At 35.2% G+C, this 71203-nt stretch overlaps 6 protein-coding genes and 1 long non-coding RNA gene across 7 annotated transcripts in view; 4 read left to right on the top strand and 3 right to left on the bottom strand.

Annotated features, from left to right (window-relative positions):
• Positions 1-9234, top strand: part of LOC113055562 (transmembrane channel-like protein 7) — an 18113-nt gene extending 8879 nt beyond the window's left edge. Inside the window, exons 3-16 of the mRNA XM_026221953.1 lie at positions 600-748; positions 823-960; positions 1046-1095; positions 1225-1364; positions 1845-1992; positions 2090-2254; positions 2430-2581; positions 4484-4562; positions 4997-5094; positions 5648-5834; positions 6006-6136; positions 7222-7362; positions 8272-8350; positions 8528-9234. Coding sequence (XP_026077738.1) covers positions 600-748; positions 823-960; positions 1046-1095; positions 1225-1364; positions 1845-1992; positions 2090-2254; positions 2430-2581; positions 4484-4562; positions 4997-5094; positions 5648-5834; positions 6006-6136; positions 7222-7362; positions 8272-8350; positions 8528-8599 — 1729 coding nt within the window. The 3' untranslated portion in view covers positions 8600-9234. The remainder of the gene's footprint in view (positions 1-599; positions 749-822; positions 961-1045; positions 1096-1224; positions 1365-1844; positions 1993-2089; positions 2255-2429; positions 2582-4483; positions 4563-4996; positions 5095-5647; positions 5835-6005; positions 6137-7221; positions 7363-8271; positions 8351-8527) is intronic.
• A 4062-nt stretch (positions 9235-13296) lies between these two features.
• On the top strand, positions 13297-20445 carry LOC113055559 (synaptogyrin-2). The gene is made up of 4 exons (XM_026221951.1): positions 13297-13518; positions 15529-15766; positions 18380-18516; positions 19518-20445. Exons 1-4 carry the CDS (start codon positions 13414-13416, stop codon positions 19743-19745), a joined length of 708 nt encoding a protein of 235 aa, XP_026077736.1. The 5' UTR covers positions 13297-13413; the 3' UTR covers positions 19746-20445.
• Positions 20446-21127: 682 nt separating this feature from the next.
• Positions 21128-24319, bottom strand: LOC113055560 (thymidine kinase, cytosolic-like). Its single transcript, XM_026221952.1, has 7 exons — positions 24084-24319; positions 23844-23875; positions 22818-22931; positions 22651-22744; positions 22485-22574; positions 21503-21622; positions 21128-21399 (listed from the first exon to the last, which is right to left on the bottom strand). Exons 1-7 carry the CDS (start codon positions 24147-24149, stop codon positions 21220-21222), a joined length of 696 nt encoding a protein of 231 aa, XP_026077737.1. The 5' UTR covers positions 24150-24319; the 3' UTR covers positions 21128-21219.
• Positions 24320-37971: 13652 nt separating this feature from the next.
• Positions 37972-44921, top strand: LOC113055558 (soluble calcium-activated nucleotidase 1-like). The gene is made up of 4 exons (XM_026221950.1): positions 37972-38123; positions 40953-41582; positions 42733-42936; positions 43695-44921. The coding sequence occupies exons 1-4, from the start codon at positions 38027-38029 to the stop codon at positions 44063-44065; spliced, it is 1302 nt and encodes a 433-aa protein (XP_026077735.1). The 5' UTR covers positions 37972-38026; the 3' UTR covers positions 44066-44921.
• LOC113055557 (protein O-GlcNAcase-like) lies at positions 44738-52628 on the bottom strand. The gene is made up of 16 exons (XM_026221949.1): positions 52473-52628; positions 51782-51833; positions 51595-51692; positions 51286-51416; positions 51034-51205; positions 50835-50933; positions 50352-50624; positions 50181-50279; positions 49180-49406; positions 48903-49080; positions 46035-46120; positions 45865-45957; positions 45656-45726; positions 45457-45577; positions 45268-45391; positions 44738-45157 (listed from the first exon to the last, which is right to left on the bottom strand). The coding sequence occupies exons 1-16, from the start codon at positions 52513-52515 to the stop codon at positions 45021-45023; spliced, it is 2004 nt and encodes a 667-aa protein (XP_026077734.1). The 5' UTR covers positions 52516-52628; the 3' UTR covers positions 44738-45020.
• Positions 52629-52688: 60 nt separating this feature from the next.
• LOC113055556 (uncharacterized) lies at positions 52689-67973 on the top strand. Its single transcript, XR_003277539.1, has 4 exons — positions 52689-52728; positions 53038-53122; positions 64201-64477; positions 67252-67973. It is a non-coding gene; the product is annotated as an uncharacterized LOC113055556 (long non-coding RNA).
• LOC113055555 (peroxisome proliferator-activated receptor gamma coactivator-related protein 1-like) lies at positions 54005-62673 on the bottom strand. The gene is made up of 11 exons (XM_026221948.1): positions 62519-62673; positions 61017-61274; positions 60864-60923; positions 59637-60738; positions 58371-58421; positions 57628-58147; positions 57228-57407; positions 57088-57154; positions 56880-57001; positions 55563-55714; positions 54005-54582 (listed from the first exon to the last, which is right to left on the bottom strand). The coding sequence occupies exons 1-11, from the start codon at positions 62603-62605 to the stop codon at positions 54485-54487; spliced, it is 2697 nt and encodes an 898-aa protein (XP_026077733.1). The 5' UTR covers positions 62606-62673; the 3' UTR covers positions 54005-54484.
• Positions 67974-71203: the final 3230 nt, after the last annotated feature.

Here is a 71203-nt window from a genome sequence, read left to right as displayed (position 1 = left end):
TATATATATATATATATATATATATATATATATAACAGACGTTAATAATAAATAACATTAATTAAACATGACTGAGTTTTACATCTTGATTTTTCTTGTTGTTGTTTTTTAAAGCATTTAATGTTTAGCATTTTAATTTACATTAAAACTTTTTTTTTTATGTTTTAATTTTTCTTGTTTTTCTTTTTTGAAGCAAGCAATCAGTTAGATTTTATAAACAATGACCATAAATAATGGTACTTTATTTTCACTGAAAAAAAATACTGATACTAATATTGTCTTAATTTAAACCCACTCAAATACTCCAGTTTATAGCTTGATTTTATTGATTTTATTTTTAAGCATTTTAATTTAGGCTTGATTTTACAATTTATTTTACTATATATCTTTTTATTGGTATTTAACAAGACAATAAATACTGGTGTATGCAATAAACTGTATAAAACAACTTTTAACAAACTCAAAAATTGATTTTTTTTTTTTTTTTAGCATTGGAAAAAAAAATGAATTGCGATACGTAAACTCAGAAATCACAGAAAAAAAGTAAAAATTGCAAAGGGCCAGAAAAAAAGATCACTATGTACACTTGTGTCAATCAGAGAGCTGCAACACCTGCAGAGACGCAGCATTGGCTACTGGGACTCCTGGAGGCGGAGCCAGCAGAAAACAAGGCGGCGCTTAAAGGAGCAGTTGGGTGGGGCCTTATCAGGATTGTTGCTGTGGAAACACACGCTCCATAAGATCGAAGGTGACTGTGAGTGTGTTGAGTGTAGGTGAGTAGATGATGCTCAGACGGTTAATCGTATGTGATCCGCTGCACAGGTCAGTTTGGGGTTGGGGTGAAGGCGTACTTCGTGTTCCTGCGGTACCTGCTGTGTCTGAACCTGCTGTACAGCATCATTATCACCGGAACCGTGCTGACGCCGACGCTAATTTCCAGAAACTACTCAAGTACTCATGGTTTGTTCGACTGAGGGTCAGGGGTTAATACTGATGCACTAATCCTGACCTGAGATCAAGTAAAAACACATTTTTATCTTTTTAGAATCTCCGGGATTCCAGACCTACTCATTTAAAGACTTTTTTGTCGGATCAGTAAGTACTTTTATCATGGTCCACTGAAAACTCACTTGAAATGACCAGAGAGCAAGCAGAAGTCATGTGGCTGATTATACTGCATTTGAATTTGACTATATATGGATTTATATTGAGTCTTTTTTCCAGGGTGTTCTTGAAACCTCTCCAGTGTTTCATAGTTTCTACAGTTATGGGTCTCTTGATTCAAAATGTCCAACTTCTCCAATCCTCTTTCTACTTGGCATGATCTCTGTCCTCTTCCTCAGCTACATCATGGTGGTCCGCAGGTCAGATCATTTACCTTTGAGCTATTAAACTAATTAAGTTTTATCAGCTTCTAATGGCAGCCTGCATTTGCTATACTTGAGGGACATGGTGATGGGAAAAACACAAGACAGGTGAAAAAAAAATCTAATTTCAATGCTTTGGCATTCATAAACGTTTTGTGTTCCCCTGAGAAACTTTGCATTCCCTCACAAAACTTTTGAGTTTTGTTTTTCAAGAAATGTTACATTTTTACAAGTGAATGTAAAGTGAACACACAAGTTTTATGCAATGTTTCTCAGGGAACAAAAGTTTCTTGGAGAGTGCGACATTTTTAGAATGCAAGTTTTACGAGAAGGTTTCTTGGAATACGCAAAAGTTTTAACACGCAAACGCAACATTAATATCGAAATGCAGAAGATTTTTTAATCTTTTAATCTTTTTCCATCACAAGTCCCTGTAGTATCTTGGAACACTGATCCCCATTGTGCTGCTCTCTTCAGGACGGTGGTCGGCTACAAACACTCGTGGCTCACAGGAAACCGCTTCAGTTCCAACATGAGTTACAAGGTCTTCTGTGGGTGGGATTTCTCCATCCAGAGCCCTGAAGCAGCGTCACTGAAACACAACTTCATCAGGAACGAATTCAAGGTGAGAAGTCATGTCAGTCTCATAGAGAGTGAGTTTATAGATGGGTTAGCATACTGGAACATTAGCCCCACTGGATGACCTTTGACCTCTGCTCCAGATGGATCTAGAAGAGCAGACGTTTCAACAGAGAGTCCAGCAGCGAACGCTCAAACACTGGGTTCAGCTCATCTTGCTGCGAGTCTTTCTGAACTTCCTCGTGCTGGTTCTTCTGGGCAGCTCATTCATTCTGAATTTTTTTGCCAGACGTTTGTCACACACTGAGGTAGAAATATGAAGTAAAATGATTGAAGCAACTCTACACAACTTTTAGTGGTTGAAGCATAAAGCTGCAAGTTAATTGTGGAAAAACAGTGAATTAAGATATATATTATGTATGTTTGGTTTATATAATGGTTAATGTCCAGGCATCATTCTCTCTCTCCGTCTTCATTATTTAGTGTGGGAATCAATGGACTGTGTGTCTGATGTTGAAGTATCTTCCTGCGATCACAATGACGACAGTAAACTACATACTTCTACACGTCTTTAGTAAGATCTCAAAGTTGGAAGATTACTCGCTCACCATCCAGTTGAACCTCACTCTAATCAGGTCAGACAGGTTAAATTCAAAGTGTATTTTTATAGCGCTTTTTACGATACAAATCATTGCAAAGCAACTTTGCAGAAAATTAAGATCCTACAATATTTAGTAGTAGCTTATCTGTCAGTTTATGTGCATATAACAGGAATTTTCAGAAAAAGTAATACAAGACGTAGTCAACCAGATGATGAACATTATTAACAGCAATTATTATATGATGCAATCACATTTGTAGCAATACAAACCCAATTCCCCAAACAATAGGGCACTGTACAAATTGTGAGTAAAAAAAATCTCATAAACTTATATTTTATTCACAATAGAATATATATAACACATCAAATGTTGAAAGTGAGACATTTTGTAATGTCATGCCAAATATTGGTTCATTTTGGATTTCATGAGAGCTACACATCCCAAAAAAGTTGGGACAGGTAGCAATAAGAGGCCGAGAAAGTTAAATGTACATATAAGGAACAGCTGGAGGACCAATTTGCAACTTGTTAGGTCAATTGGGAACATGACTGGGTATAAAAAGAGCGGTAACACTTTATTTTACAGTCCTGTTCCCCTTGTTCATACTATGTACTTATTATAGTAATTATAATAAGTACATAGTACAAGAATTTGTCACGAAAACAAATTCCTCGTATGTGTAAACATACCTGGCAATAAAGCTCATTCTGATTCTTCTGATTCTGACAATAACTATGTAATAACTAGGTACTACCCTGGAACCTACCCCTAAACCTAACCCTACCCCATGTAGTTACCTTTTATTACCAGAACTTTCTTAGATAAATACACTGTAAGTACACTATAGGTACATGTAAGTACTCTTACTGTAAAATAAAGTGCAACCAAAAGAGCCTCTTAGAGTAGCAATGTCTATCAGAAGTCAAGATGGGCAGAGGATCACCAATTCCCCCAATGCTGTGGTGAAAAATAGTGGAGCAATATCAGAAACGAGTGTCTCAGAGAAAAATTGCAAAGAGTTTGAAGTTATCATCATCTACAGTGCATAATATCATCCAAAGATTCAGAGAATCTGGAACAATCTCTGTGTGTAAGGGTCAAGGCCGGAAAACCATACTGGATGCCCGTGATCTTCAGCTCTTAGACCGTACTGCATCACATACAGGAATGATACTGTAATGGAGATCACAACATGGGCTCAGGAATACTTCCAAGAAACATTGTCGGTCAACACAATCCACCACGCCATTCGCCGTTGCCGGCTAAAATTCTATAGGTCACAAAAGAAGCTTTATCTAAACATGACCCAGAAGCGCAGGTGTTTTCTCTGGGCCAAGGCCAGTTTTGGAAAACTGGGATGCCGTGTCATCTGGACTAAAGAGGACAAGGACAACCCAAGTTGTTATCAGCGCTCAGTTCAGAAGCTGCATCTCTGATGGTATGGGGTTACATGAGTGTGTGTGGCATGGGCAGTTTACACATCTGGAAAGACACCATCAATGCTGAAAGGTATATCCAAGTTCTAGAACAACATATGATCCAATCCAGATGTCGTCTCTTTCAGGGAAGACCTTGCATTGCACCTCACATTTGCAGACTGTTATAAAAAGAAGAGGGGATGCCACACAGTGGGAAACATGGCCTTGTCCAAACTTTTTGGAGATGTGTTGATGCCATGACATTTAAAATCAACTTATTTTTCCCTTAAAATGATACATTTTCTCAGTTTAAACATTTGATAGGTCATCTATGTTGTAATCTGAATACAATATTGAAACTTCCACATCATTGCATTCTCAAACTTTTGTGGAATCTGGTTTGTAATTGTTAGTTCTGTCTGTTGTTCTGTACATGTCATGTACTTTAACCTCTGATGTGTTATAGTTACAAGTTCATGTGGTGTTAAACTTATGTGAGTATCAATCCCATGTGCAGGAGCATTTTCCTAAATTTGGCGTCTTTGGGCATCTATCTTATCTTCCTCATTGTTCAAGTTTCTTCAGATAAAACCAAGGTTTGTTTAGTGGGGAAAAGTTGTTTCTCCTATTTTATTTTTCTTGCCAACAATTTTCAAAGATGCCAAATTATGTAATTATAGCTCTTTAGACTTCTTGAATATATATATATATATATATATATATATATATATATATATATATATATATATATATATATATATATATATATATATATATATATATATATTTCTAATATTGTATTATATTGGATTATTTAACTTTCTTTTTTCTTATATTACTGCTATTTTCAATCTCTTGCTGTGTAATTCCTATGAATGTTTGCGCTATGTCTGTAATTGTACAGAAATTCCTTATCTGTAAATATATTTGGCAATCAAGCTCTTTCCTGCTTCTGACTTCTGAACTATTGACTCATTCGTTACAGTTTTTATTTCTCCTCAAATGAGATCTAACTTATCTGTTTTATCAGTGTGAAGAGAACGTGTTTGGAAAGGAGATGTACAGACTTACCATCTTAAACTTCCTGATGTGTTTCTTCAATGCATTTTTTGTGGCCTACCCAAGAACGTGAGTTATTAATTTATATAACTCCTTTAATACTTAATTGAACCCCATATATGTCAAATATTTAACTGGAGATTTTTTTTAAGTCAGTACCAACATAACAGCACATTTGCATGTTCACAGCTCTCCGGTGTCGGTTACTGTCCATATAACAAAAGTATTGCGACCAAACACAAACACCACAAAGTTTCTTACTGGAATGCAAAACTTCTGTTGGTTAACATAAAGTCTCTAAGGGAAATGCAATGGTTTTGCAACCAAATAAAAAACTTTTGCATTTAACTAGAAAATGTACAATTTGGTTTGGAGTTTCTCAGGGAATGCAAAAGTTTTGCGAACCAGTAAAAAGTCTTGCGAGTGAACAAAAATTTTGTCTGGGAACACAAAGTTTTTGCGAGTGAAAGCAACGTTTCTCAGGGGAGCGCAAATGTATTATTATTTTTTGTGAACACAAAGTTTTCCAAGCAAATGCAAATGTTTTGTGAACAAACAAAGTTCCTCTGTGTAATGTAAAAGTTCTGACTCTGCTTCAGCAAATGACTGCATCTCATCATAGGTTATTGGTGGAGAGGTTTCCTTCATCACATCTGGCGCAGATATTAGGCAAGCAGCAGTTCGAGATCTCCTTCAATGTTCTGGATCTGGTCAACAGTCAGACGGTCACATGGGTCGGTGTGTTTTACTGTCCTCTACTGCCGGCCATCAGCGCCATCAGGTTCCTGTTCCTCTTCTATTTCAAGAAGGTTTGATGTTTCATTTACTTCAGTAGATGAATTGGTATATATAATAATATTTCACAATATAAAATTTGAAATTCCTTTAATTCCTGTATTTTCGATCAAATATATGCAGCCTTGATGGGCAGAAGAAACTTTTTGGGATCCCAAACTCCCACATATTTCTGTTTCTATCAGTTCACAGTGGTGCGGTGTTGTGTTCCGGCTCAGAGAATGTTCCGGACAGCCAGTTCGTCTGTTCTCTTCCATTTCATGCTGTTGTTGGGTCTCTTCATGGCTATGATCACATTAATTGCCAATATCTTCAGGTACTAGCCAATGCTGATCAATAATTATAATATAGTGCACTTTAAGTCAAGTCAAAACCATTGTTTTTTCATGCACTGGTCAGTTTTGAGATGTGTCTTTAGAATACACCCAAAATACTAGTTTAAGTGTACTTTATCTATTTGCGTCTGTAGATTTAAATTCTAATACATACCTTATAAAAGGTTTTTCTCCACTTCTGCGTCACTAACAAACACCAAACTTAGCAGTTTTATTCCTCTCTATATTCTGAAGGATTTTTCTGAGGGGTTTGTGAATATATCATTCTCAATGTTTTATTCAACATTTAACAATATGATGCATTTTTTTTCTGGCGGTCGACAGTATTTTCTTAATTATGGAGTGATATCCTCCCTCCAGAATTGGTCTCCTTTCAGATTAGTGGAAATAAAACATCAGAAATACAAATTTTAAGTGTTTATTTTATCACACTATCTATTTACATCTGTAGATTTTAACTGCAATACATATCTACACATTTAAGGCACTTAAAGTTATTTTCTCAAAATGAGTTTTTTCTAAACTTCTGAAGTACTTACAAACACCAAAACTTACAGTTTTATTCCTCTCTATATTCAGAAGGATTTTACTGAGGGGTTTGTACATTTATCAATCACCTGAGTATTTATTCCTAAAAACATGGTAAAAATATAATTTTTTCTGTATATTTCACGTTATTTTCTGATTTATGGAGTGATAAAAAGAAAAATCCAAAATCCCTTCTGTAAAAACCTTCAACTCTAACATGGCAACAAAATCAAACAAAAGTTTTTAACCTGACTTAATCTGGGGTTCAGAATTATTTCCTGGAATTGTATGCGAATTAATGCGTATTTAATTAGACAATGCCAGAATTTATGAAAACTTACAAAAATACAAAAAACTTGTCTTAATACACTGTCATTAATCAACTGGGGAAAGCTAGGTATACTCACCTGTGCTGCCTTAATAAAAGGAAAAAAATTAAACACCTATTCTCTAAATATTGGCTGTCTAGACTCTTGTAATAACTGAACTTATTCTAGTTTCTCACACATTCATAAACCCTATCATCTTCTCCCGTAAGGTTTGAACAGGGTAACTGTGGCCCTTTTGAAAACACAACCGTGTTTATTGTGACCAGTGGGTGTATAGAGGAGAAGCTGCCCGGTCCGCTCAACTACATCTTATCTGAGGCCTTCGCCTTCGCTCTGATACTGGCTGAGGTGTAAGTGTGTGTTTATGTACTTCTGATGCAGGTGCGATGGAATCAGGATTAGTAGTGTTGAAATAAAACCAAAAATGCTTACTGAACATTAACTAAAATATTAATATTTGTGATCCTGCAGCACAAAAGCAGTCACTGAGGTATATTTGTAGAATAGACGACAATACACTGTATGGGTCAAAATTATACATTTTTCTATTATGCCAAAAATCATTAGGATATTAAGTAAAGATCATGTGCCATGAAGATATTTCGTAACTTTTCTACCATGAATGTATCAAAACTTAATTAGTAATATGGATTGCTAAGAACTTCATTTGAACAACTTAAAAGATGATTTTCTCAATATTTAGATTGTTTTGCTCCCTCAGATTCCAGATTTCCAAATAGTTGTAACTCAGACAAATATTGTCCTCCGAACAAACCACACATCACTGGAGAGCTTATTTATTCAGCTTCAGATGATGCATACATCTCAATTTCGAGAAATTGACCCTTGTGAATGGTTTTGTGCTCCAGGGTCACATATAAACACTTACTTTAGTTAAAAAGTCCACATTTCTCATGTTTGTTTAGTTTATGTTAAAATACAGAATTACTATATTAAAATAAATTCTATAAACAAAATTTACTTTAAGTGGAAAAAAATATTAGAATGTAAAATTAAAACTATATAGACAAAAAACTAATAAAAATGATAAAAACAAACGACAAATGACTAAAATAAAAATAAAAACACAAAATATGAAAATTTAATATAATGCAAAATATTAACAAAATAGTATAACAATACTAAAATAATACTGCATGCTGTAGTTTTGTAACTAATGTGTTCAAGAGCATAGAATTGAGTAGAGATGCTGCATGTTGATGCAATGTTCATTTATAAGCGGTTCTTCATATTCACAGAGTCATTCTGACGTTGTACGTGTCTCGCAGACGAGCAAATCATATAGCCATGGGGAGACTAAAGGACATGTTGGTGATGGTAAGTGACAGAACTTAAAAAAAGAGCAGAAGAAGAATTGCATTTCTTCAGCAGATGCTTTTCTGCAAAGTGACATATGAATAAAAAAAATTAACATAATTTCCATGCAAGAAATGCAATTTCAGATCCCGCTTGCAAACATTAACTGTCCTATTTCTACCTTTATTTTCTCTACAGTGCAGCTCTGATAAACGTTTCCTGGTGAAGCAGCACTCGGCGATCATGAGACGACAGCAGAGGACATGTTAACATCACGTGAAATAAATATAACAAAACTAAAACAAACAGTAACTTAAACTCTTCATTTATAAAAGTGCAGGAAAATAAACTGCTGCAAGGATTGATCTAAAGCTACTCAGCAAACAGTGGTCTATGTGTTTATAAGTATCATGGAGAACTGTTTTTGGTTTTAATATAAACGCACATCAGGGGGGAAATAAAATAAATTCACCAAATGTGTGACATGAGTCTTTTAAAGTTTAATTTTCTGATTTCATTTCATTTCATTCCATTAACCCATAAACCTGGGTTTATAATATTAGGTCAAAGTTCACCTAAATGTCAGTTTAATGTGTAAAGTAACGATGACTATTTACAGATGTTTCCTACAGATTTATTGTCTGTCACTTTAAATGCTTTAAAAATATATGGATTTTAACTGTCTGTTTTATTTTATCCAAAGCAACTTACATTTTATTCAGGCTATATAATATTATTACTTTTTTTATCCGTATGTGTGTTCCGTGGGACTCTACCACTGAACCACTCACACCATTAATGTTGTTACAGTCTTCCCCATGATTGTGTAGCCTAGTGAACCCAACTGAGAGACCATTGTGAAGACTCAGGAAACATTTGCAGGTGTTTTGAGTTGATTCGCTGATTGGCATGTCACCATATTCAAATTTGTTGAGATAGTGAATTGGTGGGTTTTTGTTGAATGTAAGCCAAAAGCGTCACAATTAAAAGAACCTAAGATTTAAACTACTTCAGTCTGTGTGCATTAAATTTATTCAATACATGAGTTTCCACAAGTTGAAAAATGAAACCATAATAGTTTCCTGTAATAGTGCTAACCGACTGAATAGGTTTAAATACACAGTATTCAGGTCTATTTTTAAACCTTGTCAATGTATGTTCAAACTTTTTAATTTATTAAATCTATTTTTGTCACAATATTTAAGCTGATTCTAAGCAAATGAAAGAAATGCATAATGAAAATTTGGCTGTTCATACTTTTTAATTTATACAATTTTTATTTTTTTGCAATGAACTTCTTTATGCTGATTGTAAGCAATTGAAATGAAAGCATTATGAAAAGATGATTATTTAGATGCAATCCAATATATGCACAATGCTTCATTAAAAACTAAGCCGTTTTTAATTTTTTTTAGATTTCACGCAAGTTCGGTTGATCTCTGTGCTGGTGGTTTGCTTCTAAAACTTCTAAAAAGCTTTTTTCAGTTATTTTGAATAATATATTTATGCACTTTTGCCAATTTAGTATTTTTTTATATGACTATTTAAGTAAACATTTTTAAATATCAGTTTTATTTTTAAGTTCGTTATTAATTTATTCAAGTTTTTCGTCTAGTATAATTTAATTTAATAAGTAATTATTTTTTTATGTCTTTTTATATCAAATTTTCAATTGAGGTTTAATCTCTTTTTGTTTATTTACAGTTAGTGAAGTGAACTCCTCGTCAGAGCTCCACTGGCTCTCTGGAGATGCTCTCAGAGTGGACGAGGCAAGTGAAATGCATTCTGGGATATATTCATGCAAATCTCAAAGCCAGATGACTATCAAGCCGAGATAGTCCAGCAGCCGAAACCTCATGCCTTCAATACACTGAAACAACACTTCACATCTGCCCCCATTCTTACTCTCCCAGATCCACAGCTGCCCTTTGTCCTGGAGGTGGATGCCACCTGTTTGATATAATAAGAAATACACAACTAGTTGCATATGACACAGATATGTTATGAATGCATTTGTTTAATTTAGTATTAGAAAGCAAAGAAGGCAATAAGATTCTCAGTTCATTAACATGCTCCACTGTGGAAATTAGTGCACTGACATCAGTATCACACACACTTCCTTTAATCACCTACTTGAGATGAAAAATAGTTTATTATAGACTTATTATAGCATTGCTATAGGACTGTGACTCATAACAGGTTTATTGCTCAGGATGCTGAGTGAGAAGTTATTTGAAGGAGCATTTCTCCAGAAGGCTGCCCTAACAACCAGTATGTTTTGAACAACACTATTAGGCACTCATTATTATTAATACTCAACGATACCTTGTGGCATTCAGTGAAACTGAAACAGATTGTTAAAAGTAATGTGTTACAATATTGCGTTACTCACTAAAAAAGTAACTAATTACATTCATACAGGTAGTTACTTTTTATGGAAAATAATACATTATATGTTACGATACATTACTTTCATGTTACTTGTTGAATATGAGCCGGGCTTGATTGCTTTTAATATAAGAAGTTCTATTTATAGCAAATGTAAAGCGCATTCACTCCAAAAAGTGAAGGGCTGAAGGAAAAATATATTCATGTGCAAAAAGTTAGTGTATCTAAAGTCATTTTTGTTTATTAGTATGGTTGAACTGGATCATTAAAGCTAATCAGCAAAGACATTCATTAATAAAATGGGATTAGATACATTTGTGTTATTTATAATTTAATTATTGCAGGTTTTAATTAATTTTGATGAATACTAAATCTGTGTTTTTGCGAGTGAGATGAATTCAGATTTAGTCTAGAACTAAATCATGTTCACACAATGCCTCTGTACTTCAGATTTCTCCCAATATTGGGGATCTCTAAGTGTTGTGGACACCTTTAAATACTACGAAGCCGAAACAAGTCTGGGCCCAGATAATATTGGCAGCCTTGTTTTTTAATCAATCTATGTGCCAACAGTAGGTCCCTGACTCATGGAAATTATAGTTCCTTTACATGATTACAGACCCATATATATTCAGCTCCACCTGCTGGAGGAGAACAAAGTTGTGAGCTTAGACTTCCTCTCAAACAGATCCCAGTGAGAGAGAGTAAATGGCAATCTCTCAAAAATAATATGAATTTCAGATGTTCCCATCGGGATTGTGCTTTAAACTCCTTAAATTCAGAACCAACTGATATTTTGTGTGCCATCCATGCTTCTCAATTCTATAAAGAACCACAGATAACTTAGTGACTTATTGTTTGTTGACTGTTTTCTTATTTTTAGCCATGCCTGAAAGGTAGGCAATCTTTGTGTAAGTATTGTGTGTGTGGTTTGTACTGTATTATCTGTTGCTCAATGAATTGCCCAATCGGGGACAAATAAAGAATTTGAACCTAACCACAAACCAACAAAAAACTGCCTGTCGTCAAATTCAACACTACATCAACTTCTTTCTGTCAAATGTCTTACATGTAAAGTGTGTTTTACCATCAATGACACTTGCTTTGATATTCTGTGTTTGAATAAATGCTGTTTTTTTTTACTTTTTATTCATCAAATAATCTTGATAAAAGTATGGCAGTTTATATGCAGATATCGCAAAAAAATATTTGGCAGCACAACTGTTTGATAATTCTAATAATAAATCATCATATTATTCTGATTTCTGAAGATCACGTGACACTTTAGACTGGAGGAACGATGCTGGAAATACAGCTTTTCATAGAAATAAATTACATTTATAAGGATATTGAAATAGAAACCGTTATTTTATATTGTAAAAACATTTTGTAAGATTAATGTCTTTTCTCTGTATTTCTGATTAAATAAATGCAGCCTTGATGAGCAACTTCTTTAAAAACATTACAAGTCTCACTGACCCCAGACTTTTGACCCATAGTGTATATATATAAACACATGACTTTATGAACAGCGTAAACATGGGACATCGCCTGAGTTGTGTTAGTAGGTTATTATTTATTAGTTCTTTCTTCAGATAGCTGTGGTTTCTTCATGTTTCCACTAGTTCTACTTCAATTCTGTGTAGTTTCTAGAAGCATCTTTACTCTGTTTGACAGGATGAAGACCGTTCCGTGGTGTACGAAGACTCTGCTTCAGAATAAATCTCCAGTTTTCTGTGAATTTAATCAGATCTACTGAAACTGGAAGCTTTGTCCGTTGCATGTTAATCTGATGAGACAGAGCTTTATTCAGACTGACACAATAGACAAGCGCTCATGGGTTGACATGACTGTGACCAATCAGAAGCAAAGACTGCCAACAATGTGTCTACTGTCAGATTCATGTCAAATAAGAGCGGGTTTGTACCTACTTAACTGTATTTTGGAGATAGATTTGTACCCCCAAAGTGAGCAAAACCTGACAAAAACCTCCATTTGGGGACGTCCTCATTAGTAAACTGGAATAAAAAATAAAGTAAACTACGTTTTTTGACATTGTAAAAATGCAGGAAGTTTTCTGTGAGGGTTAAGGATGGATTTAGGTTAAAAAAAAGTGTAAAAATATAAGTATATAAGTCTATGCATTGTGGTCATTTAGAGAGCTGTGTTTGTGTGTGTGTGTGTGTGTGTGTGTGTGTGTGTGTGTGTGTGTGTGTGTGTGCGTTTTGGGGAGGGAACATTACAAATAAATAGAAAATATGTTTTGATAAAGCCAAGTATGTTCATTTTAATAATTACATTTTCAATACAAACCAGATGATTTGTGTGTCCTTGAGTTAATCTACAATGTGTGCTAATATGCTTATTAACCCATTATTAAAAATTAAACTGCTTTAATTTAATCTCTAATGATCTGTAGTAACTTTAAAGACTTTGCACCTATTGAATTTTCACTCAATGTCGCGAAGTTTGAATCGTTTTAGCGAATCGGTTCTTTTGAACGGTTCGTTTTGACGTTCGTCTGGATGGTGCGAATCATCGTAAAGATCCGGTTTAAAAGAACGATTCATTCGCGAATCTGACACCGGTCTGTGACGAAGCAGCTGCACCGGTGGTGTGTGTGCGTGTTTTCAGCCTTCGCTTATGTGTGTGTGTGAGACTGAGACTGTGTGTGTGAGTGAGAGTGTGTTTCACCGATGGAGTCGAACAGTGCAGCGTACGGAGTCTCTCTCGCCGGAACGGGATTCGATCTCATCAAATTCATCAAACAGCCTCAAACCATCATACGGTTCCTCAGCTGGGTGAGTGACAGGCGTCACGTTCAACTCATTATGAGCAATAAACGACTGCAGGATCAAGGTGAAATGGGATTAAAACGTAAAATAATGAGTTTAGCTGCACTTTTTACAGCTTTAATGATGTTTAACGTCTATTTGACGTCTGCATTACATCTGCCAGACGTTTTTTTTTGGAGTGTTTGCTCATCTGCTATACCTCTATAGGACGGTTCATATCAGACGTCAAATAGACGTTTAGAAGACGTTTATGATGTAAACCTGACCTCTTGTGTGATGATTGCACACAGCAGATGCTTTCCAGATCCTTAACAGACGTCTTACAGACGCTAATTCAAAGTCATCTAGTAGGCAATGTTCTCAAAAAATGTAATCTATGTACCTTTCATCGCACGATTTTCTTGTTTCTAAAAGTTTTAGTCGACTGTTAGTCCATTACAGTTTAACTATTAATACTTTTGGAACTCAGAGAACATTTAAAACTAATGTTCTTATAATAGTAGCAAAATTATAAAAATGATACATTTTTCTTTAATGTGTCAGTCGCACAACCAAGAAAAAAAAAGTTTTTAAACACTTAAAAAAAAACTGGATGTTGTGGTTGTTAACAGAAATTGCTGTTACTTCTCAGTTTTCCATTTATATTGTATAAAGCGTTCCAGATATAAATATTACTTGTCATAATAATGTAAATGTATGAAGAGTAAATCTGCATGCTTTACTTTAGGATAGAAACCTGTCTTTCTGACGGGTTATCCTGTTGATGGACTGAGCTGAATTTGCTGTTAACTCAGTTTACTAGTGTAAAAAGATAATTTTGCTGTTCAGGCATATGATCCTCTGTGAAGGGGCTTTCCACAGACGCTGAGAAAAGATTCCTAGCTGGTCCTGGTCTGACGGCACCAGATGACCTCGTCAGCCGTTTCTAGATTTGCTTGCTTGGTGTAATTTGTTTACGGCGTCACACACATTTGCACAGCAGGAGTGTGTTTGCTTGCTTCTCTCTTTTGTCTGTGATAATGTGTGTCATGTGATTCAGTGCACAAGTACAGAATGTCCCTCGCCCTCGTCCCAGTGCTGACATGTAAACACAGCAGATGGCTAGTAACACGAGAGGCCTGCGACAGAACCCAGTTTGCCTGATCTGTGTGACACATATGCATAGAAAAACGATGACGGAGGCGTGTGGCTGTGACCTCTTCCTTCATTTATTTCTCTTTCAGATGTTGTTTGCTTTAGAATTTAAACTTCATGAAGTGTAACTCTTGTCAGAGGGCTTCAGTCGAAACATGACACTCAATCAGACGCATGCTTTTAAAATTAAAGGAGTAGTTCGATTAAAAATTTGAATTTGCTGAAAATGTGTGCCGCACTCCCAGTTCATCTGAGATTAGGATGAGTTTGTTTCTTCATCAGGTTTGTAGAAATGTAGCATTATATCACTGCAGTGAATGGGTGCCGTCGGAATGAGAGTCCAAACAGCTGATAAAACATCACAATAATCCACAGCACTCCAGTCCATCAGTGAACATCTGAAGACCATCAATCCAGAATTAAGATGTTTTTAACTCTTGTTACTTGGAAGTGTTATTATGGATTATAGACTCTATGTGTTTGAGTTAAAAACATCTTAATTCTGGATTGATGGTCTTCAGATGTTAACTGATGGACTGGAGTGCTGTGGATTATTGTTTTCTGACGGCACCCATTCAGTACTCTTATTACAAAAATGAAGACAAAAAATATATTTTGTGAATTACAGTTGTTCAGTAAAATAAGTAAATATAAATATTTAGGTTTTATTCATCTCAAATTCTCCTCTTTCAAACATTCATTTCAACTTTTTTTAATCTGCTGGAGTCCTGTCGAACTTCTGCTTAGAGAAACGTGTTTGGATCTTTCACTGGAAACTTCTGAGCTATAGTTCTATTTAGAAAGAGCTTTGCTTCAGAAAATGTGAAGAGCTGTTTGTTTTAATTCTATTCTTGCGGTCTTACGCACTTCTCTTCGTGTCAGGTGTTCGCTATCGTGGTGTTTGCCTCCATCACGGCTGAAGGTTACGTGAACAGCAGCTCTGAAATCCAGGCGAAGTGTGTCTTCAACAGGAATGAAGGAGCCTGTCATTACGGCGTTGGCATCGGGGTCATCGCCTTCCTGGCCTGCATCGCCTTCCTATTGGCTGACGTGTTCCTGCCTTCGATGAGCAATGCTCAGGAGAGGAAGTACATAGTGATGGCTGATCTGGGCTTCTCAGGTGAGATGTTCCTCAAGTCAATTCTGTGTCAGTTTCCCAGTGCTGTCTGTCGAAGATGTGGTGGCATTTTGTGAAGGTCATTTTTTCCACTTGACCTGTTTGTGGCATCGTTCTCTAAAAGAGAAGTGTCCTGTGTTTGTTCACATGCACATGTCGCTCAGATGGCCTCTTCCTGTGTGAATCATTGAGCTGTCAAAAGCTTCATTCCTGTTTGTTTGTTAGTTTTTTTAAATGGCCTCTAGTTGCCATTTAATGTCCATCAGGGTTATTATAGTTAACTAAAATGAAGTCCATTAAAATATTTTGTTACTTAAAGTAAACATTAACAGAAAAATAATGCATTAAAAAGTTTTCACAACAGTGTTTCTTATTTTAATAGTATGCAGACATTATAAAAATTGACAAACACACAACAAACTAAAAATTCGATTCAAATTCAAAATAATAACAAAAATGATTGTGACGTTATTGGTTGCATTTTATTCTTGAAATTCTAGATCAGTGGTTCTTAAGCTTTAATCTTATATTCATAGGCCCCAAATATAACCTGGGAGTGTCAGTATAATTAAAAAATTATAATTAAAATAATTTGGTTTCAGGATTCCAGAAGCTGAATGAAATGGGATTCATTTTTTAACCAGTTAATTTAGAAGATTTTTCTAGATGTTCATGATTTATTGAATATAACTTTTTTTAAAATATTTTTACTCAAAATTTCAACCTGAAAAAATATTTTAGAACTTGGTAAAACTAGATAAATGTGCATCATTATAAAAATAAAAATAACTCTTATTATTTTCATGTCTTTACTAGTCCAGAAATCAGTCTTTTTAGATGAAGCTTCCTCATATAACCAAGTTTCCCAAGACTTTTACGAGAAATGTTAATTGTGAGAATATGGAATATTTTGATCATTAGTTGTGTTAACTTATTTTAGTGCTTGTTTTGTCTTATTTTTAATCATGTTAAGTCATTCTGAGCCCTCATGTTACAGGGTTTAAACCAAAGTCCTGTATGTTCTGTGGCTTCAGTTAGCTGCATTAGTTTAATCACTGACTGGTTTGTCAAATCTTTCTGTTAATATTAGAATATGTTAAAACTATTCTAATGTTAGTTCACCCAAAAATGATCATTCAGATTAGTGGAAAGAAAACATCCCAAATACACATTTAGTGATTTATTAAGTTAGATTTATATTGCACTTTATCTATTTGTGTCCGTAGATTTCAATTACAGTGCCAATCTTTAAAGTCGCTTAAAGTTGTTTTATCAAAACAAGTTTTATCTCCACTTCTGCAGCTCTTACAAACACCAAAACTTAGGGTTTTATTCCTCTCTATATTCTGATGGATTTTACTAAAGGGTTTATGAATATATCATTCACACTGATTTATATTATATAATATATTATTTAACATTTTATTCCTGAAAAGAATGTAGCAAATGTTTTTTCTTCTGGCTGTTGATAGTATTTTTTGTTTCATGGAGTGATATTTTGCTTTCATAACATGTTTTCTTTCATATTAATGGAAAGAAAACTTCCAAAATACAGTTTTAAGTGTTTATTATATTTTTTATCTATTTGCGTAAGTAGATTTCAGTTCCAGTCTGTCTTTAAAGAGTTTTTTCTCCACTTCAGCAGCTCTTACAAACACCAAAACTTCCAGCTTTATTCCCCTCTATATTTTGATGGATTTTACTGTGTGGATTGTTCATATATCAATCACACCGATTTATATTATATAACAGATTATTTAACATTTTATTCCTAAAAAATGTAGTGAAATTTTTATTTTATTTTTCTGGCTGTTGACAGTATTTTTAGTTTCATGGAGTGATATTTTGCTTCCATAACATGTCTTATTTCATATTAATTAAAAGAAAATTTCCAAAATAATTTTTTTTGTTTATTTTATATTTTATCTATTTATGTCTGTAGATTTCGATTGCGTCACATATCTTTAAAGAGTTTTTTCTCCACTTCTGCAGCACTTACAAACACCAAAACTTACAGTTTTATTCCTCTCTATATTCTGAAGGTTTCTACTGAGGGGATTGTCCATAAATCATTCACAATGATTTATATTATATAACATATTTACACACATTATTTAACATTTTATTCCTAAGAAAATGTAGTGAATTTTATTTATTACATTTTTTTTGACTGTTGACAGTATTTTTTGATTCATGGAGTGATATTATATATTTAGTGATATTATTATTTCATATTAATGGAAAGAAAACAACCAAAGTACACATTTAAGAGTTTTTTTTTTATTGCACTTTTTCTATTTGCAACCGTAGATCTCAATTTCAATATATATCTTTTAAAGAGTTTTTTCTCCACTTCTGCAGCACTTACAAACTCCAAAACTTACAGTTTTATTCCTCTCTATATTCTGAAGGTTTCTACTGAGGGGATTGTGAATATATCATTCACACTCATTTTTTCACCTGTTCATTCTGTCACCATTTACTCCCCTTCATGCCATTCCAAACCCTTCTGTGAAACAAGAAATGTTATTTTTGGTCCAAGGGTTTCATTCAGTAAGATGCCTGGTGTGTTTTCTGAAGAGTCTCTGATTCCTCCCCGTGCGGTGTGTTGACCAGGTGCCTGGACATTCCTGTGGTTTGTGTGTTTCTGTCTCATGGCGGATCAGTGGTCAAAGACCCAAGACACCAGCGGCATCCCTACAGACGCCGTCCACGCAGTCATCGCCTTTTCATTCTTTTCCATCGGATCGTGGGTGAGTGTGTGTGAAACACTAAACTACTTCAACCTGCCACATTTCAAGATAAACCTACAATTTAATGCTATTTTTTCATGCACAGGTCAATTTAGGTCTCTTTTGTTTTCCATGTCATCTTTCAGACTAGTGGAGAGAAAACATCCAGAAGTGTTTATTTTATTACACTTCATCTGTTCCATACATTTCAATTACAGCACATATATTTAAAGTCACTTAAATTTGTTTTCTCAAAATGAGTTTTTTCTTCACTTCTGCAGCACTTACAAACACCAAAACTTACAGTTTTATTCCTCTCTATATTCTGAAGGATTCTACTGAGGGGATTGTGAATATATGAATCGCACTGATTTATACAACATCTTATTCCTAAAAAATACTGTTCACAGTATTTTCTGATTTATGTGATAAAAAGTGAAATCCGAAATTCACTCTATAAAAACCTTTAAATACGATCTGTCAATCATATCAAACAATCTTTAAATCTGGCTTTATAATATTCAATATTATTTTCTCAAAATACAAATCAATTTGTGCATATTTAAAGAACATTTCAGAAAACTTGCAATACGAAACAATGTCTTATTGTGATTAATCATCTGTTGGAAGTATATTAATATCTTTTAGTTCACATTTTTCCCTGTTCACCTGGGGTCTATTTCAAAAACCAAAAATTTTGAGAAACCTTGTCTATTATTAAAAGATTAGTTTACCTACAAATAAAAATTATGTCATTAATTACTCAACCTCATGTCGTTTCAATCCAGTAAGACATGTTTGTTTCAGTTGCATTGCTTTCTATGCAGGATCAGAAAGCTCTAGGATTTCATCAAAAACATCTTTAAATGTGTTCTGATGATGAACGAAGGTCTTACAGGTTTGGAACGACATGAGGGTGAATTAATACATTTTTGGGTGTACTGTCCCTTTAAGTTCATTAAATGCCACATGAGCTCTCTTCAAGTCGTTGATTGACAGATGAATCTTCTTCATCTTCTCAGGGAGCGTTAAGTTACTTCGCTCTTGTGAGGTTTCGTCATGGTGTTGACGATGTGACCCAGAACTACGTCGATCCGCCGGTGGATCCCACCTCACCGTATCCCACCACCTACACGCCGCCCACGTATCCTTCCTTCCAGAACACGGGTCAAGACCTCTTCCATCAGCCGCCCTTCGTACCGAATCCTGACCCGACCGGCCAGAGCAGCTACCAGCCGCCCGTCTACTGACACGTGACATGCACAGAAACCTGAAACACGACACCCAGGTCACCTGACGCCTCGGGATGTGGGAGGGGCCTCGGCAGGCAGCCAATAGGAGACTGTTTGCCATTTAACACGTGGCCTTAAATGTGTAAATATTCAAGTGTTTATTTACGTGACTGTAGATGAGTTTAGATTTGCACTGATGAGCTGAAATAAAGCTGTAAGTTATTGTGGAGCAGGTCTGTCGCTCACACTGGAATTACAGCAGTTTGTTAACGTTTTCCCAGCTGAATGAGTAGGAATGTGATGGAAACAAAAAGAGCCCCTTGACCCAGTTTACTAATTGTGTTAGTGAATGAAGAGCTGGCACGATTCACCGTGGTACAATTACCAGATTGCATCTCAAGTCAAGCTGCAAATGGAAGTTTTGGGTCATAAATGAAGCATGCTTTTATTTTGCTTCCAGATCTGATTTAATGTTGGTCAAGGCTAAATATGGTTTCAGGATATGAAAACATTCACTAACTTACATGAACACAATGTGATGCAAATCTTTGTTCGATCTGTTTTCTTGCCGTATAACATTGATTTGATAAGGTTTATCCATTGCACTTCAACCATTTCAAAGCATATCATCTGGGAATATGTTAATATATACATATATAAAACATTTGTTTTCATTGTTTGACTTGCAGTTTGCTTCATTACTTATTTAAAAAAAAAAGATTTTTTTTTGTTTTTGTCTTCAAACTCAGTTTTCAATGAATAACCAGCTTCAGTTCTTAAAGTACAGCTAAAAGCAAAAACACTGGTTTGTATTCTAAATAAGAAATGAATGCAATATCGAAATCAAATAAATGAATGCAACCCTTTGGAAACAAACTGTCTTAAACTGCCTTCAACAGAGCATATTTGATCGTTACATTTTTGCACTTAGTAGACCCTTTTATCCAAAACAACTTACAGTGAATTCAGGCTATACAATTATTATTATTATTATGTTTCACCAGTATGTTCTCCGGGAATCGAACCCATGACCTTTCACAGTGCTAACACAATCTTCTACCACTGAGCCACAGGAACACAAGACTTGCTAGAGACCGCTACCTAATCAAGTCGTCATTACTACAAATAATTTAGCTCTTTAACAAATCGTTTTTGATCCTCTAAATGTTTGTCGTAACATGCACATGGAAAGCAACATCTCAAAATCAACTCAAATTTTATTCGTTCTCATTATAATCATAACACATCACTCGTTGGCAGTGTTTCTGGGTGTCAGCTGGTCGCTCCGTTAGACAATTATAATTTATAGTAAAATTGTTTAAATTAAAATGCATACAAATGATTGACTCATTATTAAACTGAAAATACAAACCCACTATATTTTAAACTACGAACCACTTTAAACTACAAGCTACTGTACACACAGGAAAAAATGGAAGTAAGTGCTAAATTCTCACTCTAGTGAGTTAAATCTATGTGGTAACAGTCCGGCTCATAAATGAAGGGAAGCGAATAGTTTTCGTGGAGCGCTTTGAGCGAGCGGTTTTCCGGACATCACGTGTGGCGGCGTCTCCTCTCTCTGTGGATCGTGGTTCTCTTTACACGCCATGAGCCCTCCATAACACGCTCGACACACCGCGTGATATTTATCAGTTCCACCGATCACCTCCACCTGAGGAAACCGAACACAAGATACCGGAGGTTTCACATCTGAGGACAGGATGAGGATGTGACACAGCGTGTGTTTGTCCAGATGGAGATATTGTTGTCCTCACCTCTTGTTCAGCTCCGAGTCTTTTGGTGTAAGCGGCTTCTTTGTAGCACTGCATGCAGACGGCGTTCAGTTTGACCACGCTCTCCGCCAGAGGAACCAGATTCAGGATATTACCGAAGGGCTGCAGACACAGGGGTCAAAGGTCATCAACACTGCTCAATACTCATATAACAGAGATATTCAAATAACCATTTTTTATTTAAATGCAAGTATCAGTCAAGTTTTTGAACATTAACTTTTTTTTTTATTCTCTTCTGCTCAGCAGGGCTGTATTTATATGATCAAAAATACTTAAATATTATTCTAATGTAAATCATCTGTTTTCTGTGTGAATCTGTGTTAAAGTGTAATTTATTTCTGTGATGCTCCGCTGTATTTTCAGCATCATTCCTCCAGTCTTCAGTGTCACATGATCTTCAGAAATCAGAATAATATGATGATTTACTGCTCAAGAAACATTTCTGATTATTATCAATGTTGAACACAGTTGAGTCGATTTTTTTCAGGATTCTTTGATGAATAGAAACCGCATTCATCTTAAACAGAAATCTTTTGTAACATTATAAATGTCTTTATCGTCATTTTAAAGTATACTTGCTAAAGAAAAGTATTCATTTCTATAATGCTCTTCTTTTTAACTTTTTATTCATCAAAGAATCCTGAAAAAAGCATAAAATCTGAAGTAGCAGAACAGTTCTGAAGATCATGTGACACTGAAGACTGGAGGAATGATGCTGAAAATACAGCGGAGCATCACAGAAATAAATTACACTTTAACACAGATTCACACAGAAAACAGCTGTTTTAGATCATAATAATATTTCAAAATATTACAATTTTTCCTGTATTTTTGATCAACTAAATGCAGCCTTGATGAGCAGAAGAGACTCCTATAAAAACACTGAAATCGTTCTGCTCCCAGAGTTTTGACCGGTAGTGTATAAGGTGATAAGTGTCTGTGGAGTGATCTCTCATCATCACACCTTTCTCTGGAAGGTTCCATCCAGTGCTGCTACTATGATGGTCTTTCCCATGTTGGCCATTTCCTCACAGAACTCAACGGTGTCTGGAAACTGCAAAAGATGGTGATTGTTAATCAGTGTGTGACTGAGCCGAACAATGACTGAAGAGAGTTGAACAGAAACATACAAACTGTCCCTCGTCGATGCCGATGACACAGGCCTGGAGCGACAGACTCTGGACGTCCCGCAGACGGCTGGCAGGAACGGCCTCCATCGTGCTCCTGCGGCACAAAGCACACGACCCTCAGATCTCACACACACACACACACACACACACACAAGCTGCTCTCTTACATGTCATGCGTGGCCATCCCCGTCTGAGAGTAGCGTGTGTCTTTGGCGTATTTGATGAGCAGACAGGAATACTGAGCCACCTGAAACCTCCGCACGCGCCGCATCAGTTCAGTGCTGCACACACACACACACACACACAATGCAAATAACACATTATTACCCAGCAGATTAAAAACACACTTCTCTTGATGTGCTAATATGCATCAGAAGATGTGACTTTACTGGAGTCTTGGATTGTTTTCCTGTATATCACAGCATTGTGACGTTCCTGATAGCATTGATTTCACCCAGCAACACAAACACATTTAAAGATCGTTTGGCTAATGTTGAGTTTGTGGATGTGATTTCTGAATGCTCTCTGAACAGATGTTTAAATTTTCTTTTTTTTTCTTGGTTATGTGAAACTATTAAAGTAGCATTCCGTCCGATAATCGTACAAAAGGGTTAAAAGATGCTGGAAAGCTGAGCTGGAGGATTTTTCTGAAGAACAGAGCTCAGTTTAACTGTTCAGAACAAACAAGGCACTGATGAACAATCATCAGAAACTGATGTATTAGGAACCAAGGGTTCACAAACTTTTGAATGTGGTCATTTCAATAATATCAGTTATTTAGTCTTTTTGACTAAATGTAAGCATCTTTAATGTAAAATATCTTACTCAGGACTGTAACTAAATAAAAATAACATGCATTTAGTGTGATCTCTGTTGTTTTGTTAAAATGATTCACACTTTCACGGATTCTGCAAGTGTTCCCAAACTTTCACATGCCACAGTCAGTCTACTGTCAAAATAACTGTTATATTTAGAAATCTAGTATTATATGTTTATAAGCAGCTGGTGGTTTCTGGGAACACTAGAGTCACTGAACAGAGTTTTCGCGCTAACTTCGCGTCGTCTTTGTAACAATGTAACCGTTCTCGCGCCAAACAGCTGCACATCCGCTAAAACTAAAACACTGATTATAGAGTTTTACCGTCATATTTCATAAAATAACATGTGTGTACTGATGATTTATTCATCCTCACCTTTTTCCTGAAAACATCGGTCCGAAAATAACCTGAGAAGATGACAGAGATACTGATTTCATTGTTACTATTTACATTTACCAAAGCAAATTCATAATAATAATAAAATAAAAACACGCTCGCTTTTTAAACATTTAAACGTTTACGTTAATATTTAGATGTTATCTGCATGACATACATCATCACGGAGTTAATGAATTAAAAGGGCATTAAATATTAAAAATATAATATTAGAGTTACCTGAATCTGTCCTCGTATCTTCTGTGGGGAATGCGGTAAAATTTTGGCAACGTTTAAGCAGTCCATGTCGATTGTTTCAGACGTTTTCTAAAATACAGTCAGACTTACAGTAAGATTTGAACAGCGCGCCACCGCCAGTTTGTTCTTTTATAGCGATGGCGTCACTCTCCTCAGGACCAATCGGAATCGAGGACACGCGCAGCCACGTTTCGCGCACAGATCTATAAAAGCTCTTCTTTTGGACGAGCCGTGCCGCTTCTATTGTCTTCAGTCTTTTTTTTTTCTTTTTTTTTTATTAACCAAAAAAACAGAAATATACAATAATAAACATTAATTTACATAATAATGCACAGAAATAAAACATGCCAGAGTGTACAAACCTATTGTCTTCAGTCCATCCTATGCGTTTATAAATCACTGACGTCACAATGGCGGAAGGACATGACGGAAATCAGACAGGCGGGAATATAAAGAGTGCTTGACTCAGATTAAATAATATTATCACATACACAACACCCGAGTGCCTGAAACACAATCGAACTAGGATTTTTTTCATGTAATAACATTATTTAGAGCATGTTTTTTTAATGATTTTCTTTTATGTCCATTGAGTGTATACAAACAAGGTTAGGTCCAATGTAGAGGATGCCAAAAAAAAAAATGCACGATTGAATATGAATAGGCACAAATATTATATATGTATTTTTTAAATAACCAATACGTTTGTAGGTTTCAGGATTTTGTTTAAAGATGAATCTGGAAAACTGATCATTGTTCATGCGTTGCTTAACGCGGTGTGCACTGTTTTATACAGCACAGATTTTGTCCAAATTAATAAATCATCCTAGTATTGCATGCAGTCTGTGAATTCGCATGCTTTGCACTGTTGCATAATGTGCCAATAGTGTGCTGTAATTACAGCGTCCCGCCAGCAGGGCTGCAGTGTCTGTTTATCTGTGCACTGAGGGGTTCTGGGTAAATGTGGATCTCTGTATTGTTTTGGACAGGAGCTGAGACTTAGGTCTCTGCAGAGCAAAAGTGGGCGTTTATCACCATGTGGGTGGTTTAAAACTGCTGGGTGTTTCTGAATCATGCAATCTAAATGATCCCCCTTACTCAACCCCACCCCTAAACCTAACGTCACTACTACATCAACCAATCAGGTATCATGGTGTAAAAACACCTTGATCTTGTAACTCCCATTACTTTCTTGCAGAGACCTGTACTTGGAGGAGCTGGAGCATCAGTTCTCTCCCAACGGCTGGTCACACAGGATATCCACCGATGACGTCATCAGAGCCCATGTGGCCACTCCTAAAACGGGTAGATTGTAAATTTTCTTTTGTTATACGAACATGTAATATTTGTTTTTTTACAATATGAAAAGAGTATGGAAAAGGAAGCGTATATTATTAATCTTTTGATTATTTTAGTTAAGTTTCATATTCATAGGTGCAAATTTACTAATCAGAATCCTTTATTTTCTGTGGTATTGAAAGATTTAGAAAATTATATGGTTTCCATTAAGGACAGTACAAACAAAAAAGCTGTTAAAACCATGTATTTGTTGAATAATTTTAAGATTTTGTGAAATGTCAAAGCCTTTAATTCTTTGTTTGGTCTATTGAGTTTTATTTCTATTCAATTTTTGTATTTTACATTTATGTATCTTTAACCCTGGCATTTTATTTTATTTTCTATTTTTATTTTCTATTTTTATTCTTTTTTTGTATGTGTGTTCATTTTCTGTAATTGTTATTCTTGCAATAATAAAAAAAATAAAAATAAAAAATAAAATAAAACGGGTACATTTGTACATTTATTGTGTGTGTGTGTGTGTGTGTGTGTGTGTGTGTGTGTATGCTGGTGAGGGCCATACTGCATTTCATTCAGGAAGCAGCTCATCTTCTTACACTGCTTTTAAAACAGGAAGTGGATTATAAATGAATTATGTGTGTGTGTGTGTGTGTGTGTGTATTTTAATTGGTTTATTGTAAATCATTTAGATGTTTAATTTCTGTCTGCGCATCTTGTAAAGTTCCGTCTGCTGTTAAATAAAGAAAAAAAAAGTATTTAGGAAAAATAATTACCCAATTACAGCTGTAAAGTAAAAGAAAAATGTATAGAATAATGAATAGAAAAAACTAAAATAAACTTTATACATATGCATAAAAAAACAAAAAAATTATACAAGAAAATTACATAAACATAAATTTATTTTATTTCATCTAGTTTAAATTTAAAATTAATAAACTATAAAGACATTAAAAACATGACAAAGTGACAAAAACATACTATTAGTACTATTAATAATAATTAACTTAAAATGAAAAGTAGAAAAAAGCATTTAACAAGATAAACGATAAATAAAATAAAATAAAACATAAGGAAAACAATCCTGTTTTATTTCAGCTAGTTACCAAGGCAATGGTCATTCTTGTTAAGTGTAACAAAACTAACATGAATGAAAATGGCAACAAAACTTTTACTCATTTTGTTTACTTTAAGTACTAAAATAAAAGTAAATGCAATGTATATGCAAGTTCTTAATTTATTTAATTATTTTTATTTTATTAAAATACCTTAAGCGAAAACAGAAAACATAAAAATTCTAAACCAATTGTAAATATGAATAAATACTATAATAGTGTGTTGATGATCACAGTAAGGTCGAGTCGGTCATCGGTCATGTAGGTATGGACTTGAGTGTGTTCTTCATGTTATTGTTATTGTGTTTAGGGGATCTGGATGTGATGGTGTCTGTCATCCAGCAGTATTCACACATCAGGTGAGGTCGGTCTGTCTCAGGTGAGGTGGCTGATGGGATACCAGAAGCTGGTCGCTTGTACAGTATGTCTCGTAACATTGAATGCTCCTCTGGTTTCAGTTGTGTTTTTATTTATTTTGGTGACGTATAAATAAAGTCTTCCCATCTGCCTGCACTTGAGTCTTCGCCTCTTGCGATCCGTGACACTACGTCCTTAATAACAATGGATGAAAAGTTTAGAGCCCTACTGATGATTAAGTCTAGAGTGTGTCCACCTTTGTGTGTGGGTCCATGTACATGCTGAATCGACAGGTAAAAAAAAGCCTCAAGTCCAAATATTCATTTATCACCAATTAACTGTTTGACAATCACTTCCTGCTTCGATGTCCAGATCTGAATTTTAAAAAATCTCAAACATGCTCCGATGTCACGATCTGAATCAACCGAGTCGCGAACAGGCTCCGAAGCGCCGATCTGAATCAACCGAGTCGCGAACAGGCTCCGAAGTGCCGATCTGAATCAACCGAGTCGCGAACAGGCTCCGAAGCGCCGATCTGAATCAACCGAGTCGCGAAAAGGCTCCGAAGTGCCGATCTGAATCAACCGAGTCGCGAACAGGCTCCGAAGTGCCGATCTGAATCAACCGAGTCGCGAACAGGCTCCGAAGCGCCGATCTGAATCAACCGAGTCGCGAACAGGCTCCGAAGTGCCGATCTGAATCAACCGAGTCGCGAACAGGCTCCGAAGCGCCGATCTGAATCAACCGAGTCGCGAAAAGGCTCCGAAGTGCCGATCTGAATCAACCGAGTCGCGAACAGGCTCCGCCGATCTGAATCAACCGAGTCGCGAACAGGCTCCGAAGCGCCGATCTGAATCAACCGAGTCGCGAAAAGGCTCCGAAGTGCCGATCTGAATCAACCGAGTCGCGAACAGGCTCCGAAGTGCCGATCTGAATCAACCGAGTCGCGAACAGGCTCCGAAGTGCCGATCTGAATCAACCGAGTCGCGAACAGGCTCCGAAGTGCCGATCTGAAAACTTCGACCAAAGAATGTAAAAAATAACTCTATTTCTCTAATAACGCTAATAACTGTACAACTCTATGAAAGACTCAGATCACTATCTAAAAATAAATCGCTATAGTAAAAGAGAAATAATAAGAGGAGTGAAGTTTCCTACTGTTCTGCTATGTTCAAACGTGCGTTTACAGCGCTAAATTAATCAACTTTGCTAATTATTATACATTTACTTCATTGTCAGCTTCAGGTACTTCATTTATTATTGTTCATTGAACTGTTTGAAACAAAAAAAGGTTGTTTTTCAGTAATAATTATAAATAATTCCCTCTTTGATAACTAGTTACCATGTTCTGAACATCACATCCTTTCTTTTGTCCCTATGTAATCTATCTATCTATCTATCTATCTATCTATCTATCTATCTATCTATCTATCTATATATGTGGTTGAATAAAAATATTTTGACATTATTTATAAAAATTACCTCAAGGTAGCACCAGCAAGCTTGTTAGCTAGACATTTAGCATCAGCTACAATATTTACTTATTTTCAGTACGGTTATGAATAAACATTCATGTCTGGCTAACATTACTCTTCTAGTTAATCTAAACTATATAATGTTACTGTTGATAAACAATATAAAAACAGACGTCATGGTAGCATTTTAATAAAACTGTTAATATTACAGCAGGGGGGAATTTGAACATGCATGAGTTATTTTATTTAATCTGTGTTAGTTTAAGGTTATTTTATTTTATTTTTTAACCTAAAACACAGAGACGCTGATTGATGTGTCTGCAACGTTTGCACTGGAGCATTTCCTAAATATTATTTTCAGTTACAATAATTAATCCTAAATTTCGACATTAATAACTTACTTTTAGCAACATCAGACGCACGCGCGCTCACAAGATCTCCCGGTTCTTTCTGACTCGGACTAAACGGTTCATTTGAATCAGTAAGTGGTCGACTCCAGAACAGCTGCAATCGGATCATTCTAATTCGTAAACGAGTCGTTTGGTGCGATTCCGATCCGATTTAAAAGTTTATTTTGAAAAGACTCAGTTCGTTCATGATGAATCAGACACCGCTTCTGCGTGTCGGAGCACGTGATATATTATAGCCCTTACGAAAATTAACCATGGTTTTACTACAAATAAAACCAAAAAAACCATGGTTACTGTAGTTAAACCATGGTAACCACAAATTAACCATGGTTTTGCTATATTAACCATAGTTTAACCATGGTATTTGTAGTAAATCTGTGGTTTTACAAATGGCAGTCAATACGCCAAAAAAACATGGGTTACTACAGTTTTACTATAATAAAACCATGGTTATTTTTCGTAAGGGAGGGAGTAGGTAACGATATGTTTTATGAAATGTAGTGAAGTTAAAAGTACGATCTTATGCTTTGGAATGTAGTGAAGTAAAAGTAAAAGTTACTCAAAATAAAACTACTCCAGTAAAGTACAGATACTTGAAAAATGTACTTACAGTAACGAAGTAATACAATGCTGATATGAACACATATGTTGTGATTTAATTTTGTTAATATCTCCACATAATTGAGAGATTGTCCATGAAAATAACACCAACATTATTCAAAACATTAACACTTATTAGCTTTTTACTCACTATATGCTTATGATATTCTATATAATATTTTAGGCATATATTACAACAAACTGTAAAATGATTGCTTCTTAATTAACTTTAAAGAAGGTTTAGCTCATGAATATTCATTAGGATACGCCGATTTTGCAATCTTCCTGGTCATTTTCAGTTGCGTAACCTAATTGATATTTAATAGTTAAATCGCACTGTGATTGGCTGGCTAACTGAGCGCTAGCTTCCCGCCGTTTGCATTCAACCAATCGGCTTAACGTACCTAGCGTCGCGCAATTAATATTGAAGAGGCAAATCATCGGCGTCGCGTTTCATGGGCGGGGCTTCGCCTAGCGGTGTGTTGGCAGCCGGTGGTTTGTTTTGGTCTGAGATCGGTGTAAGAACCGATGGAGCGGGGATGAAATACCGCTTTAATACACGAGACTGAACTACTGCACCGGATTTAGAAATACAGTAAGTATATGATGCAATTCGAAGGATATTCAGGAAATTCGGAGCGTTTCGTCTTCAACACACTGTCTATGTCTTCAGCCTCATGAAGGGTTAAATCCGGTTAATCTTTTTTTTTTTTCAAGAAAACTCAATATATTATCGGCTAACTTACTAATAGCAAAAAAAGTAAAAAATAATAATTAAATGCTCAAAAGTTTCTTTTGTAACAATGTAAAAGTCGTCTTGATGAGAGGTATATTGAAAAAAACTGTATAAATATATTAATGATAATACATTGAGAAGGGACAAACATTAAGAAAGTTTAAATCTTCCACAATGGCTATGTATTTTGAGTGAATAATGTAAATAAAGCTGCGTGTAGTGATGGGGAGTCGATTCCTTCACTCTGAATAGCCCTGGAGTCGGAATCCGTGGTGAAAGTGGACTAATTTGGATTAGTCAGGCTAAACATTGTTTTGTTTTAGAAAATACATTGTGTCGGGGGAAACATAATGAAGTGTGTAACGAATGCAATCTTGTGTTTTTCCTGACTCTGTTTTGATGTAAGTAAATGGGAGTCGAGAGTGCGAGAATCAGAATCGACTCCTCAGAACTTGGAATCGAACACACGTGTGCCGGAGCTTCCGCGCGTGCGCAGATCACGACAATTCCGACTGTTTAAGTTGAACCAGAGGTGATTATGTGATTGGCCGCTCGACCGCACGTCAACGTCGCCGCCATATTGGAGCGGGCAACTCTCATAACTCTCACATCAGGACAGAAGAAAACACACCAGACTCATCGACAGTGGACACCTACAAACCGTCACACGATAATAAAAACAGATCTCGGGGTGTTATCTTTCACAGGTAAGACTTAGCTGTTCTTTCTCGATGTTTTTGGTTATTTTTAACATTATGTTGACAGCCAGTGTCAGACTAATAAATAGCTAGCGATATCCCAGTTAGCAGTGAAAACTGAGACTTCTTAAGAATTCAAAGTTTAAATGAATTCTTATTACGTTTTAACTTATATTGCCGTTTATATAATAAACTAAATGGTGTTCTGAGCACAATATACAGAGGGAGCCCTTTGACTGTCTAGATTAATGATGGAGATAAAGCTTCTCTCTTTAATTTCACTACCGTTACTTATTTACAAAGATGAAGTGGTAACACTGTAGAATACTAGTCCTTTAGTTAATGTTAGTTAATTCATTAACGAACATGAACAAACAATGAACAATACATTTCTTACTGTATTTATTCATCTTTGTTCATGTTAGTTAATGAAAATACAGTTTTTCATTGTTAGCACAACTTTTGATTTAAATAATGCATTAGTAAATGTTGAAATGAACATCAACTAAGATTAATAAATGCTGTAGAAGGATTGTTCTTGCTTAGATCATGTTAATTAAAGTAGTTGACTAATATTAACTAAAGGACCATTATTCAAAAGTGTTACCAATTAAGTTTATCATCACTTGATTATAAGGATTTCATCACTTTTCATAAAACTGTGAACTTATTCTATGTATTCTTTTTTCTCCCCTTTTAGCCATTTGCAAACAGGACAAGGACAGCCTTGAGGAAAGCTGTTCTCAGAGACGAGACTATTCCTCCACAGACTAGTGTTGTGTTTGTACTAAACCCAGAGCAGCCCTGAATGAATCGACACAATGACCAGCTCATATTCTAAGGCAGATATTGTAGTATTGTAGAGTATTGTATTGTAAAGTATAGTTTTGTTCAATCTTGAGTATTAAAGTCATGAGAGAGATGGATAACTGGGCAAAATAAAGAGACTGAAGAGAAAAATGGAAGTGAAGGTGCGGTTCAGGAGAGAACTTTTAATTATTTTGCATGTCCCCAAATTAAAGATTTAAACCTTTTTTTTTTATGATGTATATGCTTTTAATTATTATTCTTTAATTTTCATAAATTTAGCAAAGTAATCAAAAAGTATTCAAAAGTAATTAGTTACATTACTCTGATAAAGTAATTGAAAAAGTTATACTACTTTTACATTTTAAACAGGGTAACTTATAATCTGTAACCTATTACATTTAACCTTCCCAACACTGGCTGTGTCAATCAATCAATCAATCAACCAATCACCTTTACTTATATAGCGCTTTAAACAAAATACATTGTGTCAAAGCACTGAACAACATTAATTAGGAAAACAGTGTGTCAATAATGCAAAATGATAGTTAAAGGCAGTTCATCATTGAATTCAGTGATGTCATCTCTGTTCAGTTAAATAGTGTCTGTTTTTATTGCAATCAAGTCAACGATATCGCTGTAGATGAAGTGACCCCATGTGTCACTCTGGGTAAGTGCTGTAACAGTTTATAAAGACCTTGATGTTGTTTGGACGCCAGAACCGTGTGTGTGTGTGTGTGTGTGTGTGTGTGTGTCCTGGATGTTCCCGTGTTTGGCTCCTGGGATGATCTGAATCCTCTCAAAGTCCCTCCCCAGGATGATGACGTCACAGAGTATTACGCCTGTCCCACGAGCCGCGGACAAAACAACACACACAGTCTGACACTGATAATCACAGAGAGTTCTACATATCATTTGAATTTAATGTTTTGCTACATTTTTATTAGTTTTTTTAAATCGAGGAATCATAGTTTTAAATGTTTTCACTTACGGTTAATAATCTCTGCTGCTGCTGTTACACTCACAGTCACGAACAGCTTGAATCATCTGGACTTTTTGAGTCAAATATTTTAGCAAAATTATTTAGCATTTTTATTTTATATTATTTCTTAACATAACAGACAATATCTGCCTTCATTTTGCATGCATCTTGTTTATTCTCGCTTATAAACTTTTATCCTCATTTGTAAGTCGCTTTGGATAAAAGCGTCTGCTAAATGAATAAATGTAAATGTAAACTTATCAAATTATGGCTTCATTTCCTTACATGAATATCGAAATATTCAACTCAAATAAACACTTGTATGATGCAGTATTAGTATTAGAATTTAATTTGGGGTCCTGAAATACCCTGAACACTGCACAGAGGTTAAGATGACCATTGCTACAAAAAAAAAAAAAAAAATTGAATCTCATCCTATTTTGTTTTAATTTTCCCTTACTAAATTATACAGTTACTGATGCTGTGGACTGTGGGATTACTAACAGGCTATTAACAAAAATCTGTCTCTAAACCTCTTTTCTCTTTATTAAAAGTTGATCTAGACAAGTAGATGATAGAATTAAATGTTTTGCAAATCCGCTCGAAAGACCTGATCTCAAATGATTCGCCAAATCGCGCTTCGGAGTCCCGATCTGAATCAAATGTTTTGTGAACTCCGAAGCCCCGATCAAATGATTCGCGAATCGCGCTTCGGAGTCCCGATCTGAATCAAATGTTTTGCAAACTCTGAAGCCCCGATCAAATGATTCGCGAATCGCGCTTCGGAGTCCCGATCTGAATCAAATGTTTTGTGAACTCCGAAGCCCCGATCAAATGATTCGCGAATCGCGCTTCGGAGTCGCGAAACGATCAAAGCCGATAAATCTATCTGAATCAACCGAGTCGCGAACAGGCTCCGAAGTGCCGATCTGAATCAACCGAGTCGCGAACAGGCTCCGAAGTGCCGATCCGAATCAACCGAGTCGCGAACAGGCTCCGAAGTGCCGATCTGAATCAACCGAGTCGCATGAATCTTGTTTATTATCGCTTATAAACTTTTTGTTGCTCTTTTTGTTGTTTTGGTTGTGTTGTTTTTTTATCCTCATTTGTAAGTCGCTTTGGATAAAAGCGTCTGCTAAATGAATAAATGTAAATGTAAACTTATCAAATTATGGCTTCATTTCCTTACATGAATATCGAAATATTCAACTCAAATAAACACTTGTATGATGCAGTATTAGTATTAGAATTTAATTTGGGGTCCTGAAATACCCTGAACACTCCACAGAGGTTAAGATGACCATTGCCACAAAAAAAAAAAAAAATGAATAAATTGAAACTCATCCTATTTTGTTTTAATTTTCCCTTACTAAATTATACAGTTACTGATGCTATAGACTGTGGGATTACTAACAGGCTATTAACAAAAATCTGTCTCTAAACCTCTTTTCTCTTTATTAAAAGTTGATCTAGACAAGTAGATGATAGAATTAAATGTTTTGCAAATCCGCTAGAAAGACCTGATCTCAAATGATTCGCGAATCGCGCTTCGGAGTCCCGATCTGAATCAAATGTTTTGTGAACTCCGAAGCCCCGATCAAATGATTCGCGAATCGCGCTCCGGAGTCGCAAAACGACCGAAGCCGATAAATCGATCTGAATCAACCGAGTCGCGAACAGGCTCCGAAGTGCCGATCCGAATCAACCGAGTCGCGAACAGGCTCCGAAGTGCCGATCTGAATCAACCGAGTCGCGAACAGGCTCCGAAGTGCCGATCTGAATCAACCGAGTCGCGAACAGGCTCCGAAGTGCAGATCTGAAAACCTCGACCAAAGAATGTAAAAAATAACTCTATTTCTCTAATAATTCAGAGGCAACTCTATGAAAGACTCAGATCACGTATATTAGAATAAATCGCTATAGTAAAAGAGAAATAATAAGAGGAGTGAAGTTTCCTACCATTCTGCTGTGTTTGGTCCTCACGCGCGTCTGACGCTCTGCTGCGCGTCTCCGCCCCTCACACGCGCGTTTACAGCGCTAAATTAATCATCTTTGCTAATTATTATACATTTACTTCATTGTCAGCTTCAGGTACTTCATTTATTATTGTTCAATTAACTGTTTGATACAAAAAAGGTTGTATTTCCGAAATAAATCTAAATGATCAAAATAAAATATATAAAATAATGGTTTCTATTTTAATATCCTTTAAAATATAATCTATTTCTGTGATGTGCAGCTGTATTTTCAGCATCATTCCTCCAGTCTTCAGTGTCACATGACCTTTAGAAATCAAGAAAATATGATGAATTATTATTAGTTGTGCTACCAAATATTATTTTGGAATCTGCGATACTTTTGATGAATAAAAAGTTAAGATTAAATAAACAAAGTCGGGGTGCATCTCTTCCCTCTTTGATAATTACTGTAGTTACCATGTTCTGAACATCACTTCCTTTCTTTTCTCCCCAGATGTAATCAATATATATATATATATAAGTGGTTGAATAAAAATATTTGGACATTATTTATAAAAATTACCTCAAGTTAGCACCAGCAAGCTTGTTAGCTAGACATTTAGCATCAGCTACAATATTTACTTATTTTCAGTACGGTTATGAATAAACATTCATGTCTGTCTAACGTTACTCTTCTAGTTAATCTAAACAATATAACGTTACTGTTGATAAACAATATAAAAACAGACGTCATGGTAGCATTTTAATAAAACTGTTAATATTACAGCAGGGGGGAATTTGGACATGCATGAGTTATTTTATTTAATCTGTGTTAGTTTAAGGTTATTTTATTTTATTTTTAACCTAAAACACAGAGACGCTGATTGATGTGTCTGCATCGTTTGCACTGGAGCATTTCAGTGGGCTTAAACAGATCACTCTTTACAGCGGATTTAGTTCCCAAACAGCTGACAATTTTGATCCAAATATGATTTTCAGTTACAATAATGAATCCTAAATTTTGACATTAACCGTCCCCCACCCAACGTACCACCTTGAAGAGTTATTCCAGAGACACCACAGATGGACAGCCAGGTAGGTATAAACGTACAAATTTATTTATTAAGTTAAAATCAGCGTTACCAATAACGTGTTACTGCCCAACACTGGACAACACTCTTTTAGAAAAAAGGGTTCATTGGAGTTCTATATAGAACCATAGAGTTCGCGAACCCGCTTTGAACTCACAAACTGACTCAAATGATTCGCGAACCAGCTACGAACTCCCGAACTGATTCAAATGATTTGCGATCCCGCTCCGAACTCCCGAACTGACTCAAATAATTCGCGAACCTGCTTCGAACTCCCGAACTGATTCAAATGATTTGCGATCCCGCTCCGAACTCCCGAACTGACTCAAATAATTCGCGAACCTGCTTCGAACTCCCGAACTGATTCAAATGATTTGCGATCCCGCTCCGAACTCCCGAACTGACTCAAATAATTCGCGAACCTGCTTCGAACTCCCGAACTGACTCAAATGATCTGCGAAGCCGCTCCGAACTCCCAAATTGACTCAAATGATTTGCAAACCAGAAACTGACTCAAATGATTTGTGAACCCCAAACTGACTTGTTATGTTATGGTATTATTCATATTATTACATATAATTTTATGCTATTATAAATCTATTATACCGGTATGTTATTGTACAATTGTACTCGCTTTTCATATTATTCACTTTACTTTAAGTTGTACTACATATACTTTTTAATATAAAATATCACTTTACTATTTTTCTACAGTGCACTGTATCAGTGCATATTTTCATTTTCACTGGATCCATAGCCTCATCAGTTACATGTGTTATTATTTGTTGTGGAGTTTTTCTGTAGGCTATAGTGCTATCAAAATGAGTCACAAAGTGTGTCACTTTTTGATTTGTATTTACTTGTTTTATAAAATTTTCTAAACGATAGTAAATTATTAGTGTTTAAAGATGTATTATTTAGATTTTATCCCATTATTTCAAAGGGAATGAGCTGAATTCTGACCTGAGACACAAGAAAGAGAGAAACAAAAATAAAGAAAAATGTTGGGATTGAACACAGAGAAAGCAATAAAACAGCTACATATCATGTAATGTACATTCAAATTACATTACATGAATATGTCACAGTTATACTAAATTAACAGATTTGTAAATCGAAAAAATCAACGAAATCAACAAGTGAGACAAATGTGAGCTTTCGATTAATAATTTTCCAAACCTAACTTGGAAAAATATTAATTTGTTCATATTAATATGAACTAATGCAACAGGGGTAACATTACTAGAATATGAAATGCTCATTAATTAGAAGTGCAATTAGTAGACAGAAGTATTAGAATGAAGTGATCATCTGTTTTGTTTAGTCCACATTTTAAATTAAATCATGAATATGTAATATAATATTAATTAAATATATCAATATATGTAATATAATATATTATGTCTAATATTAAATAATTAATGAAATAATAAAGATATTTAATATAATATTTAAAAAATAATCTTTAAATAAAAACATGTTGGAAAATGAAAATCTTCTTATAGTTTATTAATTGTATTATATTATATAATAGTCTGTCAATTTATTTGTATATATATCTTTATAACCTTTATATTAAATTGTTAATAAATGTGTATATATAATAAACACAATAATTTGAATGATCCGTCATCTGTTTAATAACATTAATATTATATAACTATTATATTGTTATTTATTATATAATGTTGAAATAAATTATAATTTATTAATTCTATTAATTTAGTTACACACATACACTTAAATATAATTTATTGTTTTATTCTATATTACGTTAAATTAATTTAAAATGTATTTATTATTTTAATTAGGATTTTATATATATATATATATATATATGTGTATATATATGCGTATATGTATATGTAATAATGCATGTGTATATATAATATTAAATTATTAATAAATGAATATATAATAATTAAATTATATAATCATTGTAATTATAGGAAATAAATAAATTACATTTAAATAATACATAATTGTTCATGAGCCACTGATCTGTTTATGAGTATACCAATGTTTTACCAGAATATTATAGTTTTACTGCAATGTTTCTGGTTGAACTCTGTCCCAGTCTGTCCACTGCTCTCATCTGATTGGATCAGACAGAAAGAGATCTGCATGTTTGATCTTGTTTACAATCAATTTCCAAACAAATCAGTGTTTCTTCAAGAGAAACCCGACCACAGATTTACACTCTTAATGTCTTAAGCTCTTAATGTCTGGTTTCACATTTCTGACGGTATCACAGCTATAGAGAAGAGATGTGGTGGAAAGCAGTGTTTTGTGTGTAACCTCTGACACAGAGCTTCAGCAGGGCTGGGTCTGAAGGTTATAGTGACTGTGTACTAGGTTAGGGTTCGTGATTTGCCTCGTCACTCAGTGCTGCGCGGTTCAATGATCTCAGAAGATGATGACACACGAGTGCTGATAATAAAACAGTCTCACACTTCACGAATGACACAAACAGCACACATGAGGGCCAGAAAGAAAGGTTTGTTTGTTATTCCTCTTTTATTCACATTCACTGTATTAAGTTTAGTTAAATATATGTTTGAAAAAGACTAGATCTAAGCTTCTAAAGTTATTTTTGTTCTTATTAGAAACTACTTGTTTTTTTATTTTTTATTATTTTAGTGCCGTCCAAAAGTTTTTACTACAGTAGTAAAAATAGTTTTGTGTGTTTGTAATTTTATTACTTTCAATACAACTTTTGATTGACATAACCCAACAATTATCTTAAAATGTAATATGAATTTGATCAGTCATTCATATGAATTATTTTCATTTAACGTTATGAATTGTGAATGATCTGGACTCATATTTGTGTTGTGCTGAACTTGATGAACTATGTTAATTGTTGTATAATTGTTTATTTTGTTGGACTGGTTAGTTCACAGGTGATCTCACCTTTCACAGGTAAAGTCATGGTTGCCATGTCAACAGATACATTACAAGCATGCTGTGATTGTTTGAAGGTTTATGTGTCTAGTTTCTTTCAGATGTTTTCTGGTTAAATTAAACTGATCCAAGATGATTTTATTATCTTAACGGTTTTTTTTAATTAAATAATAGATTAAGTAATAATTGTTATTTAATTTTAATGTAGTCTAAAGTTTTGACACTAGCGGTAAAAAGTCTCAAAATTTTTTATTATTACTATTATTATTATTATTATCATTTGAGAGAAAAAGTTAACAAAAAATGTGATGAACTTTATCCATTTTGTGTTTATATATACTATTTTAAAAGCTTATTTTCTGTATTAGCATTTTTCTTTATTAAGAATGATCTTTTGTTTTCTGTTTTCTCCACATTTTTAATTAAATGACAAGAAAAAATATATAATACACACACACACACACATATATATATATATATATATATAGTCTTATTTCTTTATTTAATATTATATATGTATAACATTAAGATAGTAATACATTAAATATATAATAAATGATTAAATAAGTAAATAATATCTGATGTGGTTATGATAGTATTACTATGAATAACTGAAGTGTTTCTATGTTAAGAATGATCAAAACATAAACAAAATTCAAGACATAATGATTTAATTTATTGAATACTCATTATACTTTACATTTTACATTCAGTGGAGTTCAAAGATCTGAGACTCGTGCTGAAAATAGTTTGTTGTATTCCTTATTTGTAAGCTGCTTTAGATAAAAGCGTTTACTGAATGTAAATATTAAAGGTCAGCTGGGTGTTCTGAAGCATGTTTTATGAGGTTTGTTGCTGAGATTCATATTCTCTGGGCCGCAGTTGTGTTTAATCTCTTAATGAAGCGTGCAGTAATGATTGTTAAACAGACACGTTTAGCATTGAACTCTCATCATTATGGGATGGGAGGTTTGCTGTTGTTTAAGCAACTGTGGTTTAGTTTTGTTCATGTCCTGCAGCGTTTATCATAGCGAAATGGAAAAAGGTTTGGTTGAGCGCCTGATTAGCATTTCTCATGGATGTGCATGCTTTCTACAATAGTTTGAGCATTTATTAGCCTTTTTAAATGTTGAAAAAAATACAGCTGTTGATTGATGACAAACAGTTTCAAAATTAGTTTTTTTTAATGTTTAAATTTGCATACATTTCTAGAAAATAAATGTGAATATTGTATAAAGCCAGGTTCAAAATTCCTGTTTAGGTTTGTTGTTATATTAGAGTGAAAGGTTTTTATAGATGGGATTTTGGATTTCTCTTTTAATCACACCGTAAATAAAAAAATACCGTCAACAGGAAAAACAAATACACTTAAGAATTTTTTTTAGCGATATTGTAATAAAATGTTATCTGAATGGTATATGAACAATCCCCACAGTAAAAACCTTCAGAATATAGAGAGGAATAAAACTGTAAGTTTTGGTGTTTGTAAGTGCTGCAGAAGTGGAGAAAAAACTCTTTAAAGATATGGATGGGAATTAAAATGTACAGGCGGAAATAGATAAAGTGCAATAAAATATAAACACCCAAATGTATATTTTAGATGTTTTCATTCCTCTAGTCTGAAAGAAAGATATGTTATGGAAGCAAAATAAACCAACATTTAAAAAGACAACTAAAAAAACTGAACATGGAAAAACTATTATTTTACCTTAGATTTCAATTATAGTACATATCTTTAAAAGCTGTTTTCACAAAATGAGTTTTTTCTCCACTTCTGCAGCACTTAGAAACACCAAAACTTACAGTTTTATTCCTCTCTATATTCTGAAGGTTTCTACCGAGGGGATTGTCCATATATCATTCACACTCATTTATACAGCATTTTATTCCTACAAACATGGTGAAAATGTGTTAGTTTTCTGTCTGTTGTCATTTTTTTTATGATTTATGGAGTGATACAAAGAGAAATCCAAAATCCCCTCTATAAAAACCTTACACTCTAATAGGACGACAAACCCAAACCAGAATTTTAAATCTGGCTTCATCCAGCGTTCAGATTTATGTTCGGGAAATGCATTCAAACTAGTGCATAACATTTCAGAACATTAGTAATAGAGAACAATTCCCTTAATGTACATATGATTATTATTAGATGGGTAAATATGGTTGTATTGGTCAGCTCACATTTTTACTTGTAACACTACAATAACAATATAAGAAGAATCATGTACTCAAACATTGATGTTTTAGTAGATGATTATTCATGCACCGTATTTTTAGATTAAGTGTTTTTCACCTGTGGTGTCTTGCTTTAAATCTGAACCTTGCACTTTTATCCTAACATCCAAAAGATGTTTTATAATGGAAAGTAGAATTTTAATTTATTCATATTTCAAGTTTCTTCTCTTCTCCATGTCAACAGCGAGCCGTGACTCCATCGGGGTTTCTGCTCATGGTGTGTCCATGTTCTCCTCCGTCACTAGCTCCATCTCTGACCTGCGTTTCCGCTTCCGATGGCGAGCTATCCTGGTGGGAATCCTGCTGGGATTGGCTGTCCTGGTGTACCTGCACCAAACTCCGTCGAGCTCCACCGATGGCAAAGGTAGCAGCAAGCGCTCGTGGCGTTCCATCCGGGACGTATCAGGCATGATGGCATCGGCCGAATCCGTGGATTCACGTTATAACCACACGTATCCGCTCAGTCCTCCGGAACACATGGCCAGTGGGATCCGCTACCGGATTGGAGTCATAGCAGACCTGGACACAAACTCACGCAGACAGGAGGACAACACATGGTTCAGCTTCCTGAAACAAGGACACCTGCTGGTGTCCGACAGCGGGGACAGTGTGTCCGTGGAGTGGGATCCGGAGACGGTGGTTCTGGAGAGTCATCTGTCGGAGAAGGGTCGTGGGATGGAGCTGTCCGAGCTGGTGGCGTTTAACGGGCACCTGTACAGCGTGGACGACCGTACGGGTGTGGTGTACCGGATAGAGGGCAACCGAGCCGTGCCTTGGGTCATCCTGCCGGACGGAGACGGAAATGTGTCTAAAGGTGAATACAGCTTTATATAAGAACATCTTTAAGAGAATCCAGCAGTGTATTTCTTATTTATTACCTTATATATTATATATGCACTCAAATTATTCAAAAGTTTGGAATAATTAAGTGTTGTTGTGCTGGTTGTTATTTTATTTGTTATATTTGTATTTTTTTTGTTGTTGATTTTGCCATGGAAATAGTCTTTGAAGTTGACATGAGAATAACAATTTATTTATATAAAAACAGATGTCATTAAAAACAGAAAAACACACAACAAACAAACGGAAAAATTATAAAATCGTACAAATATATCATCAGACATACGCTTTTTAAAATAAAATGTTAATGTTATATATTTAAACTATACTATACTTTTTTTTTTTGAAAGAAGTGTTTTCTGCATTTATTTCATCAAAACTACAGTAAAAATTTTGAAATATTATAATTTAAAACAGCTGTTTTCTATGTGAATATAGAATGTTGAAATGAAGTTTATTTCTGCGATTAAATCTGTTTGTGTAAACCTTGATATGTTGCTGTTCAAAAGTTTGGAGTGTAATATTTAAAAGAAGTTTTATTGTATCACAGTTTCCATAAAAATATTGAGCAGCACAACTGTGTTCAACACTGATAATAATCAGAAATGTTTCTTGAGCAGTAAATCATCATATTATTCTGATTTCTGAAGATCATGTGACACTGAAGACTGGAGGAATGATGCTGAAAATACAGCGGAGCATCACAGAAATTAGAGTTAGATATTCACATAGAAAATGTATATTTTAAATTGTAAAAATATTTAAAAATTTTTACTGTATCTTATCAAATAAATGCAGCCTTGCTGAGCAAAAGAGACTTCAGTCAAAAACGTAAAAAATCTTTTGTCTGGCAACAAATATAATCTGATATTATTGTATACTTATGTCATTCTGTATCATTTAAAGTCACTGAAAATCAAGTGCATCTACTCTTCAGTATGTTTAATCCATCCTCTTTTAAACAGGAAGTTTATAAGCTGGAATAAGAAATATCAGAAATAAACCACACGTGTTGAATTATCAATGAGGAATCTAGACGCAATATTTTACATGCTCAAGAGTGCATAGTTTTAGTGCATCATGCAGGTGTGATCTTTCCCTTGACCTTTGACCTTTGGTGGCAGGTTTTAAGGCGGAGTGGTTGGCGGTGAAGGACGAGCGTCTGTATGTCGGTGGTCTCGGGAAAGAGTGGACGACCATCACCGGAGAGTTCGTCAATAATAACCCCGAGTGGGTGAAGATAGTCGGGTTTCGTGGTGATGTGGAGCACGAGAACTGGGTACCGCGGTATAACGCACTCAAGATAGCAGCAGATATCAAACCACCAGGTGAGTCACACACACACACACACACACTCACACACACACTCACACTCACACTCACACACAGAACACACACAAACACTCACACACACACACACATACTCACGTAAACATTTCTGATTATTATCAATGTTGAACACAGTTGTGCTGCACAATATTTTTTTGGAAACTGTGATGCATTATTTTTCAGGTTTCTTTGATGAATAAAAAGTTAAAAAGAACAGCATTTATTTGAAATCAAAATCTTTTCTAAAAATATACACTACAGTTCAAAAGTTTATGGTCAATACATTTGCATGCTTTCTTTTTTTGAAAGAAATCAAAACTTTAATTCAGCAAGGATGTGTTAAATTAAGAAGTGTTAACAAAGATTTATATTGTTAGAAAATAATTATAGTCTGAATAAATGCTGTTCTTATTAACTTTTTATTCATCAAAGAATCCAGAAAAAATATTTGTCAGCACAACTGTTTGATAATTCTAATAATAAATCTGAAGATCATGTGACACTTTATACTGGAGTAATGATGATGAAAATTCAGCTTTGCATCACAGAAATAAATTATATTTTAAAGTATATTAAAATAAAAACCATTGTTTTATATTGTAAAAACATTTTACAAGATTACTGGGTTTTTGATATTATAAATGCAGCTTTGATGAGCAGAAGAGACTTCTTTTAAAACATTACAAGTCTCACTGACCCCAAACTCTTTGACTGGCGTATGATCTGATATCATATCGTATCGTATCATCTGTCTCAGGATATCTGATCCACGAGTCGGCCGTGTGGAGCGAGCGTCTCCAGCGCTGGTTCTTCCTCCCTCGCCGAGCGAGCTCCGAACGCTACGAGGAAGCGGCAGACGAGCGCCGAGGCACAAACCTGATCCTGAGCTGCTCGCCGGACTACAGTGAGATCTCAGCCTCACGCATCGGGACGCTCAAACCCACGCTCGGCTTCTCCTCCTTCAGATTCATCCCAGACACAGACGACCAGATCATACTGGCGCTCAAATCAGAGGAGGACGCGGGACGAATCGCCACGTACATCACGGCCTTCACGCTGGACGGACGAATCCTGCTGCCCGACACCAAGATCGGAGACGTCAAATATGAAGGACTGGAGTTCATATAGACGACACGGCCATACACTGGCCAGAATATTTCCAGACACATGCAGACGGCCGTCCTCAATGCGGGACCAGACACAGAAAACATCACTACAGCGGACTTCAGGAGACTGAAGCAACGGGAAACAGATGCAATAATAGAGGAAACAGGCTTTCTGCGGGTCCTATTTCACGTTTTCACAAACTAAGGCTTTAAAATAAAGTCGTGGCATTAAATGCTGCATGCACTGCAACAAATGAACATTTTCCAGCACAGATAGATTAACGTAATGCTGCATTTAGGTGACCCTGGAGCACAAAACGAGTCATAATTTTTCAAAATTGAGATTTATGCATCATCTCTCCATTGATGTGTGTTGTTTTTTTCGGAGGACAATATTTGTCTGAGATACAACTATTTGAAAATCTGGAATCTGAGGGATGCAAAAAAATCTAAATATTGAGAAAATCATCTGTAAAGTTGTTCAAATTAATTCTTAGCAATGAATATTACTTATCAAAAAATAAGTTTTGATATATTTATGGTAGGAAATGTACTAAATATCTTCACGGAACATGATCTTTACTTAATATCCTAATGATTTTTGGCTTAAAAGAGAAATTTATAATTGTGACCCTTATATTGCAGAAAGCCTGTGTAATAAATACATAAATGTGTACTTTGAGAAACGCACAAATGAGAAGTAAAAATGATTAGCCTTTATTAAAAACAACAACAGCTCAAAACTTTATTTTTTAAGTGTACAATCTACACTGGATATGTTTATATAATATGTCTTTGATTTGTGTAATTGATTAAAAAAAATAACAAGATGTGCATATTGAAATGAATGCAAATAAAGATTTATTATTCATTTGAAACATTTATGTTTTTGTTTTTTAGTGCATTTAATGAATTAATTTATGTTTGTGGTTTACTAAATTATGGATTTAATCAAAGGATGAATTTAAATGGTAAGATCAGAGTTTAGTTCCCATGATGACCAGGTTGGTGGGAAGCCCGTCGACTTTAAGAACCTGAAACACATCCAGCGTCTTTAGGAAGTCGAACATGCGTCTGTCTTTGGATCTGAATTCACTGAAAACCCCTTTAGACCCTGTGAAAACACACTTAGATGAGCAGCTTGCCGTCATCTGTTGAGCATCATCGGTGAGAGCGCTGACTAATGTAACGCTGCTGATTGGTGGAGAGTGTTGTTAAACTCACCGCTGTCTCTCAGCGCTGACAGCATCTGTTCAATCAGCCGCTTGGCCGTGCTGTGATCAGGAACTCTGGAGTGGATCTGAACGGCCATGACTGATGGGAAATCCTGCAGCATCGTCTCTGGATACTGGAGGGAACACAAACACAGTGAAGACCAAGACATGTTTTGAGTTTTATAGATTGTTTCTGTACCTGAGCTTTAGTCATGGCTGTCTTGGCATCGCTGAGGGCGAAGGCATAACCACAAACTCCAGCCGCGTCGTCGAGGATCAGACTGCAGTTCTGTGACGGCGTGACGTGACCCTCCACCAGCCTGACGCAGACACAGAAGCCAGTTTGATTAAGTGCTCGGTGACTAACTTAACTAAACTAGCTGGTGTATTCCTCTCACCGGTCACCAACCAGCTCCACCTTCTGCTGCGTCTCGATCTGCATCTCCTTAAAGATCTTCTGCACCTCCGGCTGGAAACAGACACACAACAGAGTCGCAAGAATCCAGACAGGCACATAAAAAAATACAGTAGAACTTTTGACTGGTGAATAGGAACTAAAACAAGACATGATGTTTTGTGGTGTACTGTCTCTTTAAGAGCGTGTCACCTGGTCTCTAGGAGTGCAGGGTCGTATGGTGTACACGCGTGTGGCCGGAGGACTGCGGAACAGATCACGGATCCCGTGAGATGGCAGCATCCTCTAAACATCAACACAAACACCGTCAGGGGCTGGAGGCCCGGTCACAGGTCAAAGGTCAATGTGGTACAGAAGTGTACCTGGAATTCTCCGGACAGTCCTCCTCTGAAGCCCCAGGGCTCGGGGTCATCGGTCAGAGCGAGGGTAGCATGAGGCGTCTGACCTCCTGCAACACAAACACAAGACAAGTTTAGAATTATTATTATTATGAAACAGAGAGTTCGGCTCCTTGATTCTGATTGGCTGAGACGCGTTCCAAGCTGTTGTGAATTAAGCTACAAAGTAACACACACCTTTGTTTACTTCTGTGCAGTGGTGGACAGTAACGGAGTAGCTTTACTTCGTTACTGTACTTAAGTACATTTTTCAAGTATCTATACTTTACTGGAGTAGTTTTATTTTGAGTAACTTTTACTTTTACTTCACTACATTTCATAAAACATATCGTTACCTACTCCCTATAATATATCACATGCTCCGACACGCAGAAGCGGTGTCTGATTCATCACGAACGAACTGAGTTTTTTCAAAATAAACGTTTAAATCGGATCGGAATCGCACCAAATGATTAGTTTACAAATTAGATGCTTTCTCTCAGGTTCATCACAGTGTAAGCTTCACAGTGAACATTAACTCTCATCAGTGTAGTCCAAATCAACAACAAAAATATATCTTGACTCCATATAGTGGTTATTTTGGAAAAAGTCCCAGTTATTTTGAGCAGTATGATTATAAAAAAAAAATAATGTGCTAATATAAAATTAAGTAGCCTATATAAAATTGCAAACATCTATCTTTCAGTACTTTTTTACTTAAGTTCATAAAAAATGGAGTACTTTTGTACTTTCACTTGAGTAAAATTTAAAAAGGAGTACTTTTACTTTTACTGGAGTAATATTTTATTATACTTATCTGTACTTTTACTCAAGTTTATTTGTTTAATTTTAACTTTTTATTCATCAAAGAATCCTGAAAAAGGATATTAAAAAAGAAACCATTATTTTATATATTTTATTTTAAAAATTTAGAATTATTACTGAAATACAACCTTTTTTTGTTTGAACAATAATAAATGAAGTACCTGAAGCTGACAATGAAGTAAATGTATAATAATTAGCAAAGATGATTAATTTAGCGCTGTAAACGCGCGTGTGAGGGGCGGAGACGCGCAGCGGAGCATCAGACACGCGTGAGGACCAAACACAGCAGAACGGTAGGAAACTTCACTCCTCTTATTATCTCTCTTTTACTATAGCGATTTATTTTTAGATACGTGATCTGAGTCTTTCATAGAGTTGTAGAGTTATTAGAGTTATTAGAGAAATAGAGTTTTTTACATTCTTTGGTCGAAGTTTTCAGATCGGGACTGCGGAGCCTGTTCGCGACTCCGTTGATTCAGATCAGCACTTCGGAGCCTGTTCGCGACTCGGTTGATTCAGATCGGCACTTCGGAGCCTGTTTGCGACTCGGTTGATTCAGATCGGCACTTCGGAGCCTGTTCGCGACTCGGTTGATTCAGATCGGCACTTCGGAGCCTGTTCGCGACTCGGTTGATTCAGATCGGCACTTCGGAGCCTGTTCGCGACTCGGTTGATTCAGATCGGCACTTCGGAGCCTGTTCGCGACTCGGTTGATTCAGATCGGCACTTCGGAGCCTGTTCGCGACTCGGTTGATTCAGATCGGCACTTCGGAGCATGTTCGCGACTCGGTTGATTCAGATCGGCACTTCGGAGCCTGTTCGCGACTCGGTTGATTCAGATCGGCACTTCGGAGCATGTTCGCGACTCGGTTGATTCAGATCGGCACTTCGGAGCCTGTTCGTGACTCGGTTGATTCAGATCGGCACTTCGGAGCCTGTTTGCGACTCGGTTGATTCAGATCGGCGCTTCGGAGAATGTTCGTGACTCGGTTGATTCAGATCAGCACTTCGGAGCCTGTTCGCGACTCGGTTGATTCAGATCGGCACTTCGGAGCCTGTTCGCGACTCGGTTGATTCAGATCGGCACTTCGGAGCCTGTTTGCGACTCGGTTGATTCAGATCGGCACTTCGGAGCCTGTTCGCGACTCGGTTGATTCAGATCGGCACTTCGGAGCCTGTTCGCGACTCGGTTGATTCAGATCGGCACTTCGGAGCCTGTTTGCGACTCGGTTGATTCAGATCGGCACTTCGGAGCCTGTTCGCGACTCGGTTGATTCAGATCGGCACTTCGGAGCATGTTCGCGACTCGGTTGATTCAGATCGGCACTTCGGAGCCTGTTCGCGACTCGGTTGATTCAGATCGGCACTTCGGAGCCTGTTCGCGACTCGGTTGATTCAGATCGGCACTTCGGAGAATGTTCGTGACTCGGTTGATTCAGATCGGCACTTCGGAGCCTGTTCGCGACTCGGTTGATTCAGATCGGCACTTCGGAGCATGTTCGCGACTCGGTTGATTCAGATTGTCAAACAGTTAATTGGTGATAAATGAATATTTGGACTTGAGGCTTTTTTTTACCTGTCGATTCAGCATGTACATGGACCCACACACAAAGGTGGACACACTCTAGACTTAATCATCAGTAGGGCTCTAAACTTTTCATCCATTGTTATTAAGGACGTAGTGTCACGGATCGCAAGAGGCGAAGACTCAAGTGCAGGCAGATGGGAAGACTTTATTTATACGTCACCAAAATAAATAAAAACACAACTGAAGCCAGAGGAGCGTTCAAAGTTACGAGACTGTTTCTGAGGAGCTACATTGTTTGGTGGAAGAAACTGTTTTTATACTTTATTTGCCCTGTTTTATTTTGTGAAACCTTTCTGTGTATATGGAATAACCGCAATAATCCCTGTGAAGCCGTGGTTTACACTGTTTTAATAACAGCTAAGGAGCGTTGTCAGTTCTTGGTGCTTGTTCTTTGAGCTTACTGCTGTATGATCAGAGGACGAGCGTCTCGAGTCTCTCACCCAGGGTCTTGACGAAGGCTTTGGCCATGGTGACGCCGCTCTTGATGTCACAGATGTAGTTGTAGAGGTCGTACAGGACGATCCGGTTGGGAACGTTGGACAGTCTGTTGAACATCCGCACCACAGCGCTGCACATATCGTCAAACTTCTCCGCTCTCCGCCGCCATTCCTCCTTATCCTGCGGAGATCCAGCCACAGGTACATTTACATCAACACATTATATCCAGAACAACTCACAGTGCATGCAGTGTCAGTGCAGTGTTTGTGTGATCCTGACCCGCTCTGAATCCTCTCTGCGCAGCCAGTGCAGCTCCTGCAGCATGAGGACGGCCGTGGCTCCGTGTTCGTACGGCAGATAGAAGAGCTCGGACAGCAGCGTCAGGTCGTCCAGCGTCAGCGGCTCAGCGGTGTACAGAGGGTTGTCTCCGGGTCCTGGAGCGTATCCCTCCGTCTGCATCGGCTCCTCGTCAGACGCCTGGCGTTTAGAGCGGCCCGCTCCTGCACCTGAACACAGGGACACACCGCTGGATAATCACGAGTGATTGGGATTCCAACATTACTATTAATGCCAATTAAGCAGGTGTTTTTTGATTCTACAGGGTCTTATCTATTATCTAAAACCATAAAAACGTTCAATAGAATAAAACTAGAACTTTAACTTACTATATTTGTCATTTACGTGTCATTTGAAGTACTCGAATAATTAAAACTAGATAAAAGAATAATTAATAATAATAAAAACACAAAAGAATTAACTGAAATTTTAATGAAAACTGATTTTTTATTAATATAATTCAAAACAATAACAAAAACTATATGAATGATATTAAAATAACACTGATTTAATGTTTTTTTAAATTCAGTAAATCACAGTATCAGATTTTTTAAAATGAAATATATTGAAAAAAATAATTAGTTTCCTTTATAGTAATGAGAATTTCTTACAATGCTTAATTTGCAAAAAAATAAAGCAGAAAAATTGTTTAGCAGAGTCCTAAAAATAGGCTTTTTAAAAGAAAAACATAATTTTTTCTTTGAATTAAGGGTGAAATATGAGCTGTGTATATAATCTTATTATTAATCTTTTGTTCATATTATTTTAATATTTTCTGTTTTCATTTTAGTAATTTTTTAGTAGGTTTAAAAAAAATGTCTATGTAGTTTTCATTTTTTGTTTATTTATTTATTTTAGTATTTCAGTGTATTTAATTGATATTTGACATATTTATCAATATCAAGTAATGAAATGTTTTGACGGCCTTTTTAAAACGTATTTACCATCAGGTTGATCAGCTCTGCCAAACTCAACCAGCCAATCAGTGAGCGCCAGCCGCAAAGCCTCATGGGGGTTGTAGTCCGAGCCCTGATCGTCTCCATCTGTGCAGCGATGACATCACAGACATTAATAAATGATGCACACAATGCGGTGTGAACAGAAGCGATCTTTACCCATAGAGACGTCTCTGTGTCCGGAGCTGCACCAGGTGGCCAGCGTGTGAACAGCCACGAAGTTAAGCTCAAATTCACAGTTGGGGTTGGTGAGGACGCCTCTGAGTTTAGGGATGAGCTCGGTGGGCCGGTTCTTGAAGGGTCCCAGGAACATTCTCTGCGGGTCGTAGTCGTTAGCGTGGATGTTGTCCCAGATGACCGGCGGTCTCCTCAGAACAGCGGACACCTCCTCTATAGACGCCACACTGATGTCCTGGGACACCACCTTCGGCCCTGATGGGACACAAGCATGTTCTGCATGTCAAGAAACTGCCTTCATGCAACTTCCATAACGATGCATTCATGCATTTAGTTCAGTGCACTAGTGATGCATGGGTTCGATTCGCAGGGAATGCATGCACTGATCAAACGCAGACTCTGAATGCAATGCAAGTCACTTTAGATAAAAGCATCTGCTAAATGCATGAATGTTAGTGATGTTACCTGTCCAGAGGATGTCGATCCCAGCGTTGAGTTTCTCTCCGACCGTGTTCAGATACGCAGACAGCGGCACGCTAGGAGTGCAGAACGCAGCGCAGTAATCTGCACAAACCAGATTACAGAAATAATGACAATTGTTGTGCATTGAAGAAACGCTCAACACTGAGAATGCTGGTGGTTATTTTGAGACGGCTGTGTTTACCGGTGGGGCAGAAGAGGAAGGTGTGTGGCTCGTCCAGGTGCAGAAACACCTGGTTAGTGACGGACACCTGAGCTTCAGCGAACGAGCTGAACGACTCTTTATCAGCCGGACACATCTCTGTCTCGATGTCGTCAAACAGCAGCGCGAACGACCGGCAGCCGAAGCCACACACCTGCACAGAGTTCACAAAGAGATCACTTCTAATCAAAGATTGGGTTAAATAACTGATGATTGCTTTCCAGCGGTGCGCACCTGGCTGAGCTTCCTCTTGAGCGCCGCCAGCTCTTTAGGGTTGGAGAAGGTGATGTCCAGCCCTGGAGAGATGGCATAGATGAACTCCACGTTACGCTCCCGAGCGGCGGAGATCAGCGTCATCAGCTGCTCTGGAAGACACAACCAACACCTCATCTTCAGAAACTAGTCCTGCTCTGCTCAAGGGGATCAGGATCAAAGTTTATCAAGGACCAACTTTGGTTTGGGCTTCTCTGGTTTAAAGTACTGTGAGAGTATCGTATTCAGTATTCATTATTCAGTCCTGTGTATCAAATACATGACTGTCACCTGCTTCCTCCAGGGAATACAGATCTCTCCAGTACATCCGGTGTTTGTAATCATCTTTTGGGGCGTACAGATACGCGTTCAAGCCCCATTTCTGCTCCCTATGAAGACAACAGCACGCACACACAGAGAAGAAGTGATAAATGAGCTGATAAGAGCTGAAGGCATGTGATAAGAGCGGTTCGTTCACCTCCTGAAGAGCTCTTTCCTCTGGCTCATAGTCCACGGCCTCCCATAAAACCCTGCAGCACACAAAGATCATAACATTCAGAAATCAAATACATACATTTATCTTAATGCATAATATGTAAAACTGAATAATTTGTGCATCTTGTTTATTATATATTCTGCATTTATTCTACATTCTAGGCATTATTATTATTATAATGATACAAATCAGTAGAATATCCTTAAAAGCTATTTATAACATGATTAAAAAAAATTACATGTTGCGCATGTTTCTAACACTATTTGGCTATTTTTATTTTGCCATATAATGAATATGGCTTTAAAGAAATAATAATATTTATTATTAGCATTACTCCGACTGCTACTAAATAAAACCAAAAAATGTATTCAATCATAATATTTTACTGCAAGATAAAATTATTATTATTACCACTGCTACTAAAAATGAAACTGAATAAAAAAAGAATAATAATACAATGCGGCTACTAAATAAAATAAACAATTACTAAATAAAACATATTAGTATTGTACTATTTTATCAACATGTAACAAAAAAAACCAACAACTAAATAACTAAGCTGTAATCACGTTACAAACACATTAAGCTTAACATTAATCATGTATGTGGTCATTACGTGTATTTATGTTATGTTACAGTTTTTGTATTATGTCAAACGCTTTTAGTGACTCACCCTCGACTACTCCACTGAGGAACATCTTGGATTTCTGGGACATGATTCCTGGAAGTGTGCTCGACGAGATCTGTGGATCTGATGACACGGAATCAGCTGTTTGGATTAATGTTTATGTTTATAATCTCTCTACTTCCTTATTGAACGCGTGGTCACGCTGTCGCGCATGCGCGCTTCCCCAGCTGTCAAATAAACCCCGCCCATCCGCGCGTAGCTCCGCCCTCCGCCCGCCCGCTTTCTGCAGTCTCTACTTGAGGTAACGTACTCCACACAAATTAATTATGAAATTATTAATTAAAGGCACTACACTACGTTTGAAAATGTATATGAATTGCATAAATTAATGTCAGTGTGCCTTTAAAATGTTTAAAAAGGCAATGAATGGAACTTAAAACACTGGTTTGAGGGGATGTTCGTTTTAGTCATGAACTTCTACAATGAAAAACTGATACATTGTTAAGAAAATATATACACCCGGGTGTTTATTCTTCGTCTTTCTGTTTGAATATTACAAAATAAACATGTTTTCTTGTGAATGTTGTTTTAAATGGTAATTAATTTACAGGGTTTTCTATTTCTCAACAACGTCGTGAAATACGTCGTCCTCTCTCACGTGACATAGTTTTCGCGGGAAAACAACGGTATTTTCAGTAAGTACTATCTTTGAATATTTGATGAATTATCTATTATTTCCTGTAGGATCTTTTCTCTTTACTTTTTAATAATGAATTTTTGTTTTGGTGATTATTAGTGGAACCAGAGTAAAACTTCCTAATATTAATACCTAAAGGCTTCATCTTCAACACTTTTGATATTATTTCAATTCAAACCCAACAGACTTCTGTCAAACGTCTTAATTATAAAGCTTGTACATCTTTTACAGTAAATATCACCTGCTTTAATATTTAATGGCTTTTTTTGTATAAAATAATGACAAATATTTCAAAATATATAAAATATATATATTCAAATATTTTCAAGTGACTTAAGTGTCAAAAATACTTCTAGAATTATTACCTTACTATAATAATCTCACCTGATTAGATCTCAATATGAAAAATAATTACAATTTATAATAATTAAAAAAAATGATAGGGTCACTTCTATGTGTAACGTCCTAATAATGTTAAGAAATAGTTATATTTACATTTTATTTTCAATTATTATTTTTTAAAATGGTTTTCTAGTTTTATTTTGTTAATCAATGTTCTTAATTTGTCGCAAACATATTACATTATAATAATTTTATTTTATTATTATTATTATAGTTTTAGTATTTTGGGGCTGCCATGTGCTATACTAAACTTGTGCAGTTACCTAATCGGTATAATTAAATGTATAAATCTAGTGTTATATAATAATTAATATTTAATATAAATATATATCATAATTAATTATTATAATTATAATACAATCATCAAAAAACCAAAATGAATTGCAGACAACTGAAATAAATTAATCTCTGGGTAGAAACAGACTTAAAAGCATTAAATTTACAATGTTCTGAGTTTAGTGTAAAAGAAGAGAAGTCATTCGTTAATACATAAACATTTTTATTCAAGTAAAGTATTGCCATTCCAACTGAAAAACAGGTTTTTTTTTTTTGGTATCACTTCAGAAAACTCAGGTTGTATATATATGTATATATTTATATATGCAGAAGACAAACCATAAACCATGAACCATTCAATTTCCTTTCATAATGACCGTTTCATCCTTTAATGCCGTTCCATTCTTATGTACAAAATTGAATATGCAAAAGTACTTCAGTAGAAGTTTTAAGTGTCAAGTAAGAAAGAGCTGAAAGCAAAGTCAGTTTAGTGAAGTGCAAATGGCCCAAGCGCAGCTCTCTGGACTCCATCTGTACGACTGTGATTCTGGTTTATATGAGTTATAATAGATGCTGTTAATAGAGCTTGACTTGTATTTAACTCCGTGTGAACCAGTCACGTGTTATCAGTGCTGTGAGGTAATGCTGAGTCTCTGATCCATGAACATCATCTTCTCTGCTGCTACCTCTTCAGTCCTCTCTGAGCCTGTTTCAGCAGCGTGTCGAAGTCGAACGACTCGCATCGGCTCCTGGATGTTGGAGCCACATCCCGGCTGGAATCTAAACGACAGGACAAGGAACCAGAGATGAGGCTAAATCCAAAAAATCCTTGTTTTTATGGTGCATTACACTGTGAAAGCATCACAATCTCACACAAAATAACAGTTAGGTGACTGGGGGGATAGAATCGGATTGAGATTTTTCTTGTGATCGCCATTTAAATTATGTAAAAAAAAAAGAAAAAAAAAAGATTATACATCCGAAAATTTAATTATATTTCAATGTATTTAATATTTAATATATTAATTCTACTAAATAAAAACATTTTACTAAAAGACAAATAAGAAATATTACGATTGTAATACAATCACAGTGTAATAAAAAAAGAAAAAAAGAAAAATCAAATAATTTTATTTTACAGTAAAACTGTAAAATTACAATATTACTATTTATGGCTCTCTTAAGTTATTAATTTTCAAATGTTAAACCATCAGTTGTAATTATTATTATTATTAAATAAAATTACAAATAAAAAATTAATATTACTATTGTAATTTTACTGTAAAATAAAAATCGTTTAGGAAAAATGTTCAATTTTAGATTACAACTTTGAAAATTACAAAGTTAATATTTATGTCCGTCTTTATCTTTATTTAAAAAGTTAAACCATTGATTTCTATTAGTACTACAAAATTACAAAACAAAAATAATTATTTTACTGTAATATAAAATAATAATAACACTTAATATAAACAATAAATAAATGGTATTTGAGAAAGATAGTGTTATAATAAACAAAGCTGTGAAATGACATGATATTTAATATTTATGGCTAATAATGTCCTAATTTCTTTATTTTCACTCTGAAATATGCAGCGCATATATTAATTTAATTAAATCTCACTCTAAGTCAAAGTGTGATTTACTCTGTAACTCTTAACAGACAATGCAAAACTACATTTCTCTTTATATCAGCTAAAAAGACCGGCATACAGAAGAAGTAAATTTATATGAAATGAGAAATCATTTAAGAGACCAACCTAAATCTGCATAGTTGGATTTACAAAACTGTCGTCTGCCGCCAAAGCAGATGTCGAAGGGCAGCTCGTCTGGACGCCTCAGTTTACTGCCGTTCTCAATAGCAGCGTAAGCATCGTCTGTGCTGTGATACGTGATGAAGCCATAGTTGTCTCTACAAGGAGAGAACAGAAAGATAGAAACACACAGAGAAAATATATCAGCTGATTACAGAAGCAGAATTACAGAATTGATTACAGAAGCCGAAGCTGATGCACCAGAATTAATTACATTATTAACTTCTGAATGAAAACATGATGAAAAATAAGAAATAGTACAATTATAATATTTAACTGTAAAATAAATAAAAAAACTATTATTTAGAATTGTATTTTATTTAATATTTATTTATTTACAACTGTAAAATTACAATATAAGTATTTATGGCAATCTTAGTTTCTTCATTTTAATATGTTAAAGAAATTTATATAATTCTACTAAATAATAACAAAAAATACTATATGAAAACAATAGAAATATACCTTAATGTTTCCTTAATATACATTGTTTTCCCAAATTAATTGTAAATCAAATTTTTATTCATTATCTATTTGTATTTCTTGTAATTACTCAAAAGCTACTATAAAATTACTAATAAATATATTATATTATTTTATAGTAAAAAAAAAGAAAGTATTTAAGAAAAAATATATATTTACACTACAACAGTAAAATTACATGATTAAAATTTATGGCTGTTGAAAACATTAAATCATTATTATTACTACAACTACTAAATAAAATAAATAAAAATGACTCAAAAACTACTTCTAAATTACAAAAAAATATATTAATTTTGTAATATTTTACTGTAAAAAAAACGTTTACATTACAACAGTAAAATTACAATATTAATATTTATGGCTGTTTTAATTTCTTTATTTGAAAACATTAAACCACCACTATTACTACTACTACTAAATGAAATAAATGACTCAAAAACTACTACTGAATTACAAAGAAAAATATTTTAATATTTTACTGTAAAATAAAAAAAAATTTAGTACAAGAAAAAAAAACATTTTACACTAAAACAGTAAAATTATATTATTAATATTTATGGCCATCTTCATTTCTTAATTTTAAAACATTAAACCAGTTATTACTGTTATTAATACTAACAGGAATGAAATAAACAAATAACTAAAAAACTACTACTAAAATACTAAATAAAAATGATAAATGATAAAAAGTAAAATTTCACAGTAAAATTTAAAAATTCAACTGATTATTATAATAATAATTGTATTTCGTGTTATTGGTGTGTCTGTGAATCTCACCCGTGGCTCCTGAGATGCACCGTGCAGTCCTCCACCTTCCCGAACAGAGAGAATCGATCTCTGAGGTCCGACGGAGACGTGCTTCTACGGATCCCTCCCACATACACCACCCTCCGCTCCTCCTGGAGATCAAACACGTCGTCATCACACACACACACACACACACACAACGTCCACTTTAAAGCCAGACATTCGCTGGTCCACTTACGATGGCTTTCTGCTGCCGGAGTTTACGAGCCTCCTCGTGTCTGCGGTTGAGCTCCTTCTCTCTGCGACTGAGAACAACACTGATTTAGACTCACACTCGACAGCAGACGAATCACTGTGTTGTGCTGCGTTCACACTCACCTCGTCCATCTGCAGTGAGACTCAGGCGAGCGCGAGCCCGAACCCGAACGAGAGCGGTGTGACGATCCGGATCGTGATCTGGAGCAGCGGCGTTCTCGCTTGCGAGGAGGAGAACGAGAAGACGAGCGTGAACTGGAGCGCGAGGAGGAACTGCTTCCTGAATGCCTTCTGGACCTGTACCTAAAGCCACAGACGTAATTAAACAAAAGAAGACTGAAGACTGGGACAGTTTGAAGCTGCTTATTGCTAAATGGATGCATATAAAATTAATTATTAAATAACAAAAAAAGATTTGTTAACTTTTTTTTTTATATATCCTAAAATTTTATTTTTTCATATTATTATATACAATATTTTAACTAAATTATACTGTATTTGAGTGTCAGCAGCTTCCATTTACCTTGTTCTGGGCGGCGAACGAGACCTGGAACGAGAAGATGATGATGATGATGATGAAGATGAAGAACACGAGGAGCACGACCTCGAGCTGGAGCGCTGGTATCTGCCATCATAGCCCCGCCTCTTCAGCCTCCCGCGGTCTAATGGGCTCAGAGAGCGTGAGGAGATGTGCAAGCCCCGCCCCCTCAGAGACTCCGCCTCCTGGAACGCCTCCATCCTGCAGGGGGAGCTGTCAGGAGACAGCAGCACTGAATCGGACAGAGCGTTTGTGTGCGTCGAAGACGTCTCCCTGCTCTGAATCCCACAGTAGTCGTGGTCCAGGAACGCTGGAGTGGGATCCACCGCTGGAGAGGAGCTGGGAAGGGATGGTTTGAGGTGAGTTTTACTGGGCGGCAGTGGCCGAGGTTCGATTATCTGGATGGGTTTGCTGGGCGAGGGCTTGATGGATTCATGTTTGGTCCCTTTGAGCGACGCTAGGGGTCTCCAGATCTGATGTGGAGGTGTAGCGGGTGGAGTCAGTCCTGGAGGAAGGGAAGTAATCAGTGACACAAGCACAGGCTAAAACAAATCGTCTTCTGTCGTGACGAGACAAACATTAGACAGATCAAGTGAAAGGAAAAGGCAAGAGGAGTCTTTTATGGACTGGAAATGATTCAGTGCTGATAAAAACACCGTTCTTATCTGATCTGATGTAAATGAGCTGATAGTGTCTTGATCATAAACGAACATGTGTTTATCATTTACCTTGAGTCTCAAACTGCTCCAGAAGACTGGTCAGATCAGCGGCTTCAATTCCTGCAACCACACACCGCATTAAACTCTTTCAGACTGTGATTATAGTGCCAGTGATATACTACTGCAGATCTATAAATATTCTCAATTTGTGGGGGGAGGGGTCACATTTTACACTTTAATTTAAAGTTTGAGTAATTTTGTTGCTGTTGTTGTTTTTAATTTTTTTTTTCATGTTCTATTTTTGTCTATTAGTTTTCATTAACATTTTAAAATATTTTCCGTTTTAATTTTAACTAGTTTTAGTGATTTTGTTGTTTGTGTTATTATTATTAGTTTTTTTGTATAATTTAGTTTTGTATTTAGTTTCTATTACAGTTATTATAAATATTTTAAAATCAAATGTTTGTTTTTATATGTTTTAATTTTAATGAATTTTTAGTTATGTTGTCATTTTATTTGTTTGTTTGTTTTTGTCTATTTAGTTTCTATTATAGTTTTCATTAATGTTTAAAAATACTTTAATATTTTTCATTTTAGCTAAAGTTGTAGTAATTGTTATTTTTATTTTTGTATAATTTAGTTTTTATTTACTTTACATTACAATGTTTTTTAAATATATTTTAAAATCTAAATTTAGTCTTAAATTGTTTTCGTTTATATTTTAGTTAAATCTTTAAGATTTTTTTCTTTTTGTTGTGATTTTGTAATTTTTATTTAAATTTATGCTGTGTTTTTACTTTTTTATTCGTTTTTCTCCATTTAGTTTCTATTATAGTTCTAGATCTTAAAATAATTTTTATATTTTCAGTTTTCATTTTAGCTAGTTTTAGAAAATTTTGTTGTTTTTGTTATTGTTATTATTATTTGTATAATTTAGTTTATATTAGTTCTATAAATATTTTAAAATCAAATGAGTTTTTATTTGTTTTCATTTTAATTTTAGATATATCTTTAAGAATTTTTTTTATTAGTTTTTTTTATCTTTGACTGTTTAAAATTAAATTAAAAATATTTTAACTTTTTTTTTTAATTCATTTTACTTTTTTATATACTTAACTGTTAATTAATTTTAATTTCAGTTTTAATTATTCTAGTAAATCAAGTTAAACTGAATGAAAACGAGAAATGCTGCCCTGGCAACTAGTATTTCAGTTCATTTCAAGTAACGCAATGTTTTTGTAGGGCTTCAGTAAACAAAAATGACCCTGCTCTGAAAGCAATTTTAATAGAAGAGCAAGTTTGATACGTATCTAAACTTGGCTATTTCTTGCTCACCGATTTCTGCACCGGTTTTCTGCTTCTGCTTCTCTGTGACAGTCGTGGGCATCCGGACAGACGGTCGTCTCCTTTCAGATGAAGTTTTGTGTTTGATGTCCACAGAGATGGAAGCAGATGTCACTGGCACGAGCTCAGAGACTCGAACCTCTTCACATGAAACACAGACGTCTGGTTCTGAGGCGTTCTGCGGCGCTGCTTGTGTTGTGTTTATGCATCGTGTGGGTTTCAAGGGCACTAACACCGGGTTTGGAGGGTCAATGCAAAGCTCCACAGCCTTCCTGCCGTCTTTCCGAGAGAGACGTGAGACCCCGGGCGGCTGGGATGGAGGTGTTTTCACTTTAACAGCTGGTGATATCTCACCAGAAGATGTGTTTGGATCCAGCAGGATTGGCGGAAGCTCGCTGGGAAGGTCGGGAAGCGACGGCCATTTGGTACGAAAGTCCATCCGTTTCTCCTCCAGAGGAGGCTTCTTCTGTCTGAGGAGACGGTACTGATCTAGACTGAGCGCTTTGGGCTTCTGAGGGGAAGTGATGTCAGTTTTAGAGGATGTAGATTCAGAATCAGATTCCTCATCATCAGGAGGAATCTCGTGAACGGAGATTAGATTACACGCGAAAGTCACCGTTTTCTTTCTTTGCATCTTCACAACGCCGGGTTTGACTAAAGCGCTGCGTTGAGGTGTCATCTTAACGCTTTGCTCTAAAGATCTCACACTTTCTTCCTGGCTGTTGGTGTCCTGTGCATTAGGTTCTTTGTCTTGTTCTGTCAAGACTTCTCCATGTCCTGATTGGTCCAGCATGTTCTCTTCCTGTTCCTCGTAACCTTCTACATCAATAAACTCCTCCTCTTCCTGCTCCGCAGACGCTCGCGTCTCCTTCTCTAGGTGTGTCCTGATGCAGTACGGATGCATGTGTCTCACTAATTCTGCCAGTAACTCGCGTCCGTCCTGTGGGAATACGAGATCGGATTCGATCCGGAAGGTTCTCACAGAGCGGCGCTTCTTCTTCTTCTCATCTTCTTCGTCGTCTCGCTGGGAAATCTCACTCTGGGGCAGGAAACGCCGACGAGGTCTCAACTGTCTGTCAGACATCACAACCTCCTGATGGAGAAGAAATAATAGACAATAGAAATAATGTTTTTCTATTTTAATATACATTAAACTGTTGTTTATTTCTGTGATGCCTTGAATCGGCTCAATAACAAGAGAGAGCAAAGGAAGCGTACTCTTCCTGAGTTTTTGGACCGATCCGGAGATGTCTGGCTCAAATGAAGCAGATTCCTGAGCTGTGATGGAAACACATGTGATTAAGTAATTATATTAACACTAATGTGCATACATTAAGATACATTTAATGTGCATACATTTTTTTCACTAACCGTGTGATCTGAACCATTCTGAGCGGCGAAGATCTCTGCGTCCGGGAGCGTGTCGAACGGAGACAGCGTCTCGACGTCCACGCTGTCCAACATCTCGGTCAGAGCGGACAACAGCGACGCCTCGCTCTCCACGCTCTCCGTCAGCCTCTTCTCCTGAAACATGGATAAAATGGACGGATCCAGGCTTCCGTGAAGAGCATCAGAAATCCTTCCGACGTCCAGCTCAAAGACAGGAGCATCGTGATTTCCAAATTCATCCTGTGGATAACAAAACAATGTGGGATTCAGATCTCGCAGAACTTAAAGCTCCTTACTATATTTTACTTTATATATTTTACTTCCATTTTGATTTACAGTGAAAACAATCGAAGAAGAAATATAAATGTTAACATTAATTATTAACTGTCGGAACTTAAAGTTAATAAATAATTACTAGAAAAGAAACTTAAATTTTAAACCTGTAGAACAAAAAATGGAAACGTTCAGTAGTACACTAACTCAAAATTTACAGGTGTGTAATAAATAACAAACTGTTTCTATTCTGCAAATAAATAATCTTTGCCCAAAAATAAAAAAGCCTTTTCTATAAAAACTGACTTAATTTATTACAAATGTATTATATATTTAATATATTTAACTTTTATCCATTTTGATTTACAATATAAACAATGAAGAAATATAACATATGTTAACATTTTACTAACCGATTATTATTATTTTTTTTTTATTGTATAACAAAAAACGTTCAGTAGTACACTAACTCGAAGTTTTCATGCATTGGACTAAAGAACAAACTCAGCAAAACTCTCAATTTCTTTTTCTGGAGTCTTAATTAAATGTGAATCGTAGTGGTTTAATTCGAATTGACTCTTGTTCTGAGACTGAACGGGATTCAGTGCGGTTCAGTTTCAGTAAGACTCGTGTGCGCGAGAGACACGTCAGCGTGGTTTGAGAAGCGTCAAAGTGTAATCTGACAATCAACATACACTTAAGTTAATTATTAACCATTCATCCATCCATTCATTTATGCATTTAAATATGAACACGAGTGGAAAAGATCGTGTAAAAACTCGTTTGATTCACTCATTTAATCTCGATTATACAGATTGAGTGCAGAAGCTGTCAAACAAACACGCTGCGATATTACTCAAATTACTCGATATTACTCATTATTATGAATTTAGGACATTTTATTTTTCACACGGTTATATATTTGAACGACATGTTCATAAACCAAACCGGTGTACGATCATTTAAACAGTTTAAACCCTGAAAGTGGTGTTTAAGAACCTCAATGGAGCACTTAAACCACATTTGAGTTCATTAAAAGATCTTAATATCGCATTTCTCAAGATTTATAACGCGTGTATAACTTCACATCCGCCTCGAGCACGCGCTGGCGTCCACGTGTTCACATGGCGAGCGTCATTTCTACGCTTGATCGTCGCAACAGCGTCTTTATATAAACATCTGCATGCGTACAACAGAAACATGTATAAAACCTGAGAGTCCCGATTCGCCTGTGCTGCTGTGTGGTCCGTAAAATCGCACTTTATATCCTTCGGTTTTACGCCATGCGGCGCCGCCATTTTGATTCGGAGAGAGGAGCTGCACACGAGGCGCCGGGCGAGTCACGTGGTGCGGAGATTCCCGGGAAAATGACAGCTCGCCTTGAATACGATTTAAAAAAAATATCGTTGCAGTTCCTAGGCAACAACTTAACGGTCTAATCGTTTTACCTCATATTCGTTTTACTGCGTTTTAAATTAGCAAAGTCACTTTAAGGCTTTGAAATTGCTATTATTTTACATATTTTATTTGATTTATTTGATTTCTGTAATTGGGATGACAAATAGAATGTCATGTAGTAGTAGATCCGCTATTAGTAATTATTTACTATTCACATTGCTTTAATTTCTTTAATTAGGGGCCAAATAATGGATTATTATTTTTTAAGTTGAATATTAATTTCTTCAACTCTGCATTTCATTATAATTGTTCAAATAATGCACATTTAAATCAGCATTTCTGTATTATTTTCTAGTAAAATGTCAAGATAAATATTAAGAAATGGACCATAAACTAATGTACTTTTTTGAGACTATTTCTTTCCATTAGAAGATTTGTTTTCACTTGTTTTAAGCACTGTTAATTACCATTAAGTAAAAAAAAAAAAGAAGAATTACTAGAAATAAACATTGACTGAAATATAATAAATATAACTTAAACATATTTTATGTCAGCTAGTTGCCCAGACAACATTTATCATTTTTTTTAATTTTAAGTTAAAGTACTATAATAATGAAAACTAAATAATCTAATAAATTAATAATAATTTATTTTCTAAATTAAATCTAATTCAAAATATAAAAAATAGAACAGTATATCAATGAATACCAATGATTTAAGCAATAAAAATCTTTACATTTAGTTTTTATTTTAATTTATTGCTAGTGGTAACTGATTTTAATATAAAGGCTATGATAATTTATTAACACTATTCTATATAATGTACGTTATTTTAATGCCTACATTAATATGTAGCATTTAAAATGATTGATTTAGGTTTTTAGCATTTTATTTTTCATTTATTTAGACAAAATTGCATGTTATTGGCCATAACATGAAAATAACCTCAGTCTCTGAGCTCATGGTTGTGATTTTAAAGGTGAAAATTTCTAAATTTTTAAGACAAGACACCACAGAGTAAAACTGAATTAATAAACATCGTCATGTTTCCCTAGCTGAATGATTATATTAAGAATTTCAAACTTTTTTGTGAAAAGTTAAATGTTATGTTTGAATAAACAAGCTAATTCTAATATCTAATTAAATATGATCTAATTTCCATGCATTTCCATAACATAAAGCTAAACACTGCATAAAGCCAGGTCCAAAATTCTTGTTTTATATTAGAGTTAAAGGTTTTTATAGAAGGGATTTTGGATTTCTCTTTTTATCACTCCATAAATCTGAAAATACTGTGAATCGTGCAGAAAAAAAAACACATTTTCAATATGTTTTTAAGAATAAAAACTCAAGTGAATTTTTCCCCATACTACAGAAGTCAATAGTAAAGTGAGTAAATTATGACAGAATTAAAATTTTTGAGTGAACTATCCCTTTAAATTGTGTTATTATTCATCATGTCACTAGAAGTGTGTGTGTGTGTTCTGGTCTGCAGAGAGCATCAGTCAGCACAGACGACCCCTGACCTTTAACCTGACACCTCATCATCTGCTCTGTCATGTGTGCAAACATCTGATCCCAGAACAGCCCGAGAGAGAGAGAGCTGAAAACACCAGATGTAAAAGGAAACAGGTCTTTTTCTGTCTTTCTATTCACTGATCGTCTCGCAGAAGAGGAGAACCTGAAAGTGTGCAGAAATACAGAGAAACTGAGATCTGAAACATGACAGATCGACACGGGAGAAACAACCGGCTTTGACAAAGATCACAGAGGTACAGGACCACACACACAAACACACACACACACACACACACACACACACATTTCTGGATATTTAATGCCAAATTTACACAGAAATTCTGTATGTAGACATGTTACTGGGAAATTAAACTACAAAAACGACTCATTCAGAAATCTTTATGGCTAAAACCATGAGCTGAACAAATATATTAAAATTCTGATTAATACAAATACATTTTTCATAACCATACATTTTTTTTAAAATAAAATAACAAAATAATTAATTAAAAATAAATGTCTTCTCATGTAAATGTTGATATTTCACTTTAAAAACAATAAAGAGTTACTGATTCAATTCTGAAGCAGCATTCTCAAATAAATAAAATGCATTTAGAGCAGAATTACTGTGATACTTGAGGTCAGAACTAAGGCTTTTATGCAGCATTGTGTGTTTAGACTGAGTTTCGAGAGCAGCCTTAACTCGACTGTATGAAAAACCTTAAATAAGGCTGTATCCCTGACTTTAGTGAGATCTCCAGCACAGTCTGAGATATCTGCCCATTACAATCTAAACACAGTTATGATCATATCAGTGCGCTCCTCAAGAACCAATCACAGCGTTTCTAATTAAGAGATCTCACTGATCATAATGTCTTCATAGGGTTTCTGCTGCGGTTGCATTGAGTTGTTGTTTGGGTGGTTGTCTGTCAAGGGCAAACACGCGTGTGTTTATGTGCACGTGTGATCTGCCACATTGCCATGGTGACAGTGCCCCCCCCCCACCCCGTCACTGCTGTCTCTCTCTCTCTCTCTCTCTTAACGAGCTCCAGTCGTTTCTCACATGGGGAAAAATTCATATTTTAAACATAATAATTAATCGTAATATTTTTAGAATATATTTATTTACAAAAATTAAATATTTCCTTATTAGTTCATATTTATTTATTTATTTATCTAATTGTTTTATCGCAAGCCCTAGTGGCTGCTGAATGCTGACAACACTGAAAGACAGAAAAAAAATAAATGGGAAAATTAATATAAAATATATATATACACACACACACACACACACACACACTCGCACACTTACATAAGTTAAATAATAAAATAAATTTTTATTATATATATATATATATATATATATATATATATATATATATATATATATATATATATATATTTATACAGTACTTATATATATTTGGGATTCAAGATCTGTTTTAAAACTAGAAATAAAAAAAGTTATTTTTAAAGATTAAATGAATTAGGGATTAGGAGGTCTGGGGAAAAGTTCTGAGAAAAACAAAACAATTCAATAATAAAAATAATAAAACAAATATTAATTATGAAATAAGAAATAGATAATAAAAAAAATAACAATACATTAACACAAATTTAAAAGTAATACAAATAAATTAATTTCATAATTAATTAGAAAAATGTAAAAAATAAATAAACAAATACATTAAAATTTGATTACAATCTGTAAATAAACCCAATAATTAAAATTAAATTGATGATGCTGTATTATATATAAGGCTGTTAAATGTGTTTGTGTTGTTTGTCGGTCTGTGATGTTTAGATCCTCTGTTGTGTTTTCAAGGTAATAATTTACAGGTCAGAGTTCATCAGTGTTCATGTGTGTGTGAATAGAAGTGAATGAAGTCTAGTATTACACTGTCAGTAATATTCTGGAGTTCAGTGATATAGACAGAAACATTTTATTAACTTCTGAACACTGATCTACTCTGCCATAAAAATGTTTTTGAATTATCGTCATTTTGTGGAAAATATTGGTATGCAGTATATTGATTCATTGGATTAATCAATCAGGATACTAGGAGATTAATTAGATCAAATGAATTAGGAATTAAGAGGGCAGCGGAGGTCCGTGTTTTGAATAAAATGGTGTAAAAAAAATAACAAATATAAAAAAATAAAATAAGTTATTCAATAAAGGTATAAAACATTTTAAATAAATATAAAACATAAATCTATAATTTTAACAAATAAAACCAAATATTTTTTAAAAATAAAAAAGTTATTATTTTTAATAAATAATTAAATAATAAAAATAAATAAGTCATTAAATATGACAAATAAAAAATATAACAAATAAATAAAATAGACTAAAATAAATAACAAGATAAATAAATAATACAAATACATTCATCATTAAGAAATAAAAAAACAAGTACATGAGAATTAGATAAAACTATGTAAATACAAAATGATAAATAATTAAATAATAAAACATTATTACAAATTAATCAGTTAAATTTAAATAATTCAATTATTAAAATAAATAATTAGTAGTTATTAAATAATGAACCCCAAAATGTAATAGCTTAAAATAAACAAATAAATAATGAAATAAAAATAATATAACAAAAAATAATAATAAATTATTACATTTTGATCAAACAAACAAATACATAAAATCACAGCAGTAATATAATACAACCTTCAATATGTTTCCCAATAATATTGATTTATAATATTTTTTTCATGATGTCTTTGGATCTTCATACAAGAAACTATAAAGATGCCCTTCACATTTTAAGATGGGGGGATCATATTTGGGGTCTTTAGCATCTAAAGGATGGAAAGGATTGATTCGATGCTTGCTGATGATAATGATGCACACGCTTCTTATGCTTCTGCGACTCTCTCTGCTCTCATTCCTTTGTGCCTGCTCTTTTCTAACCCCTCTCTCTCTCTCTCTCTCTCTGTCTGTTTCCACTCTCTCCTCCCTCTCTGTCTCTCCGTGCCGCTGTGTGTGTGTGTGTGTGTGTGTGTGGATCAGACGCCCATGTGAGCAGCAGCAGCAGCAGCGGGAGGATCTCTTCGCCTCTGTTCCAGCGTTCGGTGACGGGGATGTGAGAAGATGTCGGTGGGAGGCTGTGCGTGTCCCGGTAAGCTCCAGGCTTTCTCTGCAGTGACACACGCTGAGGTTAGATGTGCAGAAACATGGCTGCCCGTCTCCTGACGTCTGACTTTTCATCTGCTCCAACAGCTGGTTTGCGTCGCTGACATTTACAGCGTTTCGTGGCCTAGATCTCTGTTGTGTTAGACGGCAGATCTGCTGCTTTTAAAGCTGAGACCCTCAGATAAATCAGAGGAGGAGCGGGAGTTTGTGAAGTGGCTTGATGAAAGGTCACGCTGTGTTTTAAACTCGAGACACACAGCATCAGACGTGTTTTCTGTCTCATCTCAGACGTTTCATGATTGATTCGTGTGTTTGTGTTGTAGTTTCTCAGCGGATGAGAACAGATATTTGTGAGTGTGTTTGTTAGACAGACAGAAAATCAACAAGTGTTTGGATAGCACAATGCATTCGACGCCAACAACTCAAAATGTGCATGTTCTTATTAATATATTAACACTACATTGTCCAACTACTGTATATGTTAAGGTCATGGTTTACAGTGAACAGCTTAGGGGCGTTTATAAATTCAGTGTAAACCACGGCTTCACTGGGATTAATGCTTTTATAAAACAGTTATTCCATATACACAGTAAGGTTTCACAAAATAAAACAGAGCAAATAAAGTATAAAAACAGTTTCTTCCACCAAACAATGTAGCTCCTCAAAAACAGTTGAGGTTGCTACAAAGTGGTTGCCGAGCAACACACAGAAGTAAACAAAGGTGTGTGTTACATTGTAGCGTAATTCACAACAGCTTCGAACGCGGCTCAGCCAATCAGAATCAAGGAGCGGCTCAGCCAATCAGAATCAAGGAGCGGAACTCTCGGTTTTATAATTATATAGTATAACATTATGCTTTTAATTCTAAAAACATTGACAGAAAATAGTTCACTTCTAATCAAAATAAAGGATGTTAACTAATATTTGCATGTCCTTATTAGTTTATTAACATGATTTGTTTTATATATAATATTACAGTGCATTTACTATAAAAAAAATGAATAGAAAATAGTCTCAAATCTAGTTAAACATTAAATATTTCATCCAGTATTTGCATGAGTTTATTGGCTTATTAACATAAGCACGATGCATTTAATACCTAAAATTTTATTTAAATATTGTTATATAATATTATTTTACAAAAATATGTAATACCATAAATATATGGTTCATCTCTTGTAATAAATATTTACCCAATATTTGCATGTGTTTACTAGCTTATCTTAAAGTTTTTATTCTTAAAGTTTTCTAAAACAGTTTGGCTTGAAAACTGTTGAACACACAGACGTCATTACACACTGAAGTCCACAATAACAGTGTGTGTGTGTGAGAGAGAGAGAGAGAGTGTGTGTGTGGATGTGTGGATGTGTGTGTGTGTGTGTGTGTGTGTGTGTGTGTGACTGACTTCATGTTTTGCACTACATTACTTCAATACTAAGTCACGCAATGCTGATGTTGTTAACATTAATAATTTGAGAATAAAGTATAACAATAATAATAATTTGCAGGGTTTGAAGTCACCAAGAAATAAAATGTGATATTATAATAAAATGTTTAAAAGACATTTTCTATTATTATTATTATACACTGAATTTGATACTTAAAAAAAAAAAAAGACTGATTATCTAGGAATTAGATTTTATATTTAAAATATATATATATATTCCTTCTATTTATAAAATATTATAAATTATATATCTGTGCACATCATTATTTTTCATCAAAAAATTACCTTTATTGAAATATCTTCTCTGATGAAATAAGGTGGATAAAATATAATAAATATTATAAAAATATTTCTGCCTCTTTTTGTGTAATACTGTAATATTAAAGTGTGATTTATAAATTACTATTACAATATAAATTACTCATATTATCAGTAATATAGTTACATTCATTACGTTATAAATGGCATTAAGTGCTTAAGTGTCGATCTGTCTGAATCTAAGATGAATGCATCATCTGAAGCTGAATAAATGATCTCTCCAGTGATGTGTGATTTGTTCGGAGGACAATATCTGTCTGAGATACAACTATCTGAAAATCTGGAATCAGAGGGATGCAAAAACATCTGAATATTGAGAAAATCATCTTTAAAGTTGTTCAGATGAATTATTAACAATGCATATTACTAATCAAAAATGGAAAAAGGAAACGTACTAAATATCTTCATGAACATGATCTTTACTTAATACCCTAATGATTTTTGTTATAAAAGAGAAATGTATAATTGTGTCTCATACAGTGTGTTGTTGTGTATTTCTCCAGATATACGTCTGTGACACTGAACACTGAGTTTGTCTCGTGCTCTGTCCTCTGTCTGAGTCACATGATCTGCTTGATTAGAGGGAAACCAGTTAAAGCAGAGCGCCGTGAAAACACAACCGCAGCCAGACAGAGAGGAGGTGTGTGTGTGTGTGTGTGTGTGTGTGTCGGGCACGCTGATCTGTCATTGGTCAGGCTGTTTCTGCTGTCTCCTGCACAATGCCACAGATCTGGAACAAAATGTCTTCCTGTGCAGCATCAGAGCGATGTGACGTTACCCATCAGCCCCAGACACACACACACACACACACACACACACACACCGTGATCCTTCACCGAGCGCTGTCGTGTTATTAGACTCATCAAACCGTTTGGTTTTCTTGACGAGTCTCTAAAACACAGTTCAGCATAAAGACACCATCTATTTGACATTTTATTAAGTCATAATTCACCAAGATTTATTTGTTTTATAACATTTATCTTGCATGGTCTGTTTTATATTAATTGATTTGGAATTAATTTGGGGAAATTAATGCATCTTTAAATGTGACAAAAAATTGAGCTGCAGTTTTATTTTATAGTCATTAATATAATATAATATAATATAATATAATAAATATAATATTGTTAATATTTTAATTGAGTTTTTATTTTTAATTTATTTTTAAAAGTCTTACATTTTATTTTTCATTTCATTTTTATTTTCATTTCATTTTTCATGTCTTTATTAGTAACAAAATTGACTTGGCATGAATAAAATGCAACATTATTTGTTATATGCTAAATTTGCCATTTTACAAAAATATATCTTAAAAATCTTAAATAAATAAAATTCTAAAAAGTAATTTCTTTGGCCTGATTAATCAGGACTGTTTATTTCAGTTTGTGAATTGATCGTTCAGATTATACACAGCTGAATTACAAAGTGATCACAAATGTCTAGATAAATAATATAGTTTTTATTAATGTTTTTATTTTTTTGTTTTCCATCCCATTTTAATTTTAGAATTATATATATATATATATATATATATATATATATATATATATATATATATTGGGGTGTTTCATACATCTAGTTGGTTTTAACTTAATTATTATTATTATTATTATATTATATTTTTTTTGTTGGCAGTAGTCAGTGTTCTGTCAGTAGTTCCTGACTCTCAGCACTAGGTGTCTCTGTTGAGCTCAGTCTGAACACCTGAGCCTCTGATCCAAACACTGTGATCAGCACTTAAAGGGCCCTGCGGGAGACCTGTCAATCAACACAGGGCCACGCCACCTCTTTGTGTCAGAGGAGGGAGGAGGGGCTTGACTGCTTAGAGCTGTCATGAGTGTGTGCAGTGCATTATGGGTCACATTCTCACTGCTTATGGAGAATAAGTGCAATAACTACTACATTTACAAATTAATAGTCATTCTTAAGGTTTATTATTATTTTCAAAGTCAAAATCCAGATTTCAATAGGAATCCATGTGATTTTGACAGATTTCATTGTGGGTTTAAGTTGGTCATGTTCATGCAAAACCTGGGAAATATGAGAGAAGATCTAAAATAAATC

The sequence above is a fragment of the Carassius auratus genome, chromosome 36 (genome assembly GCF_003368295.1).
Source record: "Carassius auratus strain Wakin chromosome 36, ASM336829v1, whole genome shotgun sequence".
NCBI classification, from domain to species: Eukaryota; Metazoa; Chordata; class Actinopteri; order Cypriniformes; family Cyprinidae; genus Carassius; species Carassius auratus.
Note: the sequence above shows the minus strand (reverse complement) of the source record. Positions and strands in the feature narration are given on the sequence as shown.

Coding starts and splice junctions, on each gene's coding strand:
- LOC113055559 (XM_026221951.1), top strand. CDS start 13,414: ATGGAGTCGAACAGTGCAGCGTACGGAGTCTCTCTCGCCGGAACGGGA. Junction 13,519..15,528: donor TCATACGGTTCCTCAGCTGG/GTGAGTGACAGG, acceptor TCTTCGTGTCAG/GTGTTCGCTATCGTGGTGTT. Junction 18,517..19,517: donor TCTTTTCCATCGGATCGTGG/GTGAGTGTGTGT, acceptor TCATCTTCTCAG/GGAGCGTTAAGTTACTTCGC.
- LOC113055560 (XM_026221952.1), bottom strand. CDS start 24,149: ATGGACTGCTTAAACGTTGCCAAAATTTTACCGCATTCCCCACAGAAG. Junction 22,932..23,843: donor CCGATGTTTTCAGGAAAAAG/GTGAGGATGAAT, acceptor GTGTGTGTGCAG/CACTGAACTGATGCGGCGCG. Junction 21,623..22,484: donor ATGGAACCTTCCAGAGAAAG/GTGTGATGATGA, acceptor CTGTGTCTGCAG/CCCTTCGGTAATATCCTGAA.
- LOC113055558 (XM_026221950.1), top strand. CDS start 38,027: ATGATCTCAGAAGATGATGACACACGAGTGCTGATAATAAAACAGTCT. Junction 38,124..40,952: donor CATGAGGGCCAGAAAGAAAG/GTTTGTTTGTTA, acceptor CCATGTCAACAG/CGAGCCGTGACTCCATCGGG. Junction 41,583..42,732: donor AGACGGAAATGTGTCTAAAG/GTGAATACAGCT, acceptor CTTTGGTGGCAG/GTTTTAAGGCGGAGTGGTTG.
- LOC113055557 (XM_026221949.1), bottom strand. CDS start 52,515: ATGTCCCAGAAATCCAAGATGTTCCTCAGTGGAGTAGTCGAGG. Junction 51,834..52,472: donor CCTCAGTGGAGTAGTCGAGG/GTGAGTCACTAA, acceptor TGTGTGCTGCAG/GGTTTTATGGGAGGCCGTGG. Junction 50,625..50,834: donor GATCGACATCCTCTGGACAG/GTAACATCACTA, acceptor GTGTCCCATCAG/GGCCGAAGGTGGTGTCCCAG.
- LOC113055555 (XM_026221948.1), bottom strand. CDS start 62,605: ATGGCGGCGCCGCATGGCGTAAAACCGAAGGATATAAAGTGCGATTTT. Junction 58,148..58,370: donor GGAGCAGTTTGAGACTCAAG/GTAAATGATAAA, acceptor CCCTTCCTCCAG/GACTGACTCCACCCGCTACA. Junction 57,408..57,627: donor CGTTCGCCGCCCAGAACAAG/GTAAATGGAAGC, acceptor CTGTGGCTTTAG/GTACAGGTCCAGAAGGCATT.